A 70,975-nucleotide genomic window follows, 5' to 3' on the forward strand; every position below is an offset into this window, starting at 1 on the left:
CATTTACTTATCAAATACGGTACTTTACAGAACGCTGAAGTAAAAAGCAAATGAAATGTTTGTAAAAATGTAAAGTCCTAAATACTGTTATGTAAAGGCCCTCACCAACCCAACACACACACATACACACATACATACACATACACACTCTCCCTTTTCAAAACCTTAAGTTGTACAAAAACTGGATATTTATTTGGGAGGTACTTCCATTGAACTTCTATTGGAAGGAATTAACTCTACTAAGAATGGACAATGGCACTTTTAGGTCCGAGTCTGGCATAAGAAAAACATGAAAGATTAAAACATTAAATAGAGGGTGGGCGCCTGAGTGGCTCAGTCGTTAAGCGTCTGCCTTCCGCTCAGGTCATGATCCCAGGGTCCTGGGATCGAGCCCCGCATTGGGCTCCCTGCTCAGTGGGGAGCCTGCTTCTCCCTCTCCCACTCCCCCTGCTTGTGTTCCCTCTCTTGCTGTGTCTCTCTCTATCAAATAAATAAAATATTAAAAAAAAATTAACTAAATTGTCACAGTTTCCAGTCAAGATTTTAAAATCCTTGAAAAGTAAACTGGAAGGCAAATGCATTTTGACTAATAGGTGACTAAATCCATTGTCATAAAAGCTAAAGAGCAAACTAATTAGACTAATAGTTCTCAATTTTGGCTGCACTTTGAGAGCTTTAAAAACCTGGTGCTTTGGCCCCACACCTCAGAGATTCTGGTATGGGGTTTGACTTAAGCATCTACAGGTGATTCCAGTAGCAGCTAAGGGTAAGAACTGCTGGCATTAAGAATGCTAAACCTTGCGGCACCTGGGTGGCTCAGTTGGTTAAGCGTCTGACTCTTGATTTCTGCTCAGGTCATGATCTCTGGGTGGTGAGATCAAGCCCCGTGGTCCAGCCCCTGGCGAGCCCCGTCAAGCCCCACCTCAGGCTCTGGGGTCAGTGGGGAGTCTGCTCAAGATTCTCTCTCTCCTTCTGCCCCCCCCTTTCTAAAATAAATAAATCTTTAAAAAAAGAATGCTAAAGCTTGTGTTTAGTTCTAGAGATGAAAAACAAAACAAAAGCAAAAATTAATAATTTCTTTTATATTAGGTGATTTCTATATATGGGCAGGGAATTAAGTGAAATCTTAAATTCTCCTGCAGTAGAGTTATTTTTAATAATGATATTTCACAGTTTTTCCTGATGCTTAAAAATAATGCTTTTTTATTTTCTCAATTTTTTCTTGTGGGGATGAGGAAGGGAGATGTCATCCTTCTTCATGGATGGCCATAAAAGAAGCCTGTTCAGTTCATGAGAAGGCTCTATGTTTAAAAAAAAAGGGGGGGGCGCCTGGGTGGCTCAGATGGTTAAGCGTCTGCCTTCGGCTCAGGTCATGATCTCAGGGTCCTGGGATTGAGTCCCGCATCGGGCTCCCTGCTCCTTGGGAGCCTCCTTCTCCCTCTGCCTCTCTCTCTCTCTGTCTCTCATGAATAAATAAATAAAATCTTTAAAAAATAAATAAAATAAATAAAAGGAAGAAGGAAGGAAAGAAAAGGAGGGAAAGAAAAAGAAAAGAAGGAAGAGAGAAAGAAAAAACATGCTAAGGAAACAAACACCACTGTTAAAATAAGGAATAAAGGTGGGATTATTACTTTGTAAGGGCTTGGATCACAATTGGTTTTTTTGTTGTTGTTTGTTTTTTGTTTTAAAGATTTTATTTATTTATTTGACAGAGAGAGACACAGCGAGAGAGGGAACACAAGCAGGGGGAGTGGGAGAGGGAGAAGCAGGCTTCCCGCCGAGCAGGGAGCCCGATATGGGATTCGATCCCAGGATCTTGGGACTATGGCCTGAGCCAAAGGCAGACGCTTAACAACTGAGCCACCCAGGTGCCCCGGATCACAATTGTTAATAGGATAAATATTCATTCTTCACATAATAGACTACACCTTGCTTTAGGTATTCAGAACTCAAACTCTATCTTGTTGCTCCACTGACCCCTAGAGCAATGTTTCTCAAACGGCTGTTGTCCACCTGATGTTGTCCTTCTCTGCATTGTCAAAGATAGTTCACCACAATACTCACTGGGTCAGTGCTGGGGAGGTGGGGAAGGAAACATGGAGGGCTACCTGTTCATTTAAGGGTTTGTCCTGGAAGTTGTACATCTCCCTTCCATTCACATTCCATGAGCCAGAACTTGGTAACATGACCATACCCGAAAGAGGCTAGATGTAGTTGATGTTCATCCTGGAAAATACCTGCCCAGTTAAAATTCGGGAATTCTCTTACCAAATAAGTGAAGTGTGGCTGTTGGAGTCAGCTGGCAGTCGCTGCCACAGAGGAAAAACAATACTTATGTGTTGGCTATGACGATTTTAAGGTGCATACGACACATCGAAATGGAGCTCTTGAGTAGGTAGTTGGATAGAGACATACAGACCTAAGTAAGGTTCCATCATGAAGAGAGAGAAAAATTAAAAGCCAACAGAATACAGATAATATTTGCATAATCTTTGGGACTGGATAAAGTTACTTAAAGAGACAGTAAGGCACAGAAAAGAAGAAATCCCAGGGCTGGGACTCAGGGTACTGCAATATTTAGAGCTCTGGTTTAGAGGAACCAACACACTGAGAAGGAGCATCCAGTGAAAGAAAACCATGTCTGATAAGTCAAATCATGGGGACAGAGAATTGAACATTTTAGCAGAAAGGATTCACTGGTGAACTTGATAAAAGATGTTTTGGTGGAGTGATGGGGGTGAAAGCCCATCTGAAGTAGTTAAGGAAAGAACTGGGGGTACAGAGGGTGAGAAGTACAAGCAGTTCTTTGGAGGAGTTTTACAATGAATGGGGGCAGAGCTAGGGGCAATTACTTGAGTGGGTTTTGAGTCTGGGGTGAGAGGGAGATATTCTTACTGTTTTATTGAGATGGAAGAAAAGATTATCTACAGACTTGTTAAAAGATGCCCACAGAACCCCCTCTGCTTCCCCACAATGGTGTCACCTCTTTGTTGGCCTCAGCACCACTATCCTCATGTCTGAAAGGAAGACCCATTGAGATCTACATGTTTTTGCCAAGGCTCCCTCAACCCTGCCTTCCTATACTCTCCCTACACTCATGGCTTCACTATAATTGGCCTTAGAGATTATCATGATTAATCCAATCACATCCTATACCCCTGTTTGTATTGGTGTTCACTAGAAGTCCAAGACTCCCAGGTCATCACTCAGCCATCCCCCTTAACTGCTTCAATCTTATACCCTTCCTTATGCCTCAAACATCCTAAACTCAAAGGCCATCATCAGCAAAAGCCCCATACCTTCACCCTTTTTCTCTGAACATACCCTTCACCAAACTTGGCATCTCCTTATGCACACTGTCTCTCCCATTGCCCTCTCAAATGGGAGCTGTTGTCTTTTCCAGACCCTGTAACCAAAGAATGTTGAGGTAGAGTGAGCTTCTTCCCAGCTTCTCATTTTGGCTGCCAGGCTCTCCCTCTCTCCTTAAAACTTTCCAACTCTTTGAAAGCTCCTACTGGCAAAGCATTCCATCTTCCAAAGTCATAGACCCCTGGATCACTCCTCAGTTTAGCTCTGGACTTTCTGCCTGCCTTTTCAGCGCTTTTCCTGTTGTGACTCTTGGGGATATCAATATCCAAGTAGACAATTCAATACTCAGTCCCCTAACCGCTCCTCCAGCCATCTTATTTTCCACACAACTGCAGCCACCCACTCCCACTGGTATATTCTAGACCTGTAATTTCTAACTTTGCTGCTTGTATATTCCTAAAAGAATTGTGAAAAACTATGTATGGTCCTGCACATTTTTTCCTTTTAGATGTACGATTCCAAAAAAAAAAAAAAAAAGTGCAATGCAAAGCAATCTTGACACTCTCCCCTAATAAGAGTTCATATATATTCCTCCCACTTCAGTCACTTGCGCAGCTAACAATACCGTCGGTGTCATTTAATTCTTTTCACTCTATTTGGCCAAAATATACAAGGAGGCAGAAGGGGATCTAAGCCTTGATTTGTATCTTTTCACCTAAATTCACTTGGCCCCATCAGTGAGCACACCAAGTGGAATCTCTACTCCACATTCAAAATTACCTCCATTTGTTTTAATATAATTTTTGGGTAAAGACACCTAGTGACAGCAAGTGCACAATGCAGAAACTACAAGAGAATTTGCAAGACATTACACAACATTGGATAGCTCCAAAGCATTAAAACAATCACAACCCCAGCTGCTGTCCAGAGTGCCAGAATCCATGTGATTAAACAGCTTGGAAATGTTGGAGAGTGGCTCTGACTTCAGTCAATGCCTCACACATTTTAAGTTGACATTTAATATGGTCCTAGGTATAAGTGAGTTTAATTTTATTAATAAAAAGTATTAAACGGGCGCCTGGGTGATTCAGTCACTAGGCGTCTGCCTTCGGCTCAGGTCATGGTCCCGGGGTCCTGCTATCGAGTGCCACATCTGGTTCTCTGCTCAGCGGGAAGCCTGCTTCTCCCTCTCCCACTCCCCCCTGCTTGTGTTCCCTCTCTTGCTGTGTCTCTGTCAAATAAATAAACTCTTAAAAAAAAAAGTATTAAACATGTATAAAATGAGGACTACAGGGCGCCTGGGTGGCTCAGTCGTTAAGCGTCTGCCTTCGGCTCAGGTCATGATCCCAGGGTCCTGGGATCAAGTCCCACATCGGGCTCCCTCCTCGGGGGGAAGCCTGCTTCTCCCTCTCCCCCTCCCGCTGCTTGTGTTCCTGCTCTAGCTATCTCTGTCTCTGTCAAATAAATAAAATCTTAAAAAAAAAAAAAAACGAGGACTACAAGTGAAAAACATCTCTTAAGATTTGATATAACTAAGTTAAACTATTTTACTGAATAAACCTTTTAAATTTTCTCCATTTTATCCGATATCTTGAAATTTTATCCGATATCTTGAAAATTTTAGTAGAGTGCAATGTGAGGAGAACAATTCAGGTTCCGCAAAATACTCAGGTTGCTTTTTAACTTTTTAAATATTTTATTTATTTTTAAAGATTTTACTTATTTATTTGACAGCACAAACAGGGGGAGCGGCAGGCAGAGGGAGAGGGAGAAGCAGGCTCCCCGCTGAGCAGGGAGCCCGATGCAGGGCTCAATCCCAGGACCCTGGGATCATGACTTGAGCTGAAAGCAGATGCTTAACCAACTAGTTACTCAGGTGCCCTCAAGTTGCTTTTTAAAAGATTTTATTTATTTATTTGAGAGAGAGAGAGAGTGCACATGCTCAAGAGTGGGGCTGTTGGGGGGGGGGCGGTGGCGAGGAGCCGGGAGAGGAGCAAAGGGAGAGGGAAGAGAAAAGAATCTAAAGCAAACTCCATGCTGAGCACAATGCAAAGCTCTATCTCTCGACCCTGAGATCAAGACCTGAGCCAAAACCAAGAGTCGGACACTTAACTGACTGAGGCACCCAGGCGCCCCAATACTCAAGTTGCTTTTAAAAGAATCAAGGTCACTAATTCGTATGGCATCTTCTGTTTGGAATTCAGAATATCCCAACATAGGCCAACATGTGCTGTTTCTCTGGACTTCAGCCTTAGCAAAAATAAGTATAAAATGAAGAAAGATGGATTTGAGGTGTCTTTACTAACCACCATAGGGGACTTCCCCCAAACAATAATCCAATTTACTTCTTTGGTACTCAGGAGAAGTTTACCCCTGGGTAATGGATGGTAGTAAGGTTTTACTTGGGTGAAAGGTAAGCCTTTCTTTTATAAAATGGACTATTCTTAAGCATATCAATTTTGGGAAAGGGTACCTGTGGAAGTTGAGGAGCGGGAAATTGATTTCCTTAAATATATCTGTGCAAGGCAAAACTAAGATATATTGTCAGAAATCAGGATGGTGTCACCTTCGGTGTGTGTTGGGGGCGGGGGGGTGGAGGTGTTGGAGAACATTACCAAAGTCTTACTGCCTTTATTTCCTGATTATCTCTTGAATCCGTCCATTTCTCTGAATCTCCATGGCTACTACACTGGACATGCTATTTCTAATTCTTAATTACTGTAATTAGTTCTGAATTGTTCTCCTCACATTCACTCTTTTTATTCCTGTAACTACCCTCTTCATTTCCCCCAGTTAATTCCCATATTTCCTTTAGGAGTTCAATTATCACAACTTGAGGAAACATCCCTACCTACTATGTTAAATACTCCTATTGTATACTCTCATAAGACTATATATATCCCACCTTAATAAAGTTGTAATTTTACATTTATCTGTGTGATTGATGTTTCCCCATAGAATAAAATTTATAAAGGAAGGGAATGTATCATTCTTTACTCAGTTGTATTCCTAGTGACTAGCACGTAGGAACTACTTGGAGAGAAATACTTATTCAATGAATGAATCAATGTTTTTTAAGTTTGAAGAGGAACCCATGTATAAATTGAAATCGTACATGAAAAATTGATATATAAAGCAGATAAAAGTAGAACTGCTCTGATTTGGAGGAAAGGGGAGATAGATGTAGGAGGACCCAGAGCTCTGTTTTAACCTTCCACCCATCCACTCATTCTCTTTCCTCACAGAGTGACACACCACCAGAGAAACTTAGAGCTCCGTGAAACATAATTTGAAAATAATTCAAATCAAGCAGTTCTCAAGCTTTTTGTTCTCAGGACTCCTTAACACATTTAAAATTTGAAGGCCCAAAAAAGTTTTTTCATGTTGATTATAGCTATTGGTATTTACCTTATTAGAAATGAAAATTGACAAATTATGAAAAATACATAAATTCCTTAACACTGACAATAATAAATCCATGACATGAATAAGAATCACAGAAAAGTGGTTTTTATTATGAAGCTAACTGTAATAGGTAATTTAAATCTAAGTATATGCCAAGTTCAGAAAGATAACTATTATAGGACAGTGTTTGTCACATGTATTGCGATTACTTGTTCACTTCTCTCTCCTAATAGCCTGTGAGCTTTGGAAGAAGAACTTGGGCCTTAATCCGTTTTGCATCTTTGGTCTCTGGGATAAAGTCTAACACACAATAGGCACTAAATATTTGCTGGACAAATGAATTTACCTGCTTGGAATGTACAAACACTTACATATCATATCACACTTTCTACAATCTATAGCAAACTGTTGAATCAATATTCAACAGCTTTCTTAAAGTTGTCATGATCCTGTCAAGAAAACCATCATCTTGGGGCGCCTGCCTTCCGCTCGGGTTATGATCCCGGGGTCCTGGGATCAGCGGGCATAGGGCTCCCTACTCACCAGGAGTCTGCTTCTCCCACTCCTTCCCGCTCGTGCTCTGTCTCACCCTCTCTCTCAAATATTTAAAGAAAAAAAAAGAAAATCAACATCTCGGGGTGCCTGGTTGGCTCATTCGGAAGAGCATGGGACTCTTGATCTCCTGATGGTGAGTTGGAGCCCCATATTGAATGTAGAGATTAAATAAAACTTAAAAAAAAACCCATCATCTATGAGGCATTTTAATGTGTCTTTATAAACCCCTAATCACGTTCCTCATGACGTATTTAAAAATGGTCTTTGACTTCAAGTATAGATTATGTAACCTGATGTAATTCTTAATGAGGAACACAAAAAAAGTCATGACTGCTTTTCTCTTCTCAGATCTGAGACTTAAGATGACTTTGGAGAGAAGAAAGAGAACAGAACTGCCCTCCTCATTTAAAAAAACAAAAAAAAACCCAAACGGGCAGCGTCCATACATTGATGTTACTCTGCCGCATACACGGAACTTGTATGTTGCAAACTCTCAGCACTGACAACCCAGATCCCGAATTTGGCAGGAGTAGCCCTGGAAAATATGTCTGGAGGGCGTGTGTGTCATTTCTGCCCGGGATCAGGGCGGAGGCACTAACTGGTCCAGTCTCGACAAGACTCAGCATCCTACTGACGTGAGGCGCCTCCTTCCCAGAAGTGGCGAGGGAAGGATCTGACTAAACCTTGGGCCGCCGGCCCGCAGGACGTGGCGGGGGCTGGTGGTGGTAAGCCGCCGGGCGGTCTGACCCGCAGGGTCTAGGGGGCCGAAAGACGAGGTCGGCCGGAAAGGGGGCCGAGACCTTCCGGTCCCCTCGGGCCGCAGCCGGCCCAGTATCCCCGCAGGCCTAGATTATGGCCGACCTGGCGCGCCCGCGGTACCACCGCAGCGCTGACCGTCAGCGGGGGCCGGGACACAGGGAGGGAAGCGGGGCCAGACGACGAGACACCGGCTTCAGGCCGGGAAACTATTCCCGGCCTAGCGGCACCTGGAAACCCACCCCGGGGACCTCAGCCAACCTGCCGCGCACGCAGCCCCGCCCCGTGCCGCTCGCGGTAGGGGCGGGACCGCTGAGCTGGCTTGAGCGGATTCGCCCAGGGTCGGATAGGGGCGGGGCCTCCCCATCTAGCTACGATTAGCCCCGCCCCGACTCCCCGCCCTGGGGCCCGCAGGAAATAGGGGCGGGCCCGGGCCTACTGTGGCGGGAGGAGGAGCGGGGATGCGGCGGAGGGCAGAGTCCTGGAGGGCCTGGCTACGGGGGCATGAAGCCTCCGCCTTCTCGGGCAGAATCCTTTAAATACGGGCTCGGGCCCGGGACTCTGGGTGCTGTGCTTGGCAGCCTGAAGGAGGGGCGTGCGGTGAGGGGAGGTCAGGCGGAGCAGGACGAGAGCGCAGAAGCTGCTGCAGCGCGGCCCGTAGCGAGCTGTCCGAGCGGTCGGGATAGGAGCGGCCGCTGCGCTCGGTGCCTGGAAGTGGGTAAGCGCCTTCCTGGGGCTGGCCCTGCCGCCCCGTTGGGGAGGTCCCGGGTCCCGGTGGGATGTGCGGGGAGCGGGGCGGGGGAGTGCGCGCTGCTCCGGGTTGCGCCCTGCGCTCGGTCAGGGGCTCCCAGGCTCACGACCCTGGTCTCCTCCTTTGGACTCTGGGCGGGAATCGCCTTTGGGTCCGCTGCCCTGAGAATGGGATAGCGTGGGCTTTTTATTCTACCCTCGCGAGTCTTCCAGCCGCTTCTCTTTCTGCTTTTTCTCACTTTCTGACTTGAAACAAATGAGATTTTCCCAGGAAGCCGAACGTCCACCGAAGGGAGCGGTCCTCTGGTTAGGGACCCCATTTTGGTCTCAGAGTCCTGGTCTTTTGTTTGTGTTTAGTCTGCTCACCTGGGGAGCTGCTGCTTTCCTCCTGTCACTAGCCACCCTTCTTAAGAAACTAAAGAGAAAACGAAGCCAGAAAGCCCTTGAGGGCGAAATCCTGACATTCTATCGTGACATCTGTACGGGCTGTCCTGGAATCCATTGTTGACTGCCACACCATGTAATTGCTTTATTTCATGTCAGGGAAGGCCTTTCTTGGGTACTTCAGATCATGTTTGTGTGAGACCTTGAAAAATCATACTTCTTGGGACGCCTGGGTGGCTTAGTCGGTTAAGCGCCTGCCTTGGCTCAGGTCATGATCTCAGGGTCCTGGGATCGAGCCCCGCATGGGGCTCCCTGCTCAGCGGGGAATCTTTTTCTCCCTCTGCCTCTGCCCCTGCTTGTGCGCGCTCTCTCTCAAATGAATAAATAAATAATCTTTAAAAAAGAAAAGAAACAAGAAAAATCATACTTCTTATATATAGGAAGATAACTGAGTAGGCTTGAAAATTACGGTTTATTGAAAAGAAGGATTCACTGGTAGGGAGCTTTTCACAGATATACAGAGGAGTAGCTGTCCACTGACTGCCCTCAAAGACACAGTGAGTCTTTGAGTTTCTTCAAATCCCCTATGAAATGGAGAACAGTAGTCTGGTCTGTTTCTTCAGGGGGGTTCTGGAAATGAAAGAGCTTACTGTCTGCTCTGAGATGTGCTTGTTAGTACCGGACATCTAGTTAAGGTAAGTGATAGACAACCCTCATTGAAAGGATCTCATTTCTTCTCCCATTGCTGTACTCCTTTCTCAAACATTAAGTATGTAACTAATGAGCATACTTCATCTTCCCTCTTATTTACACAGCTTTATATGATGCCCTTTAGATATAACATTAACACTGCCTTTCTCACTGATAAAATATTTTTCCCCGGGTCAGGCATCTGTTAGTATTTAATTTTTGGAAATGACTGCGGTGATGTGTGAAGTTGATGTATCCAACTGCAACGTCCATTGCCTTAGCTACTGGGTAATTATGCCGAGTATACTGAAGAGGGGTGGGGATGGATGGATTATATTCAGCTTAGATTGTAATAGGACCTTCGATATTTGTTAGCCACATGTTCTAGGTTGAAATATTGATCTGAATTTATAAAATTTTAGATGAAGAGTAGTTTTGGAACAGTCTGGATTATTGAGATTTTCCCAAAATACAGAGGTAAAAACTCATTTCAAACTGACACACTCAGTAAGCAAACATTCCCATTTCCCTGACAGCACAACAGAAAATCAGAAGGTACATAAAAGTAGAAATGGAATATGGAATCAGAAGACATCTGTGTCAAAGTATATTACTAACACTAATGCTGTATCAAACTCCATAATAAAGATTGAAGATTTTATTGAAACTTGCAAGTGACAATTTATTGGGACTTGCACAGTACTTCAGTAATTTTCTCATTGTCATCTACAAGCCATGCTTCATGTGAAATAGCACCACAGGGACACCCCAAAACACATGTAAGTCTATAATATAGGTCCATCAATAGTTTACCTAGCTGCTGTATGTAAGGCAAGCTGAATACAGCCTGGCAATCAAGGTGGATAAGAAGTATTTCTGGAGGGGCGCCCGGGTGGCTCAGTCGGTTGACTGACTGCCTTCGGCTCAGGTCATGATCCTGGAGTCCCGGGATCGAGTCCCATACCCGGCTCCCCGCTCAGTGGGGAGTCTGCTTCTCCCTCTGACCCTACCCCCTCTCATGCTCTCTCTGTGTCTCATTCTTTCTCTCTCAAATAAATAAATAAAATCTTTGAAGAAAAAAAAAAAGAAGTATCTCTGGAAAGACATGCCAAAGTTCTACATAAAAAAGGGAGGCTGAAAGTATTCTGGACAGTTTCAGCAAAAATACAATGATCAGCCATCTGAGCTAAAGATATTCAAATAACAGTCTTCATCTCAAACAGGCCTTTATGGAGAGTTACTCATTCATTCAATTAGTATTTATTGAGAACCTACTATTCTAAGTGCTGAGGTAACAGCAACAGGTAAGAGCTGTTAGCCTGGGAGCACCTTATTAAATTATGAACTCCTTGAACCCAAGAGTTGTATTGCATAGACATTCAATCTATGTTTATATAAGAATGTTATAACTCTTGGCTCTGGGATTAAATGGTAACCCCAAAAGATCCTCTGGTCCAAAAATACTTTGAAATTTTACTTTTTAGGTATTCCAGATATACTGGTTGTAATTAGAGAGGTTGGCTAGCTGTTTAGTAAGGGTGTTACAGTGTGATAGTTCTTTAGGTTCATCACAGTTCAGACCTTCATCTTCAGCCTTGTGGATCTGGAAGGTAGATTTTTTTTTTCCCTTCATGGGCCCAGGGTTAATGAGACTTTAGATGTTAACTTAAAATGATTAAATTCGTAAGAGACTAATGGTTACACTCGAATGAAACTTTGATATTATAGTAGGGAAATTTTATTGCAGTACCTGGAATACTTATATCTCAAATTTGAGTCATCCCTTTCTATTATTATGATTCCTGGGAATCTGAATTCATAAGGGAGAGTGGAATCATCGCAAAGAATCTTCGGAGAACATGCCATCTGAGCACTGGGAAAGCCTATTCTTACCCCACCTCTCTGAAACCGAACACTTTTTTTTTTTTAAGATTTTATTTATTCATTTGAGATGGAGACAGAGAGAGCACAAGCAGGGGGAGAGGCAGAGGGAGAGGGAGAAGCAGGCTCCCTACTGAGCTGAGAGCTGGACGCAGGGCTCGATCCCAGGACCTGGAGATCATGAACTGAGCCGAAGGCAGACGCTTAACCATCTGAGCCACCCAGGTACCCCAACCAGAACACTTCTGACTTCCAGATTCTGTGTCACTCATCTCTAGACAGTGCTGAAATACATCATTTTTGTTCTTAACTCCCTCTTTCTGGGCTACAAGTTGATCCTCCCTTTTTTCTTCCCCTCCCTTTTAGCTAAACAAATGCTATTGATTGTTATGGTTACTTTCAATTATGTTACCTTTTTATTTTATTTTTTTTAAGATTTTATTTATTTTTGTGAGAGAGAGTGGGCGAGCGAGTACTAGCAGGGGGGAGGGGCAGGCAGAGGGAGAAGCAGACCCCCTACTGAGCACGGAGCCTGATGTGGGGATCGATCCCAGGACCCCAGGATCATGACCTGAGCAGAAGGCAGATACTTAACCTACTGAGCCACCCAGGAGCCCATGTTACCTTAAGTTATTAAATTATAGCCTCCTGAATAGTCATAGACATGCTTCCCTGAAAGGGGCATTTGAGACCCTTTAAATTCATTTCCACTCTACAAGACAGTTATTACCTCTTACCACTTCTTAATACCCATATCTTTATCCAAGTAGGCCAATCTCCTTACTTCTTTGGACTCATTTCTGAGTCCTTACTTATTCCTTTTTTTTCCCCCCATCTGGAATGCTCTCCCCCACCTACCTTTTCTTTCTGTATCCTACTTATTCTTTAGGCCAAGCTTAGATTCTGCATTTCCCTTGTTTTAGATACCTTCTTGTTTGTTTTCCCTCTAGACTTTCATACTCGTTTTGTCATTTGATTGATTATACTGCCTTATATGTTACTTGGGTGTGACTAACTCCTTTTCATCTTTTTTTAAGATTTTATTTATTTATTTATTTGAGAGAGGGAAAGAGAGAGAATCACAAGCAGTCTCTGCACTGAGTGAGCATGGAGCCTGACAAGGGGCTCCATCTCACAACCCTGAGATCATGAACTGAGCCAAAATCCAAAATCAAGTGTCAGACACTTGACCGACTGAGCCATCCAGGCACCCCTCCTTTTCATCTTTTAAGTCAGTCTACAAGTCACCTTCTCGGAGAGTCCTTCTTTAACTGTCCTGTCTACAGTAGTTCTTCCCCATAGACAGTCTCTCCCTCTCCACCTACGTGTTTATTTCCTTTATATGGAATGTATCACAGCTACCATTATTTTGTTTTGCGTTCTCCCACTAGAATATAACTATGTGAGAGTGGGAACTGTACCTGTCATGTTCACTATTGTATCCACAGTACCTAGAACATTAGTGGCTGTGACATAGTAGGGTGTTTAATAAATGTTTTTTAATTGAATTTTTCCCTAAGTAAATTGTTAAATTCTTGAGTGTCAGGGCCTATATCTATGGCCAGAATCTCTGCTGTGCCCACAGGTAGGATTGGGAATATTACTTTTTCATGAAAGAGAACAAGGGACTAGGCCTGAAGCAGTTGAAGCAATTTTTCGGAAACCTGATACCAAGCCCTTTCTACTGTAGAGGTGGGGCGAGCGGCAGCGAATGCTGGAGACACATCTATGGTAAGCTGCTCCAGGCTCAACTGTCCCCCAGGTGGGAGCTTTTCAGAACGTTCTCCTGAGCTTTAGTCGCTTGGCAATCCCAGTGCAGTCCTTTCCTCTAGCAGTGTCTCTTTCTCCTTGTGTATAGGGCACTTGAAGCCTGGCGAGTAGTAAGTCAGAACTGAAGTGTAGAAGAAGGGTGAAGAAATGGAAGATGAATGGTTGCCAAAATAAATTTTGTTAGGCTCAGTATTTTTGCTGCAGTGAATTTTGGAACCCTAAAAGTTTAATAGGAATATCATGTTTGTGTGGCGTCACAGGTGATATTAGGGAACTCTTAACCCATTTATTTAGATTATTAAAGAGAGATTCTACCCTGGGCACCTGGCTGGCTCAGCTGGCAGAGCATGCATCTCTTGGTCCCAGGGTCATGAGTTCAAGCCCCACGTTGGGCATGGGGCCTACTTAAAAAAATAAATAATTAAAGAGGATCTAACAGATTTAGCATGGTTTTAATATTTCCTGGTAAGTACATCCACACAATGGAATACAGTGTAACTGTTTCTAAAAGGGAGAGAGTTCTACCGGAAACAGAAAAAAATTAAAATAAAAAATAAAAAGAGCAAGAGAGAGGGGGGAAATAGACAGGTCTTAAGAATACATTAAGTGAAAAAAGCTGAGTGTTGATAATAAATTATAGTATTCTACCTATTGAATTTAGAAAGAATGGATTATTAAGATATATACATGTATTTACTTGTACTTTATAAGAAACACTGGAAGGATACACAAGTAATTAATAAAGGGTTGCTTGTGGAAGCAAGGTAGTGGGTAGCCAAGAGATAAGGATGGGGTAGACTTGAGGCTTCTTACTGTATACTTTGTTATACAGATTTAATTTTGAACCATATGAATTTATTACCTATTCAAAACAAAAACTAAATTTTATTTTATTTTATTATTGTTTTTAAAGATTTTATTTATTTATTGGACAGAGAGAGAGTGAGAGAGCACAAACAGGAGAAGGGGAAGCAGGCTCCCCGCTGAGCAGGGAGCCCAACACAGGGCTCGATCCCAGGACCCTGGGATCATGACCTGAGCCGAAGACAGATGCTTAACTGAGCCACCCAGAATCCCACAAAAACTAAATTTTAAAAATTTCTTTTTATGTATATCACTGAGAATATTGCTTTCTTTTGTAGAATCAATAGATTCCAAATTTTGCTCATATTTACTGTTTTACCAAATTTCTATTTTTTTATAAAGTTTTTGAAAGGTCATTAGAGATTAGACTTTGAATTGATATCTGCTAAACATGACCACTGAAGATTGATTTATAAGCTGACTTACTTGTTTCCTAACACAGACCAGGATACTTGTATGGGTTATTCAGCTTATTCTCTTCCAGTAGGGAAGTCTACCCAGAAAACCAGTGATTAGAACATTGATTAATACAGATTCAGACTTAAGGAAACTGGATCATCTTAATTATGTGGCTTGTGTATCTTTTTTCACAATAGGGTTGTACTTGCCAAGCATTATACCTTCTCTGACCCATGCAGGAGTATACTAACAAGTTCTTAAACTCTTTGATTACCATTTTTCTTCTCTTTGGAATCCATGAATGGGTTAGATTAGATGATGTTTGAGATCGGTCTTGGTAAGGACTAAAATTCTAAGAATCTGATCAGTTTGACAGTTCTAGTTCTCATTATAAAGAATAAACTTACATTCATATATATATATCAGTACCTTGTCGTTTGGATTAGTGTGAATCAGTTCACCTAAATGACTTTTGAAAACCCATCAAAATCTGTGTAACAGCTTTGCTAAATACAGAAATTACTTTCCTTTAGCCATCTCATAGTTTCCGATTAAAGTTGTAATAGTTTAAGATCACTGTCAAGTACCTAAAAATAAACTGCTGAAGCCAAATTGTATAGGGAATATAATCACAGAGGCCACTTCTGGACTTTCAAGCTATTCTTATTATCTGTCATGTTAGTCTAAACCTGCCATGAGGGGCGCCTGGGTGGCTCAGTCATTAAGCGTCTGCCTTCAGCTCAGGTCACGATCCCAGAGTCCTGGGATCGAGCCCCCCATCGGGCTCCCTGCTCAGTGGAAAGCCTGCTTCTCCCTCTCCCACTCTCGCTGTGTCTCTCTCTCTGTGTCAAATAAATACAATCTTTAAAAAATTAAAAAAAAAAATAAACCTGCCATGAGGCTGACCTTTGTACACCAGCATTTATTTAAGCAAGAATTGCACTCGTTGTTCACCCTTGAGTTTTTCCTCAGCAGTCAAAGTTATCCTAGTGGCCTGGGAGACCTAAGTAAGGTTTTATTTTGCTTCTTGAATTTTTGAATATTAGATCATTATAATCTTTGTGACACTTCTTCAGTAATATCAGTTACTTTTTTTTGTCCATGTTTTATGTTAGTGCAGCCGAGAACGGACATTTCAATTGGAATGTTATATATTATCACTCTTCTAATAATTTTTTTTTAAGATTTTATTTATTTATTTGACAGAGAGACACAGCCAGAGAGGGAACACAAGAAGGGGGAGTGGGAGAGGGAGAAGCAGGCTTCCTGCGGAGCAGGGAGCCCGATGCGTGGCTCGATCCCAGGACCCTGGGATCATGACCTGAGCTGAAGGCAGATGCATAAGGGCTAAGCCACCCAGGCGCCCCTCTTTTAATAATTCTTTTTTTTTTTTTTTTAAGATTCCATTCATTTATTTGAGAGAGAGAGAATGAAAGAGAGCACATGAGAGGGGGGAGGGTCAGAGGGAGAAGCAGACTCCCTGCCGAGCAGGGAGCCCGATGCGGGACCCGATCCAGGGACTCTGGGATCATGACCTGAGCCGAAGGCAGTCGCTTCATCAACTGAGCCACCCAGGCGCCCCATCTTTTAATAATTCTTAATGAGTATGAGTGCAGGCAATCTTTCCAGATTATCTGTCACCTTGACAGTTTTTATAAAGCATGATAAATATGCAATATGATTTCTTTAAATTTTCTGTTTTCAATGGTAGAACAGTCTTACTGCTTCCTTTCTAGTTTAATCATGTTTGAAATTAAGAAGATCTGTTGCATTGGTGCGGGCTATGTTGGAGGACCTACATGTAGTGTCATTGCTCATATGTGCCCTGAAATCAGGGTAACAGTTGTTGACGTCAATGAATCAAGAATCAATGCATGGAACTCTCCTACACTCCCTATTTATGAGGTAAACCATTTTAAACAACTCTTTGTTCTTACGTTCTTTGTTTTCTTACTGTTTTTGTTAAATAAATTGCTATTAATGTAAAAATCTATGACTGCAACTGAAAAGGAATTAAATGGGAAATCTAGATACACAATGTTGTGGACATTACATTTATAATTATGTCAAGTATGCCCAGGGAAAATGACTGGGAAGAAATGTATTAGAATATTAATGATGGTTGTATTAGTGCAGTGAGAATATGGGTAATTTTTTCTCTTCTCTGTTTTCTAGTTTTGTTAATATGGTTACCATATTGTAATAGTAAAATTTTAGAAAGGTATTCTGTACAAAGAAAATAATAAAACTGTGGATGTTTATAATACTAATCCATATAAGTCCATTATATTTGGGTGTAATTGTACTGTACTTATATCAGGTAAAACGTGAGTGGATAAATGATGTCTTTTATATCTAGTGCTTAGTATCACAAATTTGTTTAATTAGAATTTGAAAATTCCTGTGAATTTAGATAATATATAGTTAGGAAAATGTTCTTCCAACTATTTTATTAAGATATGTGGATCCCATTTTTAAAAATTCACTATAAAATGAGTTCATGATATTATGCTTTTGAAACCCAACAGAGAAGCCTTTGAAAATTTGATGGTGGCATTTTTTTTCCAATATTAATATATTCTTTTTTTTTTCCTTCAGGAAAGCTTTGTTATTTGTAAGACTGTTATCAACCATAGTCTCTCTCTCTCTTTCTTTCTTTCTTTCTAAGATTTATTTATTTATTTTAGAGAGAGAGTGTGAGCAAGGGGAGGGACAGAGGGAGAGGGAGAGAAACTCAAGCAGACTCCCCACTGAGCAGGGAGCCTGACTCAGGGCTCCATCTCACCACCCTGAGATCATGACCTGAGCCAAAATCAAGAGTTGGTTGCTTAATCATAGTCTTCAAATGTGTTAGTCCTTTGGAAGGGAAGTCTCAACCAGTTTTATAGGCATATGAAATATAGAAATCCATGAAAAAGCACCCACAGAGTCGTAGCTACCCAACATCATGGATACATTCCTATCTGAATCAGACTTTGCATAAAAAAAAAAAAATCTCTATGTGTGTGGTAGCTTCTGTTTGTGCTTTACCCTTTCTTTTTCTACCAGATGAGCCACCCATAATAGTTCTTTAAAGATATTTATTTATTTATTTATTTATTTATTTATTTATTTATTTGAGAGAGACAGAGCGGTGGGAGGGGCAGTGGGGTAGGGAGAGAGACAAGCAGATTCTGCACTGTGGAGTCCAACGCAGGCCCTATCCCATGACCCTGAGATCATGACCCAGCCAAAACCAGGAGTCTGTTGCTTCACTGACTGAGCCACCTGGGCGCCCCCCAACCCCATAATAGTTCTTTAAATTACTTTAGTGCTGTAGCATTTCTTTTCCTGTTATAACATTACTACTAGATTTGGTTTTGGAGAATTAAAAAAAATTTTTTTGGAAAGATAACTTAATAAAAGAGTTTTATAAAAGGGCTGCATGTCATCTGAAATCCTGTAAGCCATATTTATATCCAATCATTCAGTAACTAATTCTGCCAGCAGTGTACTCTAGTCTTCAGAAACAAAGGGCACTTATCAGAATGGCTAAAATTATTAATACTGACAATACTAAGTGTTGGCAAGGATTTAGAGCAATTGGAATTTTACACAGTGCTGCCAGAATGTAGTCTGGTATAGACACTTTCAAAAGTGCTCGGCAGTATTTACTGAAGCTGAAAATCTGTGTAGTCTGATCCAGCAATTCCACTTGTAGGTATATATCCAACAGAAAGGCATACCTAGGTGCACCAAAAGACAGGTATTAACAGTACTATTCATTGTAGACTTAAATAGGAAACAACCTAAATGTTAATCGGCTTTGGAATGGATACATAAATTATAGCATAATCCTGCAATGAAATTCTATACTGCATTGAAAATCAACGAAACTACTCCTACATGCAAGAATATGGTTAAATTCTCCCCAAAATAATGTGCTGTCAGACATAAAGTAGTCCATGTTGTATAATTCTACTTGTATAAAGTTCAAATATAAGCAAATTGATCTCTGATGATAGAATTCAGCATGGTGTTAATTTGAGCCATGGTGGTGACTCGGAGAGGGCAAACTGCAGTTTCTGATTTACAGTTAATGTTCTAATTCTTATTACAGATAGTGGTTACACAAGCGTGTTCACTTTTGAAAATTGAGCTACACACTTTTCTATATTAATGTATATGCAATTTTATGTATTTTTGTTTTATTTCAATAAAAATTAGCTTACAAACCAAAAACAAAGGTATCCTGAATTGGAAAAAATGCAAACTAAGGGCACCTGAATGGCTCAGTGGGTTGAGTGTCTGACTCTTGGTTTTGGCTCAGGTCGTGAGCCTGAGCTCAGTGGTGAGACTGAGCCCAGAGTGGGGGAGTCTGCTTGAAGATTCTCTCCCTTTGCCCCTCCCCCCACTCACATATGCGCTCACGCTCGTGTGCTCTCTCTCTCTCTCTCTCTCCCTAAAATAAATAAATAAATCTTAAAAAATACAAACTATAATGTATTGGAATTAGACATTTTTCTTGGAGAAAACAAAAAAATCAGTTGGCCAGGCATGTTCCCTGGCCAGATTCTTATTGTTGGTATTACTATTTACATTGATTGACATCTGAAACTCTTGCTAAGACTTCAGTGCTTTATTTTATTTATTTATTTATTTATTTATTTATTTATTTATTTATTTAAAGATTTTGTTTATTTGACAGAGAGAGACACAGCGAGAGAGGGAACACAAGCAGGGGGAGTGGGAGAGGGAGAAGCAGGCTTCCCGCGGAGCAGGGAGCCCGACGCGGGGCTCGATCCCAGGATCCTGGGATCATGACCTGAGCCGAAGGCAGACGCTTAACGACTGAGCCACCCAGGCGCCACCTAAGACTTCAGTGCTTTAAATTTAAGATCGTATGTTCTACATTGACATTGAATCCAGCTGGGATATATAGTTAGATTGAGAGAGTTAAGATCTAAAATAATTTCTTTTCCATATCATACTTGTTTTTTCTCAATAACCTATCTTTTATAAACAAAGACACAGAAGTATTATATTTCATACTTTTATTTCATAAGTAAATTTTTTCTTCTTTAAATCTCTTTATAAAGAATATAAAAGATTTGAAAGTCTAGCTGGCACTGTCCTCACTAGAGTCAATGTCTGAGTTTTCAAAACCCTGAAATCTCATAATTGTGTTGGTTTTATTTAATGGTTATAACTTATTTTTATCTCTCTCTCTCGCTGTCTTTTTTTTTTTTAGTAAGTAATCTCTACACTCCATGTGGGGCTTGAACTCACAACCCCCAAATTAAGAGTGGCATGCTCTTCCAACCGAGCCAGCCAGATGCCCCTATCTCATTTTTAATATGTTAATTCCAGGAAATTAGACCATTAGCAGCTATTTTAGTTTTGCACTATTTAGTGTAGCGTACAAAAGAAATGAAATCTTTTTCCAAAACCCACTGGCTTTGGAGGTTAAAAACATGGCACTGATACTTTAAAATTCTAGAAGGAATCATCTTAGTAAGTAGAATGATTTTCCTCTTAGCAAGTAAATGACTTTAGGCTCTAATTTTCCTGTGTCTTTCTTAGACATCAGTTAAGAGATGCCTGCTTAAGGAATTTATAAATCAGAAAATAAAGATGATTTCTGTGTTGTGTTTATTTTTTTTTTAAAGATTTTATTTATTTTTTAGAGAGTGAGTGAGAGAGAAACAGCATGAGAGGGGAGAGGGTCAGAGGGAGAAGCAGGCTCCCCGCCGAGCGGAGAGCCCAATGTGGGACTCGATCCCAGGACCCTGGGATCATGACCCGAGCCAAAGGCAGATGCTCAACCATCTGAGCCACCCAGGCGCCCGTGTTTATTTTATTTTTAAGAAGATTTTGTTTATTTATTTGACAGAAAGAGCAAGCAAGAGAGCACAAGCAGGAGGAGTGGCAGGCAGAGGGAGAGGGAGAAGCAGGCTCCCCACTGAGCAAGGAGCCTGATGTGGGGCTTGATCCCAGGACCCTGGGATCATGACCTGAGCTAAAGGCAAACGCTTAACCAACTAAGCCGCCCAGGCGCCCCTGGAAAAATATTTAGAAGGAAAAATGATAGGACTTGATTGTTGATGATATAAGAAGGATGAAGGAGAGGAAGGAATCTAGAATGATATCCAGGTTTCCAGTTTGGGTGATGGGTGCATGATTGTGCCATTAATTGAGATCAAGAATGCAAGATGTTGTGGAGAGTAGTGGGAGATCAAATTTCAAATTCTATTTGGTCCTATTTAGTCATAAAGGCTTTGGGACATCCAAATAGAGATGTTTAGGAGACAGTTGGATATATATCAAAAGTGTAAGCAAATGATTCAGGGCTGGAGACTTAAAGTTAGGATTATGCAGGTAGTAGTTGAAATCAGAGTAATTGAGCTCTCCCAAAAAGAGTCTGCAGAGAGAACAGAGCATGAGTCAAGGACAGAACCCAGAAAATCTGTAATGTTTGATGATAGGTGGAGGAGGAAATGCCATCAAGAAGCAATGGAGAGTAATTCATTGAAGGGTTAAAGGCAGTGATTTTATATATTTATATTTTTTTTCTGTGGTTGATAAAGGATCAAGCATGTTCAAAACTAAAGTCACCAATTACATAGAGAAGGAAAGGTCAAAATGTAAGAAGGGGCTAATTGATGGAATAAAGTCCAGAAAGAGAGCAAAAGGATGGAATCAAAAGCACAAGGATTGGCCTTGAAAGCCTCTTCCTTGGAGACTGGAGGAAAGTAAACAAGAGTGGATAAAGATATGGACAGTTTTGTCAGTGGGGACATGAAAGAAAGGTGACTGACATATTGGCAATTTCAATTGTCTGATAGTAAGAGGTAAGATATTTTGAAGAAGATAGAAGGGGTAATGTTGGGTCAAGGACTTGCAAATAGTGGAGATTCAGAGCAATAATCTCAGAATAGAGAGGACAAAGTAAAAGATTATCAGGTCACATTGAAAACACAGCTAGGAGTCCCTGGGTAGCTCAGTCAGTTAAGCATCTGACTTCAGCTCAGGTCGCGATCCCAGGGTTCTGGGATCGAGCCCCACATCGGACTCCTTGCTCAGCAGAGAGTCTGCTTCTCCCTCTGCCTCTGCACCTCCTCACTGCTTGTGATTTCTCTCTCAAATAAATAAATAAGTAAAATCTTTAAAAAAAGAAGAAAGAAAACCCAGCTAAATATACTTAGGGTCCATGAGCTTGTTTATTGTGGTTCTTTCTAATTCAATATGTTTATATTTTATGGGCCAAAACTATATGAATAAAAAAACAGTCGTTTTTACTTCCGGAAAAGGAAATAGTAATGATCATCAGATAAAATATGGTGACAAGATACTTAAGTGTTTACTCAGAAAATAGTATAGTAGAAAGTGTTAATATTTAACAAAGTATTTTGTATTACCATATTTTTTGAATAGTCACTGCTTTTCTTGTTAACTTTGTAATAATTTAATAGCTACTTTTTAAAAAGTAAAATGGATAATTTGCTTTACTTTTTCTGAATAAAATGAATGATAATTTTACCCTGTGAAAGGATTGAGTTCTTCCATAAAAAGTACCCTATAAATTCTCAATACTAATTGTGATAATTACATAATGAATTTAATAAGAGGTAGAACCTATATTATTAACTACTTCTGCATCAGTTTTGGAGATCTACAAATATCCCATTGATTTTAACAGAATAATATAGTTGTTTGTTTTGAGGTGTTATTAAGGCTTAGTTAGTATAAATCCTGCATTGCTCTGATTTTAGGTTACTGTAATTTAAATATTAGGGGATTATATATAAGACTAAATTCAGTCTTCTCTGCAAAATCCCTACTCTATAATCTTTTACTCTCATTTTCTAGAACCAAGAAAATGGTTTCTATGACCCGTGGGCTCCCTCTCCCTCTGCCCCTCCCCAACATGTGCTCTCTCTCTCTCTACCTTATCTCTCTCTCTCTTTCAAATAAATAAATAAAATCTTGAAAAAAAAGATAATAGGGGTGCTTGGGTGGCTCAGTCATTAAGCCTCTGCCTTCAGCTCAGGTCATGATCCCAGGGTCCTGGGATCAAGACCCACTTTGGGCTCCCTGTTCGGCAGAGAACCTGCTTCTCCCTCTCTTGCTCCCCCTGCTTGTGTTCCCTCTCTCACTGTCTCTCTCTCTGTCAAATAAATAAAATAAAATCTTTTAAAAAAAGATAATAATTATTTAAAAAACATAAGCATGTCACCTGGGGCACCTGGGTAGCTCAGTTGGTTAAGCATCTAACTTTTGATTTCCGCTCAGGTCATGATCTCAGGTTTTTGAGATCAAGCCCTACTTCGGGCTCTGCACTCTGCATGGAGTCTGTTGGAGATTCTTTCTCTCCTTCTCCCTGTGCCCCTCCCCTTGCTTGCTTGCTCTCCTGTGTTCTTTCTCTCTAAATAATAAATAAAGTCTTAAAAAAAAAAAAAAGTAAGCATGTCACCATTGTTACTACTACAAATTTTAAGAATAGTTTCTTTATATCAAGAATTCTTATACGGGTCCTTCTTCCCGTAGTTTATTTGAATCAACATCCAAGTAAGATCCATAAACTGCAATAGATTTTTATCACTTGTGTCTTTTAAGACCATAGTATTTTAGGGTGCCTGGGTGGCTCAGTTGTTAAGCGTCTGCCTTCGGCTCCTGTTATGATCCTGGGGTCCTGGGATAGAGCCCCGCATTGGGCTCCCTGCTCGACGGGGAGCCTGCTTCTCCCTCTCCCACTCCCCCTGCTTGTGTTTCCTATCTCGCTGTGTCTCTCTCTGTCAGATAAATAAATGAAATCTTTAAAAAAAAAAAAGACCATAGTATTTTAATCTCTCTTTCTCTCTGTTTTTCTCTTCAGTTTATTTGTTGAAGAAACTAGATTGTTTATCCTATAGAAATTCTCAGTCTGGGTTTTGCTGATTGTACTGATCTAAGCAGATTTATTTTTTATTTATTTTTAAAAAAGATTTTAATTAATTTATTTATTTGAAAGAGAGAGCACAAGCAGGAGGGAGAGGGAGAAGCAGATTTCCTGCCGAGCAAGGAGTCCGATGTGGAACTCGATCCCAGGACCCTGGGATCATGACCTGAGCCAAAGGCAGATGCTTAACCGACTGAGCCACCCAGGCGCCCTGATCTAAGCAGATTTAGATCTGATTTTTTTTTTCTTGCCTTCCCTCCCTCCATCCCTCTCTCCCTCCCTTTCTTTCTTTCTTTGGCAAGGATACTTAGGTGGTTTTGTACAGCCCAATATTCTTAATATAACTATATTTCCTGTTAAACTGTATGGGGAAAGTAATAAAATTTTCAGTTAAAATGTTTCTTACATTAGGACTTAGAAAAAATATATATTTAGGTATGCATGAAGTAAATGTTGACTATTTGACAACCAGTTGTATGACTTGAATTCTTAGGGGTAAAAACCTGCATTCATGATGATGACGCAAAATCAAATGTTTGCCTGAAATCACGAAGACCTTGAATTTTCTGATAATTGAATTGATACTCAGTTAATTGTTAACTCTTATGAAACAAGCACATGGTAAACAATGAGACATTAAAACAAGCTGGTGCTTTTATTGTGGCAAAGTCAATTTTGCTCTATTTAGTATTGTTACATAATGTACACTTTTGGCCTTTGGTGTAGGATCTTAGATTTTTCTACAAAGGTGTTATTTGAGAGCAAGTCTAGACCTCTAAATTGTAATATAACTTTCTCTTTTAACAAAGGTAATTCTATGCTATTAGGTAATGTCATATGACTGGTAAACTGTATATACAACTCTTTTTTTTTTTTTTTTTTTTTTTCTGTTTAGCCAGGACTAAAAGAAGTAGTAGAATCCTGTCGAGGAAAAAATCTATTTTTTTCTACCAATATTGATGATGCCATTAAAGAAGCTGATCTTGTATTTATTTCTGTAAGTATTTTCTTTTGCTGTGTGAGTTTTAATGTGTTCTTTTCTATACAGAAGTTTCATTGTATTTGAATAGTAATCTGTTGGTATCAAGCCACATCTTCACTTACTATAGGGTTATCCAGTTGAATTTTGGTTGTTACTTTGTCTAACACTTCACCATACCCTGTAAATCACCTGGTCAAATATATCAGTGATCATTGATCAAATAAATTTGGAGGAAGTTCTAGTCTGGGATCTAGAATTATGAAGTACTGGTGTGAGTTCATGTGGTAATAGTATATGTATTTCATCATTTCTTGTTTCGACCACTGCAAAGCATGTGTGCAAATTTATGGGCATCTCCTATCTAGATGAATTATGTTCCAGAAGTCATTTTATTTCTTATTTCTTGAATTTTTAAAGAAGATTTCAGGGCTCCTGGGTGGCTCAGTCGTTAAGCGTCTGCCTTCGGCTCACATCATGATCCCAGGGTCCTGGGATCGAGCCCTGCATCGGGCTCCCTTCTCAACGGGAAGCCTGCTTCTCCCTCTCCCACGCCCCCTGCTTGTATTTCCTCTCTCGCTGTCTGTCTCTCTCTGTCAAATAATTAAATAAAATCTTTAAAACAAAACAAAACAAAAAATAAAAAAGATCTCATTTTTAAGTGATCTATACCCCTAATATGGGGCTCGAACTTGCAGCTCCGAGATCAGGAGTCTCATGCTCTACTGAGCCAGCCAGCTGTCCCAGCAGAAGTAATTTTAAATGAACTCTTTGCAATTTGGCTTGTGTTCGTTAGGTTACAAGCTAGTCCACAGGCACCTTTGGCTCATAATATGGCTAACCTGATGTACCTTTGTAATGAAAAAGTAGAACCAATACTTGGGAGTTAAACTCTGGTAATCTAATATTTGAACCAAGGTAACTTTTGCTGTCCTTGTAGCCATTTACTCAAATAGTCTATGTGTGATCAGTATAGTAATCATCAATTTGTGGCTGAGCTAGGGTGTTCTATGACTCAAGACCTTCAGGGCCTTAAAGAGTAAAGGGGAAGCCAGTGGCATGGGCTTTCACTGAGCCCCATGAACTTAAGGAGAGAAATATCATAGGGGCCCTAGAGGGTAGATGTTGTTGAATTGATTATGCGTGTTGTTAATGATTATAAGTTGTTGAATTAGGGGTTGCTTTCTGACTGATGAGACAAAAGCAGTACCATAAAGATAACTCCAGAAGAAAGTGGTAATGACGCCAGTGGTGAAACCATTATGAATTCATTCTCTCTTTTGGCATTCTTAATTACTTCAGAGAAATTCGTGCAGCTCCTGTGACTTGCCTGCCCATCGTCTACTTAAGCTTGGAGAAGGTTAAGAGACAAGGCATAGAAAATGAGAAAAGATTTTGGAGTAGCTAGGTACTTGGAGAAAATCAAGAAGTTATCTTAATCCAACTTTTGGATAACGAGAATCTGGAATGGGAGTAGTGGAATTTTCCATAAAAAAATATTTAAAAAGATCTATTCTCAGGCAGTAGAGTCCACCGTAGGGTGGTCTGGCCAGACAGCTAATTTTACACTTGCCTCTCTGCGGATCTAGCTTGAGCTGTGCTGAATCTTTCCAAGCTATTACTTTGCATACCTGTTATGGTAATTTATTACTGTATAACTCACATCTACTTCCCATTATTCTCTGGATCAGCTTTTTAAAATTTATTTGTTGTCTACTTTTCATTATGCAAAATATCAAATTCATACAAGAGATGAAGACAATAATATAATGAATCCTATTTACCCATTCTCCATTGTTAGCAGTTACCATGGCTGATCCTGTTTCATTTACTACTTCTCTCCCTCTCCTCCTACCCCAGGCTATTTTTAGGCATATTCCAGGTAGGAATAGTTTTATATAAATCAGTGTTCAATTGTCCTCTTCAGAGCATCTTTACTAGGGGAAGCTGTCTGCTCCTCTCTCATCTTTAGCATGTTCCACCTTATCCTATTAGTGGCTTGGCCCTTCTGTACTCCAGTGCACCCTGACTTCCATGTCTAAGGCTTTTCCTAAGTTGTTCCATGCAAATGAACAACTTTTGTTCTCCTGATTTTCATACCTCAACAGTGTTTGAGTTTTGATTTATTTTGGCTTCTTCCTTTATTTAGTCTCCCATTAGGTTATAAGCTTGTCAAGAGAAGAGAATTGATACCACTAATTACTGGCTCAAAAACTATTCCTGTATAGGGGCACCTGGCTGACTGAGTTGGCAGAGTTGACAAGACTCAATCTTAGGGTCCTGACTTCAAGCCCTACATTGGGTGTGGAGCCTGCTTAAACACACACACACACACACACACACACACTCTTCCTGTATAGAATTGTGGGCTTTCTGAAGTGCTTTGATTTTTACCAAAGCATTATAAAACCCAATGTATTAGATTTTAGAGCACATGCTATCCTCATTTTCCAATGAGGTAATTGAAGCAAAGGCAGCTACACTTCTCCAAGGTTACATGGTACGGCTAAGCCAAAAGTAAATGCCTGGACTCTGGACTCATGATTTCTTTTTCTTTCTATTTGATAATCGTCTACATAGTATTGTGAGTCCTAAAGATGCTAGATAATGTCTAGCTTTAATGATCTGAGAAAGCCATTTGTGAATGATATTGCAAATATTTTTGAAAAGCTATTGATATAGGTCTATTAAAAAGGAGGATAGAAAAGGTTTTAGAGGGATGCCTGGGTGGCTCAGTCGGTTAAGCGTCTGCCTTCGGCTCAGGTCATGATCCCAGGGTCCTGGGATCGAGTTCCACATTGGGCTCCCTGCTCTGTGGGGAGCCTGCTTCTCCCTCTGCCTCTGTCTTTTTCTCTGTCTCTAATGAATAAATAAATAAAATCTTTAAAAAAAAAAAAAAGAAAAGGTTTTAGAGACCAGGATAATATATTACATACAATAAAGAGAGGAAAGAAAACTTACATTTCATTTCAGACTTCGAACTCCTCGAGGACAGCAACAGTCTCATTCATCTTTGTATCTCCAGGGCTTAGCTTGCAACCTGCCTGCCCTAATATCTGTCACTATATAGTAGATTCTCAACAAAAATTTGTTGAATGAGTTCCCCAGATGCTTCAGGATGTTCTGTCTGATGATTATATTATTAAAATGTATCATTTCCATGAAACTAATAGAGGGTTAAATTAAAGCTAATGATGATAGTTAACTTCCCGCTTAACTAGTTAATTGATGGTTCAAGGTTCATGTTGAAATCGCTGAATCTCTCACAGATACTTCTTGTTCATAATCGCATATGCTCTCACCAGGTGAACACTCCAACAAAAACCTACGGAATGGGGAAAGGTCGCGCAGCAGACCTGAAGTATATCGAGGCTTGTGCCAGACGCATTGTGCAAAACTCACACGGGTACAAAATTGTGACTGAGAAAAGCACAGTTCCAGTGCGGGCAGCAGAAAGTATTCGTCGAATATTTGATGCAAACACAAAACCCAACTTGAATTTACAGGTATAAACAAAGGAAGCATTGGAACCTGATTTTTTTTTTTCTTGGAACCTGATTCTTAAATAAATATTGATGCCTTATAGTTGCCAACGGTTAATTCTAACTTTAAAACTTTGCTTTGCATTGGAATTCTAGGTGCTGTCCAACCCTGAGTTCTTGGCGGAAGGAACAGCCATCAAGGACCTAAGGAACCCGGACAGAGTACTGATTGGAGGGGATGAAACCCCAGAGGGCCAGAGAGCTGTGCAGGCACTGTGTGCTGTGTATGAGCACTGGGTTCCCAGAGAAAAGATCCTCACCACTAATACTTGGTCTTCAGAACTTTCCAAACTGGTTGGTACATAGCATTCGACTCTCCATTACATTTAAAGCTAAGGACTTATTTCTCTTAAGCCTGATAAGCCACACAGGTACTTTCTTAATATTAATATTTAGAACATAATATTCTTGTCCATTATGAAATAATTTTCACAAGGGAAATCAAATATCAGGGTATAAAATATTCTGGAAAATTCTCCATTTTTAATAAAATGTAACATAAAATGGAGGGTGCATTAAAATAGTAGTTTTTTTTTTTTTTTTTAAGATTTTGTTTATTTATTTGAGAGAGAGACAGAGACAGAGAGAACACAAGTGGGGAGGAGGAGAAGCAGGCTCCCTGCTGAGCAGTGAGGTCGATGCAGGACTTGACCCCAGGACCCTGGGATCATGACCTGAGCCGAAGGCAGACACTTAACGACTGAGCCTACCGTGCGTCCCAAAATAGTAGTTTTTAATGGGGCTCCTGGGTGGCTCAGTCGGTTGAGTGTCTGACTCTTGATTTCAGCTCAGGTCATGATCCCAGGGTCATGGGATCTAGCCCCAAGTCAGGCTTCGCATTCAGTGGAGAGTCTGCTTGAGATTCTCTCTCCTGCTCTGCCCCTTCCCCACCCCTGCACTTGCTTGCTCCCTTTCTCTCTCTCTCATATAAATAAATCTTTAAAAAAAAATAGTTTTTAAAATCACTCTATCTTTAATCCCATTCTTAATCATCTTTCTTCTCTACTTTAAAACATTTTCCTTGGGACGCTTGAGTGGTTCGGTAGGTTCTGTGTCTACCTTCGGTTTGGGTTGTGATCCCAGGTCCTGGGATAGAGTCCGTCATCAAGCTCCTTGCTCAGCAGGGAGCCTGCTTCTCCCTCTACCTGCTGCTCCCCCTGCTTATGCTCGCTCTCTCTCTTTCTGTCTCTCTGACAAATAAATAAATAAATAATTTTTTAAAAATACATTTTCCTTTACCACCACATCCATAGCCTCCTCAAATTGAGCCTGTCAGTAACTTTCATATCTCCCTCAGTAATTTGTATCAACTCAATGAAATATAATCCAGACATATAAAATTGCTATTTAACTCATCATAATTTTCCTTTTTTCCCCCTCCAAAGGCAGCAAATGCTTTTCTTGCCCAGAGGATCAGCAGCATTAACTCCATAAGTGCCCTCTGTGAAGCAACAGGGGCTGATGTAGAAGAAGTGGCAACAGCCATTGGAATGGACCAGAGAATTGGAAACAAGTTTCTGAAAGCCAGTGTTGGTAAACTGAATTTTTTCTGTACATAGAGGAGGTTCCTTTAGCTAGGTCTCTAACTTTAAGGAAGTCTTTGTATAACTTAATGCCCTTAGAGTAATGATTCCATGATACATGTAGCCTTCAACCTATCAAGAACTTGCCAAGTGAAGCAATAATTAAACTTCTATTGTTTTAATAATTACTGATTGATTAGTAAGATAAACACAGTTCACTGTTTTAGGAGGATTAATTAATATTTAAGTAGAACATTTAGGAAGAGTAAGTTTGGGAGACTACATAGGACATAACTCAATACCTCACTGAAGCAAATGGGAAGAACATCCCCTATCATTTGCTTTGCCTACTAATATATAGTTGTGGAAATGTGGTCTTGGTGAAATACAGTTGGTCCTCATTATTTGCCAGTTCTGTACGTATGAATTATCCTACTTGCCAAAATTTATTTGGAATCCCCAAATCAATGCTCATAGTGCTTTCATGGTCATCTGCAAACACACACACGGCGGCAAAAAATTTGAGTCATCCAACACAGACATTCCCAGCTGAATTTGCGACAGACAATGCTCTTGTTTTCTCGTTTCAGCTCCTGTTCTGTAAACAAGAGCTCTTTTTGTGGTCTATTTAGTGTCACATTTTTTACGTCTTTGTTGGTGATTTACCTTCTTTAAATAGCCCCCAGGTGTATTGTGTGTGAAGTGCTAGTGTTATCGAGGGTTCTGAAATGCCAGGAGGCTGTGATGTGTGCCCCTCAGACAAAATACACGTGGTTAGATAAGTTTTATTCAGGCACGAGTTATAGTGCTGTCGGCTGTGAGTTTAGTGTTAATGAATCAATAATATATATTAAATAAGGTGTCTTTAAACACACAAAAATAAAAACAGGGCCACCTGGCTGGCTCAATTGATAGAGCGTGCAACTCTTGATCTCGGGGTCATGAGTTTGAGCCTCACGTTGGGGGTACAGTTTACTTAAAAAAAAAAAAAGCAACACAAAACGATTATGTATCAACAAAACTAAAATACAACCTACGAATGGGAGAAGGTATTTGCAAATAACATATCCGATAAACAGTATCCAAAATATAAAAGAACTTATATAACAACACCCAAAAAACTAAATAATCCAATAAAAAATGGATACAGGGCACCTGCCTGGCTCAGTCTGTAGAGCTTGTGACTCTTGATCTCAGGATCATGAGTTCAAGCCCCATTCTGGGCATAGAGCTTTAAAAAAAGGGTGGGGGTAGAAGACATGAACAAACATTTCTTTAAAGAATACATACAGATGGCCAACAGACACATGAAAAGACTCAACATCACTAATCATCGGCGAAATACAAATCAAAACCATAATGAGATACCACACCTGTCAGAATGGCTAAAATCAAAAACACATGAAACAACAAGTGTTAGCGAGGATGTGGAGAAAAAGGAACCCTTGTGCATTGTTGGTGGGAATGTAAGATGGTGCAGCCACTGTGGAAAACAGTATAGAGGTTCCTCATAAATTAAAAATAGAATTACCATATGATCCAGTAATTCCACTACTGGGTAGTGGAATACACACACACACACACACACACACACGTGTGTGTGTGTGTGTGTATTAAAATATTACTCAGCCATAAAAAAAATGAAATGTTGCTATTTGCAACAACAGGAATAGATCTAGAGAGTATAATGCTAAGTGAAATAAGTCAGTCAGAAAAAGACAAATACCATATGATTTTACTCATATATGGAATTTAAGAAACAAAACAAAGGAGAAAAGAGACAAACCAAGAAACAGACTCAACTATAAAGAACATAGTTAGGAGGTGGGTGGGGGATGGGTGAAATAGGTAATGGGGATTAAAGAGACACTTAGCCATGGCTATTTTATTACATGTTGTCTGACTGCTTTTGAGCAAAGGCAGAGTTAATAGTTGTGCCAGAGACTGTGTGGCCCACGAAGGCTAAAATATTGACAATTTGTCCCATAAAAGTTTACCAGCCCTGTGCTAAAGTAAGAGATGTAGGGCAGTGATACTAGATGAATGAGAAATAAAATAGAAAATGTAGCCATAATAAAACATTAACGAGAAGATTATCTGGAAATTATTTATAGAGTTTATTAGTTGCTTAAAGATTTCACACAATCTATAAACCCACTAAATTTCCAACATCTGAATTTTAGTATTAAAAATCCTAGGGGCGCCTCTGTGACTCACTTGGTTAAATGTCTGACCCTTGATTTCCTCTCAGGTCGTGATCTCAGGGTTGTGAGATCTGCATTGGGCATGGAGCCTGCTTAAGATTCTCTCTCTCCCTCTCCTTCTAACCCTCCCACCCCTCCCTTCTCTCTTAAAAAAAAAAAAAATCCTAGCATAAGGCCATCTGGCTGGCACAGTCAGTGGAGCACGTGACTCTTGATCTCGGGGTTGTGAGTTCGAGCCCCACATGTGGTATGGAGTTTACTTAGAAAAAAATTCTAGCATAGGCCCTCAAATTTAGTATGACAGATTTGTCACATGATTCGGTCGTGGTTCTTAAATGAAAATATTGTCACTTTTTTCTTCAGGTTTTGGTGGAAGCTGCTTTCAGAAAGATGTTCTGAATTTGGTTTATCTCTGTGAGGCTCTGAATTTGCCTGAAGTAGCTCGTTATTGGCAGCAGGTATTAATCTTGATAGTCAACAACTTTTGATTAACTTCTAATTAAAACATGTGACCCTTTGTCTATAAAGTGCTTTTGATAGGATTTTTTTATTCCAGGAACTCAACTATCATTATATTCATTTATTTTATTTTTTAAAAGATTTTATTTATTTATATGATGGAGAGAGAGACAGCGAGAGAGGGAACACAAGCAGGGGGAGCAGGAGAGGGAGAAGCAGGCTCCCCACAGAGCAGGCTTCCCGATGTGGGGCTCGATCCCAGGACCCTGGGATCATGACCTGAGCCGAAGGCAGACGCTTAATGACTGAGCCACCCAGGCGCCCCTATATTCATTTATTTTAGTTTTATTTCTTAGGCTTCTCTGTTTTTAATTGTCTTTTTTGCGAATGAACTCTGATGGTAATTCTGGTAAACCATATTTCTTCTAGTTTTATAACAAGTTTGCTCCCAAAATAAAGCAAGAACTATTATTCTTTTTGTGGGGGAATGGGCAGAGGAGAGAAAATCTTAAGCAGGCTCCACACTCAGCCTGGAGCCCCACACAGGGCTTGGTCTCATGACTCTTGAGACTCTCAGATCATGACCTAAACCAAAATCAAGAGTCAGATGCGTGGGGCGCCTGGGTGGCTCAGTTGTTAAGCGTCTGCCTTCGGCTCAGGTCATGATCCCAGGGTCCTGGGATCGAGCCCCACATCGGGCTTCCTGCTCTGCGGGAAGCCTGCTTCTCCCTCTCCCATTCCCCCTGCTTGCGTTCCCTCTCTCACTGTGTCTCTCTCTGTCAAATAGATAGATAAAAAATCTTAAAAAAAAAAAAAAAAAAAAAGAATCAGATGCTTAACCGACTGTGCTACCCAGACATCCTAAGAACTATTATTCTTAATTATAACTCTTTTCGGGCACCTGGGCGGCGCAGTCAGTTAAAGATAGAACTCTTGGTTTGGGATCGAGCCCTACCTCAGGCTCCCCATTCATCGTGGAGTCTGCTTGAGATTCCCTCTCCCTCTCCCTCTGCCCCCTGCCCCACATTCTCCCTCACTCTCTTTCTAAAATAAATGAATAAATCTTTAAAAAAAATTATAACTCTTTTCTGGAGTGCCTGGGTGGCTCAGTCAGTTGGGCATCTGCCTTCCGCTCAGGTCATGGTCCCAGGGTCCTGGGACTGAGCGCCTGCATTGGGCTCCCTGCTCAGCAGGGGGAGTCTGCTTCTCCCTCTCCCTCTGCTGCTCGCCCTGCTCGTGCTCTCTCTCTCACTCATTCTTTCTCGCAAATAAATAAATAAAATCTTTAAAAATAAATAAATAAAAGAATATTTTTTTAAAAAAGAAAAAATTATAACTCTTTTCTATCTTGAAAGGCAGAATATAAAAATAAAGGAAGAACCTGTATTGTAATGCTTTCAGGTGGCTTGTGTGTGTTGATATCTGTTTTGTCCTTTTGAGATTCACAGAGCTAAACTTAGAGACCTTTCCCAAATTGAAAATAGAGTTAACATTAATTGAGTGCTTTCTCTGTGCCAGGCATTTTTTTAGATACTTTGCATGTAGTATTTCGTTTGGTCCTCATCACTAATATTATCCCCCATTTATAGGTGAGGAAACTGAGTCTTAGAGATGTTAAATAATTTGTCCAAGATACCAGCCAGCATATATATCTTCCCCCAAAATTTTTCTGCAAGTTTATAGTTTTATAGATTTCAGCAGTGGGTGAGAATATAGGAAAATGCACATTTTTAAGAAAAATGTACAATGTAAAAGTTTGTTTCACTCGATTCAGCAAGGTGACTTTATCTTCCTGTCCATCATGGCAGAAATGCAGATAAATGCTTGATTTTGTAACATTTTGGGCTCATTTCCCAAGCTTTCAAATTTTGTGACAGCCCCTAGAAATCAGAGCTGTAAAAAAAAAAAAAAAAGGTAAAAACCAGTCTCTTTCCTTATATTCATCTGGTCACCAATATGAAGATTGTTTATACCCTTAGGAGAGTAAAGGATTAGGTGATCAGAGACTTTTATAATATCAATTTAAAAACTTTGCCAAGGGAGAGGGGCACCTGGGTGGCTCAGTTGGTTAAACTTCCAACTCGATTTCGGCTCAGGCCATGAACTCAAGGTCGTGAGATCTCATTGAGCCTGCTTAAGATTCTCTCTCTCTCCCTCTCCTCCTCCCTGCACACACACACACTCTCTCTCTCAAAAAAACAAGTTTGCCAAGGGTTAGTGGTGTTATGGTTCATCCAGAGGGCAACTATAACTCTGCATTGTTCAACTGTTCTCTGTCCACTTTGTACTCGCTGGTGAGGGGTGAGGGGTAAGCATATGAGGGGATGCTTTGGGATTGTATTGCTTATAGCTTTGCTTCCACAGGGTTTGGAGAAGTTGGCTAAGGAAAGCACTTGTTTTCTATTTTAGGCTGTTCTTATAGCTAGATCTCTAATGGGGTTGAAACTTAACTGTACTCCCCATCTTTATATTCATTCCATCCCAGATTGATGCATGGAAAGTTAAGCCAAGTGAAAATGTTCATGATGGCTTTAAGTGGTAGGGTACTAATTCTTTTTTTTAAACCAGTAGATAGATACTAAAGAGGTTGGTTAATCTTTGCCTCCTGTTTTACTTTATGAGGCTGGTATTCATACAATAGTCCTGTAAAACTGTGAGCAGTGTATGGCAGAGGATGCACTTCTTTTAACTGCACTAACTGTACGCAACATTGCACAATTGTATGTGTAATTTCAGGTTATAGATATGAATGACTACCAGAGGAGGAGGTTTGCTTCCCGGATTATAGACAGTTTGTTTAATACGGTAACTGATAAGAAGATAGCTATTTTGGGATTTGCATTCAAAAAGGACACTGGTGATACAAGGTATCAGTTCTTTAAAATATTTCTACCCCTTTGAGAGTGCTGACTCTTCCTCTCATTTTGATTTTTAATGGTGGATGTGTGTATGTGAAATATATACATATATATATAGTATAAAGAGTAAAAATAAAGTGAGTATCTGTATCCTCACAAGAAATAGAGTCTTACCTCTATAAACTCCTAGATATTAGAATATATGCCATTTCAAAGCTTAGCAATACTGATTTTTTTTCCTTCAGAGAATCTTCTAGTATATATATCAGCAAATATTTGATGGATGAAGGTGCACATCTCCATATATATGATCCAAAAGTACCAAGGGAACAAATAGTTGTGGATCTTTCTCACCCAGGAGTTTCACAGGATGACCAAGGTAAGGCTTGAGTCTCATGAATCACTCTGAGTATGGGCCCTAAAACCTGTTTGTTCTCTAGAAACCTTTGGTTGTTCTGTCCTTGTGTGTGTGTGTTTTAATGAAATGCTGCGTTTTAAAAAAGTTTTAATTCCAGTATAGTTAACATATAGTATTATATTAGTTTCTGATTTATAATATGGTGATTGAACAATTATATACATTACTCAGTGCTCCTCATGATAAATGTGTTCTTTAATCCCCATCACCTATTTCACCCATCGCCCCACCCACCTCCCCTCTGGTAACCATTACTTGGTTTTCTATAGTTGAGAGTCTGTTTCTTGGTTTGTCTCTCTCTCTCTCTTTTCCTTTGTTTTTTTGTTGTTGTTGTTTCTTAAATTCCACATGAGTGAAATCATATGGTATTTATTTCTCTGACTTACCTCACTTAGCATCATACTCTCTAGCTCCATCCATGTCATTCCAAATGGCAAGATTTCATTCTTTTTTATGGCTGAATAGTATTCCTGTGTGTGTGTGTGTGTGTGTGTACACAATGGAATATATATTAATTTTATTTAGACATATATTAAAACATCTTGGGGCGCCTGGGTGGCTCAGTTGGTTAAGCGACTGCCTTCGGCTCAGGTCATGATCCTGGAGTCCCGGGATCAAGTCCTGCATCAGGCTCCCTGCTCGTCAGGGAGTCTGCTTTTCCCTCTGACCCTCCCCCCTCTCATGCTCTCTCTATCTCATTCTCTCTCTCAAATAAATAAATAAAATCTTAAAAAAAAAAAAACAAAACACCTTCGCCTGTATGGACATTTAAAAAAAAATAAAAATAAAAAAAAAATAAAACATCTTTACGCATTCATCTACTGATAGACATTTGTGTTGCTTCCATGGTCGTTCCATTTATATCATTGGTAGGCCCTCTTTTCAGCCTCATTTCTCTAAAATTAAACTCTTAGACATTGTTCCATCAACTTTGATTTGAAGTGATCGGCAGTGGGTCAGTCTAATGGTTTTTCCAACATATTCTAAAAAGCCTCAGAGGTTCCAAGGAGATGCTGCTAGGGCAAGGTGCAGGTGCTCCAGGCGTCCACCATTCCTCTCATTCTCATTTCAACCAGACCATTCCACTTCTGTCAGACCCTCAACTCTGCCTGCAATCCTAGTAGTAAAGTGCATAATTTCAGATAACTCCTTTCTCATTGCCAATATCTCGTGGCTGTTGTCGTTATAGTGTCCCGGCTCGTGACCATTTCCAAGGACCCATATGAAGCCTGTGATGGCGCCCATGCCGTGGTTATTTGCACAGAGTGGGACATGTTTAAGGTGAGGTGACAGAAGTCATATTAATGAAAATTTTAGAAGTATTCTGGTATCATTTGGGGTTGAGTGTGTGTTCATGTATATGTTCTGTTTTGTTTTTTTCGTTCTGTCTTTATAGGAACTGGATTATGAACGCATTCATAAAAAAATGCTGAAGCCAGCCTTTATCTTTGATGGGCGACGTGTCCTGGATGGGCTCCACAATGAACTACAAACCATTGGCTTCCAGGTAATTATGGTCCCAGACTGGTTTGGTTTTGTTTGTTTGGTCATTTGCTTTTTAGTGGGTTTGAGTTTTAGTATTTTAATATTCCCTTCTTTAGCAATAACATAAATTGGGGCAACGTGTTCTCTGGGAAATGTCTATGTGCTGTGTGTAATTACTTTATTCCCTCCTTAATTTGTGATCTAAAGATCATTCAGTAGTGGTCTTCCTTATGTAGTACCTAGGATTCAGCAGTTGCCTATTATATGGGGATAGACTGTATCTTGCCTTACCTCATCTAAAGATCAAGTAAGAAAATATACGAACTTAAAAGTAAATTTTTTTCAGGCGCCTGGGGTGGCTCAGTTGGTTGGGCGACTGCCTTTGGCTCAGGTCATGGTCCCAGGGTCCTGGGATCGAGTCCCACATCGGGCTCCCTGCTCAGCGGGGAGCCTGCTTCTCCCTCTGCCTGCCATTCCCCCGGCTTGTGCTCTCTCTCTCTCTCTGACAAATAAATAAATAAATAAAATCTTAAGACAAAACAAAACTGCAAAATGCAGTATAGTTGTCACATGTTGTATAGGATCCTATACCTTCTGAGTGCTCAGCACTGTCCTAGCACCTGAGAGTCTGAGTGAAAAGTATGGGAGCTTCCGTGGGACTGGCCCTTTTCAATTCCAAGTTTGTCAGTTAATTCTGGAATGTTCAGAGAGCTGACAGTCACCCGACCCGTCCATTTAATGTTGCATCTCTATCAGTTTCCCCCAGGAGTCCCATGAGTATTCATGAGAAGGAGGTACTTTCCATTTCCTCAGAGCAGTGTGGATGTGGGGGCGGGAGGCTTGAGGTGAGGTTGAGGAGGATAAAGAAATATGCCAGGAGATTGCAGTCAGCAGAGTCCTTGAGCAGAGCAGAGCGGGGCAGGGGTTAGAGCTGGCCATGTGCGTCTGCTCAGCACCAGCTGTCTTGGGGACATACTGATAGGGCCTCATCTACTGCTCAGAATATGTGATCTGGTTCCCGTAACCTGTCACTGAGTTGTTGAAGATCCTTCTTATTTAGAATTGGTGCTCATTTCTCATTCATGAAAGATTCACTTGCAACAAGAATCAGATGACATCCTTGTCTGTTAACACTCCATCAGGGACCTTGGGGATTCTTCTGTCCTGCCCCTCCTTAGTGAGTAATAGCATGACTACTCTTCCCAGTCATGACTTAAACTGAAGCAATGTTATTTTTTAAAGATGACTTCCAAGGCATAGACACATTTTCTCTTCTACTTGTATGACTCATCTAAGGGAGAAGAGTTGTAAAGATCGATAGATACATATACACATATATATATATATACTCTTTAATATATATATATTTAATGTGAGTTTGGGTTCTTATAAAAGTTAACTCTTTGTGGTAGGGATTCTAAAAAATAGGGAAAAAAGTAGGAATGGAATCCTATATAATAAAGGGCATTTATAAGTCACTGAGACAATTGATGAATACAAAGCAGAAGCCCTCTGAGTCAGAATTAAGTATTAATTTTTAACTCAAAAGACCTTTATGAAAATTGCATAGTATATTTTTGCTGTAGAGAGGAGCTCAATTTATGATCGTTGAAGAAACAGTGCCTTTAAAAATAAGATTAATGATTTTGGATATGTGAGGAAAAGTTTAAGTTGTAATATGCAAAATAAAAATTGACTACCATTTATTTATTGAAGGCTGACTGGTCTGCCAGGCGTAGTGCCGAGCACTTTATGTAATTTAATCCATACCACAACCTTTGGAAGTAAGTGGTAGTGACACCATTTACAAATGAGGAAGAAAGACCTAGAGAACTTAGGTGGACACAATTATCCGTCAGGAATGCAGCTGGGGCCTTTCAGACTCTGAAGCCTGAACTCCTGAAATCTACGCTATGACAGCTTATGCTAATTTTTTAGAATAAGGGAAGCAGACACGAGAAGAAAGTTTGAGAGAAACTGTGATTTCCCTGGAATCTGGTCTGAGTTGCTTCCATCCATGTGCTGAGACAATGGCGGCATGTGAGCCGGTCCTCTGTTTGAGGGGGTGCGGTGTTGGGAGTGGCAGGAGTAAGAGACTCTAGACGTGACTAGGAAGAGTGGAGTGCAGATTGACTCTAGAGACACAAAAAAGATGGAGGGAACCGAAGATCTTTCATAGCAACCCAGACCACTTGAGACCCTCTTTTGCTTTTAAAAGGAAAAAAATACTCTAGATTTTCTTTCTAAAATCTTTTTTTCCCCCCTCTAGATTGAAACAATTGGAAAAAAGGTGTCTTCAAAGAGAATTCCGTATGCTCCTTCTGGGGAAATTCCAAAGTTTAGTCTTCAGGATCCACCGAACAAGAAACCCAGAGTATAGACATTGCCATTTTTTTGGTAATTTTTTTGGTACTTTAGGATAGCAGATATCTATCTGATATTAAATGGTAAATGAACCAAGTGTTTTTAAGGAAACAAAGCTATTTTTTTAATAATCAAATTTATCCTAGCTGTATGGGAATTAGCATATCTGGTATTAGGAATCTAGTATATTTTTTACGTATTTTTATAATGTTATTACCTCAGTGAGTGGATGAGTGGTAAATAATCATGTTGGTTTTAATGGTGTCAATTTTTGTAAAATAAAAATTAAACCTGAAACACTTTTTACTTTACAAAATGTCCATAGGCAGCACTTTAATATCACGTTGTAAAGGAAAAGGCACTCCTTGGTTTTTCTGATCATTGGTTTATTTACTTGTCATTAAATATGTATTTTAAACCATGAGATTGCTGTCCTAAATACTGGGCTAAACCTGCTAACCTTTCAAAAGTGTCCTGGAGACTTGGAGGTTTCTGGCTTAATCGGGTAAGGTGTTTGCCAAGCCACTTCTTGTCTCTTTGAACCTGGAAGGAAGATGCAGTGGACAGAATGGGGCCTTGTGTGCTTTTCTTTTTCTTTTTCTTTTTGGATGTGCTTAAAACATTTTCCCTATGCTTCCATGTTACTAGTGACCCTATAAGTTTGGTTTTGCTCCTTTTGTTTTAAGGAGCTCTGTTGTTTTTTTTAGCCCAAGAAGATCATCACTGCTCATTTCCAATCAATCCAAATAAGACTAAAAGGCAGTTTTATTTTTAACATGAATAGAATATCAGTATTGGTCTAGTTTATTCTTCACATCTCATTTTTTTCTCACTGATCATTATTTTTTTAGTTCAAGAGCCAAAAATATTTGTTACCTTTATGTTACATTTTTATTTCTGTAACTCATTGAAGTTTCCCCTTTTTCTTTAAATAAGAAAACCAATATAATCTCATGTATGAACTTAAAGAAGTAGATTTTACAAAGTACGTATAGCATAATTCTAAAATAAGAATTTTTGTATGTTTCCATGTGCTTTTTTCTTATGGCTTTTATTGACTTATATTTGATTTTCTTTTGTACTTTTTCATTATTGAAATATGTCAGATGTCCATTTGATGCTTGTGCTCTGCTGAGAATGTACAAATCAAGTAAAACAGATACAAGTCTCATTCTTTAGGAATTTTGTGGCTCAGTGAGAGTGCAGAGACAAATATAAAGATGAGGACAGACATCTGTACAGATATCAAATACATAAATAAAATATTCTGTATCAACAATTGCATGGGTGTATTTTTTGTCATAGTGCAAGTAACAAATGAGTCATGACAGTCTGACATTAGATAGAAAAATATTACTCCTCACTTTTTTGGGAAAAGAGTATTACATCATTCTTTCAAATGATGTAAGAAAGGGTGGGAATTTAGCAAATAGATCAGATATTGGCAAACCAAAGCTCATGGACCAAATCCGGCCAGCCACCTGGAAGCTAAGAATGGTTTTTACATTTTTACATGATTACATTTTAAATGGTTATGTAAGTCCCCAGTTTTGCCCCTTGTCCTGAAAAGCCTAAAATATTTGCTATCTGGCTCTTTAAGAAAACGTTTGCAGATCAGGGTGAAAAAAGCAAAATATCAGAAAAACACCAGAGTGACTCAACATAAAATAATTCTTTACTCATAAGACCCTGAGGTGAGAATGAGCTTATTAATTAGAATTTGCTTTACATTCCTGCTTGAAAATATTCTCGTATTCTGCACAATAATCTTATATTCTGTTAAGGGGATTATAACCCAAAGATTTTCTGCGAAAGCAGATAGAATCAGGCACTGATTTTAAGTTGCAGGATGTTTCGATGCCTAGGATTGATAAGTAAATAATTATGTGTAAAGTATAGTTATTGACTAAAAAGAAGGAAAAAAGGGCAAGAGATAACTCATAGAACCATGTATATTTGCCGTTTGTAATGGGGAGAAAAAAAAACCAGTAACTGGGCAAGTAACCTAACACAGCAATTTGAGTCCTTTGTGTGAAAAGTTACAAGAAGGTGATTAGCCTTTTTCTCCCTACTAAGAAAATTAAAGACTGTGTGTGTGTGTGTGTGTGTTTTAAATGACATAAGATTTCTATTTTTATTAGCTGGTATGTTTTTGATTGGGGCAATGAATACTGGTGAGATTATTAACTAGGATTTACAATTGAAACTAATACAGGGACAGCACCTGGGTGGCTCAGTTAGTTAAGCGTTGGACTCTTGGCTTTGGCTCATTTCATGATCTTGGGGTCGTGAGACAGAGCCCTTTGTTGGGCTCCATGCTGGGCGTGGAGACTGCTTGGGATTCCCTCTGCCCCTCTCCTCTTCCCTTCCTATAAAAAGGAAGGAAGGAAAAAATAAAAAATTTTTTAAAAAAGGAAGGGAGGAAGGGAAGGAGGGGGAAAGGAAAGGGGGAAGGAAGAAAGAAAACAATACAGGGACATGGTACAAAACAAAACAAAACATTCAAATAGAGACAAAAGTATATATAGAAAAGTGAAATCTCTCTCACAATTCTCATTCTCCAGAATGTGTCATTCTACTTAAGCTTTAAATCCTAACTGCACTACCTATTAGCATGTGATATCTTGGCTAAGTTACCTGAAAGCCTTATTTTTCCTCTAACCTTATTTAACCTCTAACACCAAGAGTTGTTACAAAGATTAGGTGAGATCAGTGTTCATGCAAAGATCTTACTGCACAGAGGCTGGCGGGATGGACATTGCCATTAGACACCCTAACAAGCTGGTCCCACTGAACCAGAACCACGTGTAGGCTCTGGAATCACTAAGAGTCTAATAATTAACACAGCTTACAAAGGCAGGCTCTATGCCAAGCCCTTTAGGTGCATCTTCTCATCTATTCTTCACATAAGTCCTTTGAGATAAGTCCTATCCCCATTTTCAGATGAAGGCGGGAGGCTAGAGAGATTAAGTAATTTGCTCAAGGTCACAACAGTTTGAATAGGAACTTTTTTTAAAAAAAAATCTTTTTTTAAAAATTTTTAATTTATTTATTTGAGAGAGAGAAACAGCATGAGAGGGGATAGGGTCAGAGGGAGAAGCAAGCTCCCCTCTGAGCCGGGAGCCCGATGCGGGACTCGATCCCAGGACTCCGGGATCATGACCTGAGCTGAAGGCAGTCGCTTAACCAACTGAGCCACCCAGGCGCCCAGGAACTTTTCTTGACATTGAAAACATCCTAATTTTAGAGGTATTATGAAAAGAGTGAGCACCTGTGGCCTTAGGCATCCCAAGGAGAGAATCAGAAGGTAGAGAGGGCAAAAGAGCCTGAGCAGCAGCTGAGAAGGATGTGGTCCCTGCCCTTTATCCTCTCGGAGACTCCCAACTACCAGAAAGGGGTCTGAGATTCGACTGGAGGCTGAGGACAGAAAGGGGAGATGATTAGGACAACGAAATTAAGGGCTAGCTCTCCGTAGATCCATTGTATTCACATTCAGGTAGCAATATTCAAACTATTTCAAATTAAGTGTCTGTACCCCCTATAAAGCAGATGCCGTGAGGTGCTAAAAAATGGAGGGCATAGGTGAATGAGAGCAGTCTTGTAGAGAAGCTAAGACACATATAGAAATAATTGATTAAATATGAGAATTGCCATAAATGATAAAAACAAAATGCTATGTGGGCACAAAGGTAACGTTCACTCCAGCTGAGGAAAACAGGAAGGTTTCCTGGAGGCAGGATGGCATGTGAGGTAGGTCTTAATAGACATGATTTGGAAGGAAAGGGTGGGTAGGATGAGCACATCAGTGGCAGAAGCAATGGAAGCAAAAAGATGGACTCAGGAAAATTCAGACTGGTTTTAGGGAAAGCAAGTTGCCTTTTCTCTGGAGAGAAATGAAGAGGAGAATGAAGAGGAAGAGCTGATCTGGAAGCTTACACTAAGAACAGAGTGTAGGAACCCTTGAACGCCAAGCTGAGTGTGGGCTTCATTTTGTTGTCAAAATGGAGACATCAGTAGATACACAACACTGTGAATGTGCCTAATACCACTGACTTGTACACTTTAGAATATGGTTCAAATGATAAAATGGAAACACTGAAGGTTTTCTTTTTAAAATGTAGTCACTTTCTTAAAAACAAACAAATAGAAATTAGAGCGTGCAGCCCCAAACCAGATGTTACCATCTAATTTAATCATATTCTGGCACTGAATTCAAATTTTAGACCAAAACACAAGAAGAAATACATTAGCGCCAGCCTTGTAAAATAATATTTATAAATGACCTTGGGGTGCCTGGGTGGCTCAGCCATTAAATGTCTGCCTTCGGCTCAGGTCATGATCCCAGGGTCCTGGGATTGAGCCCCGCATTGGGCTCCCTGCTCTGCGGGGAGTCTGCTTCTCCCTCTCCCGCTCCCCCTGCTTGTGTTCCCTCTCTCGCTGTGTCTCTCTCTGTCAAATAAATAAATATTAAAAAAAAAATAAATGACCTTTATTTTTCTTAAAAGATTTATTTATTTTAGAGATTGAGAGAGAGAGAGAGCACAAGCAAACCAGGGGAGGGGCAGAGGGAGAGAAGCAGACTCCCTGCTGAGTGGGAGCCTGCCACGGGGCTCGATCGCACGACCCTGAGATCAGAACCTGAGCTGAAATCAAGGGTCAGATGCTCAATGGACTGGGAGGCACCCAAGCACCCCTATAAGTAACCTTTAAACTTCAGAGGATAAATTGGATACAGTGACCTCTTGCTTCCTTCTTCCATTCCTTTTTTCTAAATGCAGACAGATAAAAGAGAGTACTCATTGTAGGTCTGCATTTTACAATATACCACTACTACCATGGGAGATTAATTTTAGGTGAATATACATTTTTTCTTAATTTTAATAGGAATTTATTTTGAAGGTGTTAGAATAAACATCATTTACAAATTGTATTAGTTAGTACATATACTTGGCTACTCTAACAGAGACCAAAAAGTACAGTGTCTTAAACAGAGCAGAAATACATTTCTCTCTCATACAGAAGTCTGGGTAGGTGGTCCAGGGCTGGTGGAGCACGTTCATAGTCAGAGGTCTCAGCGTATTCACCTGGTTGCCCTGCCATCCTTGACACAAGTCTATCTCAGGGTCCAAGATGGCTGTACCAGCTCCAGAGTCATGTTCTCATTCCAGCCAGCAGAGAGGAGGAGAAAGAAGGGAAAGGTATGGCCCACCCTTTAAGAACAAATTTAGAAGTAGCACAGATCATTTCTGTTCACCTACTGTTGGTCAAAACTTAGCCACATATTCACAACCAGATACAATGGAGTCTGGGAAATATGATTTTTAGCAGGACTACCAACCATGTGCCAGCTAAAAATTCTATAATCATAGGAGGCTGATAAAAATTGGGAATAATTAGCAGACTCTTACACATAAAATCAACATTTTCTTTGCTATTGCTGACTTTCCATTATGGTAGGGGGATATAAAATTTCACTTTAAAGGGATTTAAGTTTAGAAATTCAGTCAGTTGTAAAAAAAAAAAAATTAATACTGTAGCTCCCATTGAGATAGGGCAAAAATTGTAGAGGTTGTATATGAATGAGTAGAGTTTAGGAAATACCCTGGTCGTTTTAATTGGTCACACTAAACTTAGGAAGCTACCAGGGATGATAGTTTTTCTTAACACTTAAAGACCATGCCTATGTAATGGCAAACATACAGATGTAAAGTGAAAATTAGGTGTTAATAGTTCTCTAGCAATGATTTGCAAACTGTGACCCAAGCATCTCTACAGAGGTGTTTCAGGGAGCCGGCAGATGACTGATTTAAATATAAATACATATATACACACATAGATAATTACAGTATAAATGTAAAACTACCTACCAAGCTATTATTAAAAAGACAGCAAGCAGAGCTCTCTGTCAGCCTGGTATACTGAGCACACACATATCCTCTCCCTTCTTAGAACCCCATGAAAATTATAGCAAGAGAGGGAAAAGGCATAATCCAATAAAACAAAGAGAATAGGAAGGGGCCATCCGTGGTCAAGAGATTTAAAGAAATTTCTGGAAAGCATTGAGCAGATGGATGTATATTGACTAAGAAGAGCTCCTTCCTGGATTACTGGCAGAGGAGGAGGCCCTGCCCCGCGGAACAGCAGACCCTCTACCCAAAAGGATGTGGGAGAGAGAGAGAGGGACACACAGGGTGTGCTTAACTGAGGGTCTTTAACTTCAGCAGCCAACCTTCTCACCCAGTCCTCCTCTACAAGCAGAATGGCAGGCAGCCTGGTGCATTTACCCCTATGTGACTACATCTCTCAGCCCCTGGGATCCAACCAAAACCAAAAGGTTTTGGGACAGGGCTCTTCTCTAAAGAAATTGATTAAACTGTTTGGGGAGCACTAGAGCGATGAGAATTGTCCTGCACGAGAACTAAGCCTTCTTTCTGCTTTCTGAGTCCAACACCACTTCGCCCTAAAGCAAAGCCCCTAGTCAAAAGGCTGTCTGGACTTCCAGTTACATGTGTTGAATTAAACACATGCACTATTTTCATTCTCTCCTGAATGAGAGAATGAGCCCTCACTCGAGCTAACTTACCAACATGACAGTAAAGGAAAAATAAGATAAAATGGCAGGAAAGGAATGAGAAAGCTAGAAACAGACAAAGAGAGTGAGAAAGGAGGCATGCATGGATGAGAGATGTCAACAAAGTCTTAGGTGGAAAGCAATGGGAACCTGAGTAACTTAGGAAGAGTGAGCAGAAACATCAATGCCCATGTAAGGGACTGTTTCTTGGTGTAGGTAAATGGCTCCTTAGAAGATCTCAAGGAGGGGCGCCTGGGTGGTTCGGTCAGTTAAGCGTCTGCCTTGGGCTGGGGTCATGATCCCGGGGTCCTGGGGTGGGGCTCCTGCTCAGCGGGGAGCCTGCTTTTCCTTCTCCTCCCTGCCCATGCTCTCTTCTCACACTCTGTCTCTCTCTCTCAAATAAATAAATAAAATCTTAAAAAAAAAAAAAAAAGATCTCAAAGACTGGAAGCACCAGGTATCACAGAGGATGGAGCCTAAGTGTGGGGCGGAAAACAGCGGACTTCTGTGGAAGACCGTACATGTAAGGAAGTTCGTTGCACCCGATCTCTTTCCTACAAAAAGAAACTACCATTCCCACCCCTCACTCTCATAGGCTATTAGAGGTTTATTTTCAGGAAGACTAGAGTCAGAAAGTTTCAGACATAGGGAGGGTGTTAGTGAGATGCCAGCCTGGAAATAAGTGAACTAATTAAAAGCCTGCATGCTGAACAGAGACCCACATCCCCCCCCCATCATCCTCCTTGCTGTTCTTCACCCAGTTCTGAGAAAGTCAGCAGCTAAGTTGGTAACCCTCAAAGCTATTTAAAAAAATATTATCTTTTTAAACTTGAATGGCTTTGGAGAAATAATCCAAACATTTGGGAGTCCCTCACTGAGGAATCTAGCTCTCCCCTCAAACACTACAGGGGGGCTCCCCCCACCCCAGCATTCTGGCAGCTTGAGGGCGGCTCATCACTCAGTGGGCATGTGCCGCCAAGGATCACAAGACAGTTGAGGAGACCCTTCAACCCGAAGGGCAGAGATAAAACAAAGGAAACGGAGACAGTACTCGATGTGGAGAAACACAACTTCAAAAGACTAGTTATCCTCAGAGAGAAAAATAGAAGAACTTGCAGCTAGGAAACAAGAACAGGATGCTACTTAAAAAAAAAAAGAAGAAAAAAAAGGAATCATCAGAGAACTCTTGAAAGTGAAAATGCGGTGGCCAAAATTTTAGCAAGGGAATCATTGTCAGAGGAAATTTTCATGGAAGCCCAACTTAAAATAGATTGAAATGGTATTTTATTAGTACAAATGTACGTGAAAGCGTGTGTGGCTAGATCCTCAGGGGGATGAAGGGCATGTTCTCACACTGCTCTCACGGCTGGTCCTGTTACCTTGCTCTGCTTTACATTCTGAATCCTTCTTTGGGATGTTTTTCCCATTTTTCTGCAAAGCCACTGGTGCTCATGTTTGTTAATGTCATACCTCTGATACTGATAATATCTCTGAAGTTACATGCTTTCAGCTTCAAGTAAGAGAAACTCCTATTCAAACTGGTTTTCATTTTTTTTTTTTTTAAAGATTTTATTTGTCAGAGAGAGAGAGAGAGAAAACAAGCGGGGGGGGGGGGGGGGGGGCAGAGGGAGAAGCAGCCTTCCCGCTGAGCAAGGAGCCCGATGTGGTGCTCGATCCCAGGACCCGGGGATCATGACCTGAGCCGAAGGCAGACACTTAACCGACGGAGCCACCCAGGCGTCCCAAACTGGGTTTCATTTTTTTAAAAAGATTTTATTTACTAGAGAGAGAGAAAGTGAGCGCGTGAGAAAGCACAAGCATGGGGAGGGGCAGAGGGAGAGGGAGAAGCAGACTCCCCGCTGAGCAGGAGCTCCATGCAGGGCTGGAGCTGGATGAGGGGCTCAACGCAGGACTGATCCCAGGACCCTGGGATCATGACCTGAGCAGAAGGCAGAGGCTCAACCGACTGAGCCACCCAGGCGCCCCAAAACTGGTTTCATTAATGAAGATACTTATTATCTCACCAAACAGGAAGTGGTTTTCAGTGTTGGCAGATTCAGTGGTTGGAAAAGGGGCTGGGACTCTTGTATTACTTGGTATCTTAAAAACCATGTGCATTTATCACTTCCATTTTCTTTTTTTAAAATTTATTTTTTTTTTTAAGATTTTATTTATTTATTTGACAGAGAGAGAGATAGCGAGAGAGGGAACACAAACAGGGGGAGTGGGAGAGGGAGAAGCAGGCTTCCTGCTGAGCAGGGAGCCCGATGCGGGGCTCGATCCCAAGACTCTGGGATCATGACCTGAGCCAAAGGCAGACGCTTAACGACTGAGCCACCCAGGCGCCCCTGGATCAAGAATTTTTATATAGACCTCCTGTCATGTCTGTGCATTTAAATGTGCTTATTAATGCATCATTGTTTAGGAAGGTCAAAGCTCTGCCCTGGCTTTTTAAGATTCAGGCCTGTCCATTCTTGTACAGTTGTGCAAAGGAGTATATCTCTACACATGTTAACTCAAATGTCCAGCAAGACCCAGGTATTTGAATCTTTTTTTTTTTTTTAAAGATTTTATTTATTTATTCATGAGAGACAGAGAGAGAGAGAGAGGCAGAGGGAGAAGCAGGCTCCCAAGGAGCAGGGAGCCTGATGCGGGACTCGATCCCAGGACCCTGAGATCATGACCCGAACCGAAGGCAGACACTTAACCATCTGAGCCACCCAGGCACCCAAGACCCAGGTATTTGGTCACATGGTCTAGTCATGGCATAATGGCCAGTTATGTAATAAGGAGTGAAGAAATAACAAATTCAGAAGATACGATTTGTGATTCCACTTTTTTTGTTGTTGTTGCTGTTTTGTTTTTCAAGATTTTATTTATTTGAGAGAGAGCATGAGAGAGAAAGCTCACAAGCAGGGGAGGGGGTAGAGAGCCCACTTTGGGACTTGATCCCAAGACCCCAGGATCATGACCTGAGCCGAATGCAGACAGCCTACTGAGCCACCCAGGCATCTTGTGATTCCACTTTGAAACAAACATTTCCTGCTACTCTTCTTTCAAGTTTTGGGATTAAGTTTAACTGGAGAGTATCCTGAGATTGCAACAGTAGGTGTTTTAAAATTTTGTCTAATTCACTATTATTTCACCCTATCAGTCAGAAGTTTTCTTGATACTTTGCTGCGGCTGACCAAAAACTGCAAAAGTCATCCATGACTCCCAATGCCGCATTTGTAACAAAATAGCTTCATGTTATCATTTGCATTTTTAGATATAGTTCCAAATATGTCTGTAACTGTATGAAGCTGTAACATGTATTTGCACAAATAAAATGCTGTTTTAATTATTTTACATTGAATTCTATAAAAATTTCATTCGACAAAATTCTTCTGCTGCTAAAATGTTTCATTACCATTCACCTACATTGTGCAAAATTAGGAAATATCCAGATTATGTCATAGAATCAGAATCTGAAAAGTAATCCATTTTTCCTGTGAAAAAACAGATTTTTGAAAGCTTTATTTTATTCATTTAAGGATTTTATTTTTAAGCAGTCTCTACAACCAGTATGGGGCTCAAACCCACAACCCTGAGATCAAGAGTCATACGCTCCACTGACTGAGCAGCCAGGCGCCCCTGAAATAACAGATTTTAAGGAGGGTGGTTGCCTGAGATGTTTAAAGTTGGGGTAATTTTACAAAACAAAATTTATTAGGATCTATAAAGAAAGTAAGCCGAAGTATATACGGCTCCTTCGAGTTAAATTAAAATGTAACTCATGTTCAAAGTTATGCATTACTTTTATAAAAAAAAAAATTAGTTCGCCTATTTGAAAAATCAAAATCAAACTGGCCTTCTACATTACATATTTTATAATTTTAGCCATCTAAAAACTTCCTTTGCAAGAACGTAGTAGAAAAACAGGATTTAGAGTCAAAAGATGAAGTTGAATTCTAGTACCTGGGAAAGAAAATCCTCCCTCAGGTCATTACCATCGCATACAACCCCCTCAGTGGAGTGGTGTGAAAAATAGAAGGAATCAGTGGGATAGTACACGTGGATGTGGCAAACTACTGTAAAATGAGGGTTAACACCCTTTTTCTTAGGTTCTATTTCCCTGTCTTCCGATACCATCGTGATCTTGGTTTCCCCGAGGTCCTAACCAAGTAACTATTGTGAAACTATTTTGCAGGTCTAAGCAGTCATCCCAATGTAAAGAATCAACATGCAAACTCTTAAGCCTTTCTAAATTATTCCAGCGATGCTGCAGTATTCTGTAAAGGCCATATGCCGACTGTAAGAAAGCAGATCACCCTCGAGCTGTGCTGTTTCATCACGATATGTCATTTTTCACAAGTGCCATGTGACGATGACGTACAGGTAATAGGCTTGGAAGCTTTTCTAGAAGTTTTTCATGTATTTTTAATTATACTGTTAACAGTAAAACTCTTAAAAGACATTTTATGATTATATCACAGCAAGCAATTGTTTAATAGAACAAAGAAGATACGCTAAAAGGCAAGTGAATTATTTAATTAAATATGCACAGCTCTCGACGTGTTTCTTAAAACAAGGAGACTGAGGTATGTCCACTGAAGTCAGGCATTCTGGTACCACTTCTTTTTTTTTTTTTTTTTTAAGATTTTATTTATTTATTTGACAGAGAGAGACACAGCGAGAGAGGGAACACAAGCAGGGGGAGAGGGAGAAGCAGGCTTCCCGCGGAGCAGGGAGCCCGATGCGGGGCTCGATCCCAGGACCCCGGGATCATGACCTGAGCCGAAGGCAGCGGCTTAACCGACTGAGCCACCCAGGCGCCCTCTGGTACCACTTCTATTACCAGTTGGAATCAGATATTCACAATTCATGTGATCTTGAAGGTCTTGTTATATTTGAGAGGACTTTTTTCTTTTAGCCACTAGATTTTTCAGGAAAAATTCACCTATTTAGGAAAAATGAAAACACGTTACTACCAATTTAACATAAATTTCAGAATTACACGTGTTTCCTTTCTATTTTTTAATTAATTTATTTTTTTAATGTTAAGGTCTACACCCAATGTGGAGCTTGAACTCGTGACCCGGAAATCAAAGAGTTGCATGCTCTACCGACTGAGCCAGCCAGGCGCCCCATTAGCTTTATCTTTTTTTTTAAGTAAACTCTACCCCCAATGGTTACAAAAAATTTTTTATCACTATAGTCTCTGTTATTCTTTCTAGTAATTCAACATTTTAAAAGGGTGACCCTATTGTATCTACATTTTGTTTCTATTGTATTGTACACTTTTGAACATTTATTCCACTTTATGTGCACTATCTATTCCTCGCCACTGACAAAGTATTGCCGTTGGCACAATTCATTTCAGAGAGCAATTCTGCTCCATTATTAGCCTGGATCTCATGTTTATAAAACAGACCTCATTGCAGTTGAGCAGACTCATCTGATGGAATCCCTTCAGCTTATTCCCCTCTAGGGAAGCAAGAGCTCTTCATTTATAATGGGCTTTCTCCCCACCCCCTCAGTTGTGCCTGAGCATTAAGAGAGCTGCTTAGAGGGGGCACATTTCCCTTTTCAGGTCATTAGGGTTCCATTTTGTCTCTCACTGTTACAGCATGGCTCAGTGCTTACTGGCAGAGCCCAGCACCGCGGGCCTGGTTTTATGAGTCTGATGAACTTTGCTTTGTCATCTTAATATACACGTATAACTGCAACGACCATATGTGTACACAATCACCAAGAATCCCAAGGTTCACAACCCAGCCACATAATGGAGAGTTATCCATGCTCCTCTAGACCTTATCTAAATCTGGCAGGAGCAGAACCAACATTACCAGGCCCTAGCCCATCATCTGAGTCTAATGCGCTACATAGTAGATCTTTTACTGGTAACTTTAAAAGCACTAAAAAGTTCATAATTTACTTTCTTATAAATGTTAAAAATTTTCCTTAAAAAACAAAATAAAAACTCCTTGCAAATGATTTTACTTTACTCTAACCACTCTGGAAGCTGATGTTAGTTCTATTCTTTACAGAGTTTTTCAGCTTGCCAGCAGAATTCTTCTTGCTTGAAGAATCACTTTATTGGCTTCCAAAGTCCCCACATCCTGTGAGTCAGTGTTGAATCAACGTCTTGGGTTTTATAAGGAGGATAAGCTGTTGTTAGTTCATTGAAATGCCCTGAATTTCTTTATAGGAACACACTGAACATCACTAATACATGAACATTAGCTTTTACCAATAGAATGCATGCCTAATTTAAATATATCCATGATTTAAACCCTATAACACAATCATCTAAAAGATCATTTACAGTAATCATGTAGTTTAGATTGATCCAAAAAATAACTGCTTATTCTTCAAGAAATTACAATTGTTATGTCCAACTGATAGGGAAAACATTATAAACATTTTTTGGATTAAATTCAGGCTTCAGATATGTTCTCATAGACTTTTTGATGGCCATTATCACATGACTTTTTATCACTTGGAAAAGGCTTTTCTTTTCATTAAGTCAGCTCAAGCTATTGACCAAAATAAGAGCTGAAATTACAAAGGTGAAGAACTGCAGTGTAGCTAGTAAAAACAGTAACAATTTCTATAAGGAAAATAACCTTACACATTTTTTTCCTGTTGCCTCTGGGAGGAAAACCACAGAGATATTAAGAGAAACAGCAATGTAGTCAAACAGCTACTTCTCAGGATTTAAACTGATCTGAAATTAGGAGTTTAGAGATGCAGCAGGCATGACGGCGAATGAATATACATTTTTCAGAAAACCACGTTATATACTTAACTGGTATTTGTCATTTCTGAATAACCTACTATTGAAATCCACACAAAGAATAAGCTGATTCCTCCTGCTTTCGTCACAGTAGCTGAGCTAGAAAGGGGGAGCAAGTTCTTTATTTAAAGGAAAAAACAGGCTTAAGAGAAATTTTTCCTTAACATGTCCTCTATGGAGCAAAGTTCCTAAGGAAGTTCCAGAAAAAAACGCATTTTTTCCTATAAAAGGCAACCACAGCTATTATAAATTTAACATGGAAAGTTATAGTCTAAATAAAACCATGCCCTGCGGTCTAACTTACCTGCTTTATATGAAGAACGCACCAGCGGGCCACTAGCAGTGTAATGAAATCCAAGTTCATTTCCTACTTTTTCCCAGTGTTTGAACTTTTCAGGAGTAATGTATTCATCAACCTACATTTAAAGAATTCATTCAGATAGATTTTAGAATTTCCCTAAATCATTGTGATTCTGTAGAAAATCTATGCTCATGCATTCAGGATGGTTTTCACTTCATAATTTACCCAGTTGCCCAGGGGCTTTTCTCCTCTCCTTCCTCACAGACGACCTGTCTACTGGTTACTGGGCCCCTCTATCAGTACTCGATCACGGGGAATTAGAGAGGAGGGAAAACATCAATTTTGTAGTACATTAACTATTCTAAAAGATGAGATTATCTGTAGAGATTACATATCTGTATTACTCCTTCACTGACTAACAGGTATAATCAAGAATTAATCACGTCTACAAGGTTCGTGAGGACCAGACTTCCATGTCTTGTCTCGTCTTTTGTGCTCAGCCCTGAGTCTGGCACATAGTCACTACTCGACAAACGTTTCTTGAACGAACGAATGTCCAATACAGAAATAAGAAGACTGACTTTTCTTTTTTACTTCACCTCTGGCTCTCATGTCACTCTAAAACAAATCACAAGATGACCAAGTGTGAATGAATGCCATTTCCCAACTATTTAATTCTTTTTCTGTACATTCACTGAAGTCGTATAATTTTCAGGCCAGTATATCTGTTGGCTTTATGCAGATAATAAAAAGGAAACTGGGGCTTGGAAATATACAGGGAACATTACACTAGAAAGTCAGCAGCTTCTTAATTGTACCTACAGATGACAAAGATCTAATTCAAATTACCAGTGAACGTTCGGTAATTCAAGATAGCAATACCTTAAGGTGGCGCTTTGTTGGTTGCATATACTGTCCTAAAGTCAAACAGTCTACATCGGCTTCACGAAGTGCTGTAGAAAAAAGGCACACATTACATTAACAGATTTTTTAAAAAGATTTTTTAACTTAAAAAAAAAAATTTATTTTGAAGTAATCGCTACACCCAAAACGGGGCACGAACTTACGATCCTGAAATCAAGAGTTGCATGCTCTATAGACTGGGCCAGCCAGGTGCCCCAAGATTTTTTTATTTTTAAGTAATCTCTACACCCAAGGTGGGACTCAGACTCAGAACCCTGAGATCAAGAGTCATATGCTCCACAGACTGAAGAAGCCAGGCGCTCCATTGGCAGATGTTTTTATGATGCTGAAATTGTAGATTTAAGCATAATTTCCCTGAGCATCATTTTACTTCAGAACAGTGTGAATTTTACGCTGTCCCAAAACCCTGATGTTGGGGAGTAAGACTATATCTATCCATTTAAAAGTGCCAGGGAATATGAAAAGGATTGGAAACATAGGAATGAGTAAGACAGTCATGAGCGGCTGACAAAAAGAAGGACAAATAACTCTAATACTATGGAATAAATTCTAACATAAGGGTTAAGGGTATTTCAAGCAGAAGTCTGTTGGGCAGAAAAGAGGAAGGGAATGGTATACAAAAGGCCTGAAATCACTCCTACTATAGACCAGACATGCTGTACTCAGTTTTACTAACTGTGCAAGATATGCTTGGAGGATGTGATTTGACCTCTCATGTATCAGAATTTTTCTAGTACAACTGTAATTTTACTCTAGTAAAGAGAAGCTTTTAATTACTATTTGCACTTGTTACTCTTAGAACCAATAAATAACTGCAAGTAGGCAAAGGATCCTCATGTAAATAACAGGTTTGTTTTTTTTACAATTTATAAAGCCCAAGAATCATAAAGCAGATGGGCTTATGAGACTAAGATTCAGCAAAGTCCAAAGCACATCATATTATGTGACAATGTTACCAGTAAGCTCTTCCTCAAAGGCCTGGCTTCATCTTATTCATCTTGTCACTGCCTGTCAGAGCTCCTGGTAACCTGGCTGGCTCTTAAAACTATGCAATGATTAAATAAGAAACGTGGATAAAATCTTATTTTCACTTGATTAAAGGGTACGGAATAAAATGGGATACAAATTTCATATCCTTTCTGCATATCATTCCATAGTGTTCTAAGAAAACATACTTTTGGGCGCCTGGGTGGCTCAGTCAGTTAAGTGTCTGTCTTCAGCTCAGGTCATGATCCCAGGGTCCTGGGATTGAGCCCCATGTTGGGCTCCCTGCGCAGCGGGGAGTCTGCTTCTCCCTTTCCCCACTCTCCCTCTGTGCTTTCCCTCTCTCTGACAAATAAATAAATAAAATCTTAAAAAAAAGAAAAGAAAACTACTTCCTTTCCTTTTTATGCTGCTGTTATAATCATATTCTGTACTTTGTTCTTACTGGCACTTTCGCTGAGACTATGGAGGAAGCATAACACGGCCTTCAAAATGGAGTTCCTGCTATTACTCAAATTAAATGAAAAAGAGTTTTCATTTTCCAATTTCTTTACCTTTCATTGTTGCATATACTTGCTCATCATTTTCGCCTAAACCCAACATTATAGATGTTTTAGAAATCACATCAGGCCGAACCTCCTTGGCGTGTTTCAGTACGCGCAGAGACTGGTTGAAATTGGCCCGGGGATCACGAACTTTCCTTGAAAACAGCAGGGCTGTTGTCAGCAAGAATAACCACAAGCTCAACTGAGTACATAGTTATGCAAGCAAGTTAAAAGACTGGGAAAGGACATTCTGGACATTATATTACATCATGTGGTTCAATATTAGCATTTGTGCACAAATATCTAGCTGTTGCTTTTGTGAAGAAAATCAGGCTTCACTGGGCCCCGTAGTTCTGTCTACTTTTAAGGCCTTTCAAGCCTGGGGCAGAGAAAACTAGAATGGAAATAATTCGGTTTATGAATTACTCATTGAGAAACCAAAATTCGAAGCTGAGAAGGAGTGATTGTAAGGGATAGTCAAGAGAGAAGAGAAAAAGAGTGGAAGAAAATCTCAACACCGAACAAAGGAAAAACTGTTTAACATGTACCCACATTTCAGAGGTCTGAAACTTTTATGTTCAGTTCTTTTCTAAAGACCAAGCTGCCCTCTGCTGGTGAGTATACGACACTGACATCTCTTCGGTAAAAACGCATGATTCTGGAATTTTCACTGGAAAGGATAATGTTTCTTAAGTGAAACCAGGGAAATTGGCACCCACTGGTGGCAGTTTCATGAGAAATGACAGCACTGGAATACGCTGTGTGTCAGACTTCAACAGCAGCCAAACCACCACGTTTTAAATGGCGAGAAGGCCAAAAGGAAGGAGTTGCTGATCAGTTGACGTTAATCCTGTATACGTTTGAATCCTAATGCATCTTTATTTTGTGTAACTTACTTGCTGTTATTTTTAATCAGAGACCAGTTCACAGGAAGAAAGGAAACCAATTTGCGAGTTTAAAAATAACCACAAAACCCGACAATACCGAACTAACTACTCTAGAAAGTATTTCTCCATTGGCTTTGTTATGCTCCCTAATGTTTATGATTTAGTGGAAAGGCTGGTTATTGTTTACCATACTTTTTTCAAGTCCTATAATACAGATAATGTGCAGCAGCTATTAAGATCACTGCCAAATATACTTTACTAAAATTAAATAAACATATTAATCTTGCCTGAAGGTTAAATTTTCATCTTTCTGAAATATGAATATGATCATTAATGTGGTGTAACAATCTGTAAATTTTCCTAACTATTAACATTATTAGAAAGAACAGTACCTACTTTTTAAGAGATTGAAGATACATCTGAAAGATAACAGTGTTCCTTTTGTATCACTTATTGCATATTTTAGTGCCAAATGTATTTTTTTTTTTAAGATTTTATTTATTTGACAGAGACAGACACAGTGAGAGAGGAAACCCAAGTGGGGGGAGTGGGAGAGAGAGAAGCAGGCTTCCCGCTGAGCAGGGAGCCCGATGCGGGGCTTGATCCCAGGACCCTGGGATCATGACCTGAGCTGAAGGCAGACGCTTAACGACTGAGCCACCCAGGCGTCCCCAGTGCCAAATGTATTTTTAAAAGTCTTTTCTTGGGGTGCCTGGGTGGCTCAGTTGGTTAAGCGACTGCCTTCGGCTCAGGTCATGATCCTTGGAGTCCTGGGATCGAGTCCCGCATCGGGCTCCCTGCTCAGCGGGGAGGTCTGCTTCTCCCTCTGACCTTCCCGCATCTTGTGCTCTCTCTCACTCTCTCTCTCTCAAATAAATAAATTAATTAATTAAATTAAATATTCTAAAAGTCTTTTCTTTTTAGAATTACAATCAGAGTTGTTGCTCTTGTATAATTTTTTCTTTTATTTTTGAAAACCGTTCTTTGAAAAAATTACTCATCGGCACTTGCAGTATGATACTATTTTAAAGAAAAAGATGCTCATAATGTATATGTGCACCAAAACGTTCACACATGCATATAAATACATACACTTAGGTTATGGTAATTGATATTACTGGGTGGAAATATTACGGGTGATGCTTATGCTCTTTTTGTTGGCTTTATTTTCTGATTTTTCTATAATACGTATATGTTGCTTTTGTTAAGAAAAGAAAGAGAGCTCATTTTGTAAAAGTCAAATAGAAAGTTCTCCCCTGCAAAACGTGAGAAAAGATAGCAGATTCTGGCCCTCCAAACTTGCCAATGTGACTCTGTACATGAAATCACCTCTGTAATTCTGGAACTGTTTCTACATTATGTGCATACACATCCAATCCTGACAGAGCAACTTTTTCTATTGCTTTTAGATCTCCTCGGAAATCAGGGGTGAGACATTCCACAAGAATTTTTGGATTCCTATGAGGGGAAAAAAATAAGTATCAAACTGAGGCAAAGAATTCACGTAACTATTGCTCAAAACAGAAATTACCAGTACTCATTCGGTATCAGTTTCAACACAGTTATCTTTAGAATCTTGCCAATCTGGGAATCATGCTTTAGAAAGCATGAACATACAAATGTTCATATATAAACTGTTATATGGGAAAAAAAAAAAAACCCTGAACATCAAATATTATGTATATAACGGTTACAACAGATCTGCTTGCAAATAATGATCAGAATAAATTCTGAGATTAATAGACTTATACTTTATTGAGCAGTATTAAGAAAATAAAGTTGCTCGGGCGCCTGGGTGGCTCAGCTGGTTAAGTGACTGCCTTCAGCTCAGGTCATGAACCTGGAGTCCCGGGATTGAGCCCCGCATCAGACTCCCTGCTCAGCAGGGAGTTTGCTTCTCCCTCTGACCCTCCCCCTCTCATTCTCTCTCTCTCTCACATAAATAAATAAAATCTTAAAAAAAAAAAAAAAAAGAGCGCGCTTGGGTGGCTCAGTTGGTTAAGCGACTGCCTTTGGCTTAGGTCATGATCCCAGGGTCCTGGGATCGAGTCCCATGTCGGGCTCCCTGCTCAGCGGGGAGCCTGCTTCTCCCTCTCCCTCTGCCTGCCACTCCCCCTGCTTGTGCTCTCTATCTCTCTGACAAATAAATAAAATCTTTAAAAAAAAAAAGTTGCTTAAAAGAATTCAAATATAAACATTAAAACATGAAATATATCTTTTTATTCTTTGGAAAGTAAATTGGGACAATTCTTATGTGAATGCAAATAGTATTTGACTGCCTTAATTCTGATTTCTTTAAAAATTCATCAAATAGTGTCATCCTCCTTCCCTCAGGCAAATATTTCACAAGTGCTGTGGGTTTTAAAAACTGTTTTCTGAGTTGCTGAGTCATGAGCTTTGCTTAAATGAAATACAAGTTAAACATTAATCTTATTTATATTCTGGCTATATCTATGCATTCAAGCATTAAAATGTGAACTAGGTCATAGTGCTGTTCCCTCTGACAGCAGTAGAAATGACTAGGACAGCTGATAAATTTTTTCACAAACCCAATGGCAAAGTTTCTGGAGCTGTTTCCTGAGAGAACAGATGTAAAAAGGACCACATATATACCCTCTCATAAGATAAAAGAAATGTTGAAAGAACATAGCTTATAACTCACTGTTTTTTCAATTGTAAAGTTGAGACTCATCAGTAGTTTGTGAAATCAATTTAGTGGGTTGCAAACAGAACTTTTTAAAGTAAACTATTAAAAAATTTAGAAAACACTAGGGGAATCATTAAAAAAACATCTACTAAGTGCTAGGTGCTCAACTAGCACTAAGCTGTAGGAAGCAAGCATAACTCCTTTTTTAATACTTTTTAAATAGATGGGATTAAATATTAATAAAATGTGGATCATGGGTAAATTTCCCAGGGCATATGAATATGGATAAAATCTATATCAAGCATTGCATACTTTAACAATGTGAGAACTTATCTCATTCTATATACTTCTAGATGATGATTTACTCAAAATTAGTGCCGGGAAGACTGCAGTGTTATACACCTTTTTAAAAATTACTCCAAGTTTAAACTGACACTCAAATATGAAGGACAAGTTCTATGGCCTAAAGGTCTGTAAGTCTGTGCTGCTGAATCCCTAAAATTTTATGCAAATATGTATCTGTATGTTTGAATATACTTTTTCTGGAGAAAAGACCACATAATTTCCAGGAGGTTATCAGAAGGGTTTATAATCCCCTAAAAGGTTAATAACCTCTGCTTTTTTTTTTTTTTTTAAAGATTTTATTTATTTATTTGACAGAGAGAGACACAGCGAGAGAGGGAACACAAGCAGGGGGAGTGGGAGAGGGAGAAGCAGGCTTCCCGCCGAGCAGGGAGCCCAATGTGGGACTCGATCCCAGGACCCTGGGATCATGACCTGAGCTGAAGGCAGACGCTTAACGACTGAGCCACCCAGGCGCCCCAATAACCTCTGCTTTAAGGTAAATACCTTAAAGAAACTGAATTTATATGGGCTAAAAAAAGTCCTCAAATTACACAAGCAAATGCAAAAACAAGTACCTTTCCTTTAAGTATGATACAGTCTTTGCAAAATGCTCAGCTCCTCCGTCAGGCAAATCTAGAAACAAAAGAGTCCACTGCTCAAGATGATGTCACAACTTATTAAGGACCAATTTCTGGAAGAGGCAATGATGACGCACTAACCATCTCGATCCACAGACGTCAACACAACATAATCCAGACCCCACTCTGCAATTGCCTTTGCAGTATTGTAGGGCTCACTGGCATCCAGTGGAGGCGGATTTCTTGCCGTTTTAACAGAACAAAATCTGCAACCTCTTGTACATGTGTCACCCATCAACTAGAACAGAGATGTTATAATTTAAATCACATAGATGGATGACCCGAAAGAACATATGCTGAGAGTTATAAAGCAAGTTACAAAAAATGAATATAGTTTGATTTTGCTTATAGGAAATTTGAAACATTCAAAGGTAAATAAAATACAGTTAAGAAATACAAATATATGTAATAAAACTGGAAAGAAAAGGAAATGGATGGGGTGCCTGGGTGGCTCAGTTGTTAAGCGTCTGCCTTCAGCTCAGGTCATGATCTCAGGGTCCTGGGATCAAGCCCCGTCATCGGGCTCCCTGCTTGGCAGGAAGCCTGCTTCTCCCTCTCCCACTCCCCCTGCTTGTGTTCCCTCTCTCGCTGACTCTCTCTCTGTCAAAAAATAAATAAAATCGTAAAAAAAAAAAAAAAAAAAAGAAAAGGAAATGGTAAGCTCAGGATTAAAAATGGTTTTAAAGGAGGGGCGCCTGGGTGGCTCAGTCGGTTCAGCTCAGGTATTGATGTCAGGGTCAAGAGTTCAAGCCCCATGCTGGGTTCCATGCTGGGTGTGAAGCCTGCTAAAAAAAAATGTCAAAGGAAAAAAAAGGTGATGGGATCAGGAAAGGATGTACAGGGGGGTTCAAAGATAATAATAATGTTCTACTCTCAAACCGGAGGTATCAGGCTGTCTACTATACTGTTACTCTTTAAAACCTACAGGGGGGTGGGGTGGGAGGGATGGGGTGACTGGGTGATAGACACTGGGGAGGGTATGTGCTCTGGTAAGCGCTGTGAACTGTGCAAGACTGTTGAATCTCAGATCTGTACCTCTGAAACAAATAATGCAATATATGTTAAGAAAAAAAAAAAGAAGAAGGTATCTTAATGTAGCACATGATTAACTGTCACATACATGGAAAAATCAATAATAGTTTTATTCAGGGAAGGATGAGAGTGTATCAGCCTAGACTATTTTGTCAGGTTTTTTTCCCCTCATATTTCTCATAATTTCATATGTAACAAAAAATCTGGCCAGAGATTCAGAGTGCACATTTTTAGGAGAAAGACATAAAATATCCCTTTCAGTTTCTAGACTAAAACTTCACAGGCTGAGGTTGTTCTTACCATGATTGTGGCTGTGGCAGTCGCGTACTCCCCACCTCCCCAACATTCTCCAATGTTGGGGCATCGAGCTTCCTCACACACCTGTGAGTAAGAAGGAATGGAATACAATCAAGCTGAAAATATTAACCAGCTGAGCAAAGTAGTCATCAGGCATCTTAAACTGTCCATTCTTTACAATGTATTTATGAAGAAAGTCACTATTCAAAATGCTGTTAAACTGTCAAACTGTATATATATCAGGATCCCATTTTTAAATTAAAAACAATAGGAATGGATATATTTTATACATGCAAAGAAGGCCTGGATGGAAATATGCTAAAAAATAAAAGTGGTGTAGTTAACGTTTGCGATTGCATATATGATGTTTCACATTTAACATTATATTCTTTCCAATAAGCATGTATTTAATTTGTAATACAAAACATAGAAAAAACCTCTCATCTCCTAAGTTGCAGGGGAAAAAATCTTTTTTTGTACTATTCAGTGTGAAATTAAGAAATATAATTACCTTTTGTTTCTTTTGCAAGGAAAATGATTAAAAAAAATTTTTTTTAAGATTTTACTTATTTATTTGTCAGAGAGAGAGAGGGGAGAGCAAGCACACGCACAAGCAGGGGGAGCGGCAGGCAGAGGGAGAAGCAGGCTCCCTGCTGAGCAAGCAGCCCGATGCCAGATTCAATCCCAGGACCCTGGAATCATGACCTGAGCTGAAGGCAGACACTCAACCAACTGAGTGACCCAGTCGTCCCTAAAAAAAAATTTTTTTTTTAATTTAAATTTTAATTTTAACTAATCTCTACACTCAACATCGGGTTTGAATTCACAATCTCAAGATCAAGAGTTGCATGCTCTACTGACCAAGCCAGCCAGATGCCCCGGGAAAATGATTTTTAAATGTATTTCCAGGGGCACCTGGGTGGCTCAGATGGTTAAGCATCCGCCTTTGGCTCAGGTCATGATCCCAAGGTCCTGAGATCGAGTCCCACATCGGGCTCCTGGCTCAGCGGGGAGCCTGCTTCTCCCTCTGCGTCTCCCCATGCTCATGCTCTCTCTCTGTATCTGTGTCTCAGATGAAGAAACAAAATCTCTTAAAAAAATGTATTTCCATTACTGATAATAATGCATCTCTAAACATCTTTATTTGCTTTCCTTGCTGTTTTTGATATGTGTTTTATTAAATTTTAAGTTACACATATGCAGAAACACTATGACTTTTAATTAAGAGGGACATTTAACACTTTGAAACTTACTGTATGGAGATTCAAATTCCGCAATGTATTTTTCAGTTTATTGTAATTTTTCCCCATGGGAATCTCTGTCTTTAGCCAAGGAGGTAGTCTTAACCTGAGGAAAGTCAAACATAACTATCCATTAACAAATATGTTCCCAAATAATCACACAGCTTTGAAGTTACTTTGCTCTGTAACAATTCTTAGTGCAGAGGTTTTTTTTCCATAATCCTGGGTTAACTCTTACAATTTCTCTTATAAGAGTAAGAACAGAGACTCAAATTTAGGCTTGTTCAAACCACTTCAGAAAACCCTCATAATTGTGTCTAACAGAGCACTATGCTCATGTCTACCTTTTGCAAAGTCAGAAAGTAATGCCATCTTCATGAAAGAATGAGGAAGTTTCTGAACATCTCATTCCCCAGTGAATAATATTGACAAAAGTTCTCTATTTGTTCAGAGAAAGGAGAGATCCCACAAGTGTTCCAGTGTTCTGCTCTACATTCCAGATTTGTGATGGTTATTAAATGGAAAAAAATCTAAAATTTGGAGTGAAGATTATGTATCCTCGGGTTCCCCTTGACTTACATCCACTTGTGATCTAGAAGTTGTTGGGTAGGGTATCTCCCAAAACAATTTGTCCTCTCTGCAAAATTCCCTCACCATTCTTTTGAATTAAGGCAAGGTATCCATAAGTCATATGTACATTGAATAGGAGAAGCATACCAATACCCAGTAACAATGAAAAATTTATCAAGATCAAATCGGCTAGTAGCAAGGTGATAATGTTTGCTCTATGAAGAAATTTTATGTTGAATGCACAAAGGGAGATGGTAGTATAGGATGGCTAAGTCCTAGGAAGACTGAAGAAAAACTGTCAAAGAGCACAGAGAAGAGGATTCCAACAATTTCAGCTATTTACCTATTCTGTGTCTGTTACCTCTCTTTCTTTCTCTTTTTTATTAACATATAATGCATTATTTGTTTCAGGGGTACAGTCTTGTGATTCATCAGTCTTACACAATTCACAGCACTCACCATAGCACATACCCTCCCCAATGTCCATCACCCAACCACCCCATCCCTCCCACCCCCTCCCCTCCAGCAACCCTCAGTTTGTTTCCTAAGATTTGAGTCTCTTATGGTTTGTCTCCCTCTCTGGTTTCACCTTGTTTCATTTTTTCCTCTCTTCCCCTATGATCCTCTGCCTTGTTTCTCAAATTCCATGTATCAGTGAGATCATATACTAATTCTCTCTCTGATTGACTTATTTTGCTAGCATAATACCCTCTAGTTCCATCCACGTTGTTGTAAATGGCTGTTATCACTTCTAATGATTTTTAGCTAAATATACCAAGTCTGATTAAAATTATAATCTAGGGCTTGGTTATACCTGAAAATAAAGCACAATGAAGGAATTTATCTCAAAATTTCAATTACCTTTCTCCTTTCTGGCGTTTTAAGTTTCCTTTATATTCATCCCACTTGCTCTTGTCTGCAAGATCACCAGATACAAAATCTTGAAGGTCTGGTCCATTTTGTAAGAATTCTTTTCTTTTATCTGGCAAGGAACTTACTGCTCTGACTGGACTGCATAAATATCTTCCAAATACCTAAAGACAGAGTTCGTTAAGACATGTATTTAGTGGGGTTTGAAATAACTTAGTTTTAACCTATTTAGATACCTAAAAAGAGAGGGTAAAACCAGAGAACTGATAGAGAAATTATATTGAACAATTTTCAAGCTCTGTCTAGGAGCTCAGAATCTAGGATTAAAGTCTCTTTTAAGAACAAACGAAACCTAAAAGAGAATGGGAGCTAAATGTTCACTGCTAGAGGTACAATAGATTTGGAAACCTTTGGACCTGGCTCACATATGTCACACTTTCATGTAACCCACTTAACTACTAAAAGTCTGTCTTTCATAAAGTTTAAACTGCAATAATAACTGGAGATGCCACAGCTTTCAATTTTCCACTCCTGAGTCGAGTCAAGGACGTTTAAAAGGAAATTTGCAGTAAGTCTCTCTTATTTGGGCTTTGGATAGACATAGGTGTTAAAATGTAGAGGTAATGCTCAGTTGGTTTCAGAGAACTGAAAGGGGGGAAACCAAACCTAATGTTTTAATTTTCTAGATTACATTCTATGTTTGAACACGGTAGTCACTCAATATACATTTGTTGGCCGTAAGAAACCACTGGCTTCTAGATCTGAACACAAACGTGTACGAGATAGCCAAAACACTAAAATTCAGGATTCAGTACATGCAACGCAAGAGAACCTTCAACAATTAACAAAGAGTGCCTGCTGGGGTGCTGCGGGATTGCTACTGCATTTGATCACTCTGCCGCTAAAAGCAGAACACAGGTTTTTGTTCTCATAGCCCAGACTGGTGTCTAGTACAAAGTAAGAGCCCATCACAGGTAGGAATTTGGCGTGCTCAACGCAGTGCTCCTATAATGCTCCAATTAATACAGGGTTCAGATCACTCTGACAGCAGAAAAAAAAAAAAAAAGCCCTCATCGCCTGCCAGAGAGACCTACAAACCAATACCAGAGACTCTACACGATCGTGTGTCGGGAGAATTAAATGAGATACTACATGAAAAATTTTAGATCAGCGCCTAGCTAAAAGTCAACGCTCAGTAAGTGCTGGCCTTGTTATTGGGCGCTCTGAAGAGATGGGAGCCCCTCCACCCCGGCCCGCACCCTGCTCGCCCCGCCGCTCACCCGGGGCCCCACGGCGCAGGCGGCGCCCCCGCAGCGCAGAGACATCCCTCTCTTTTTTTTCTAGCAGGGTCGAGGGATCGCTAATTCTCGGGAAAGACAGATCAACAAACCGTCGCTCGGCTTATGACAAGCAACCTGAGCCACCACTGACCCGGTGGGACTTGAGCTGCTCCGCGATTGGCTGCTTTCGCCTGGTAGCGTCGCGCGCTCGTGACGTCACACGCAGGGGCCTTACGGGCTACAAGAACGTGATGACGAAAGACGTTCTCTCTTTGCCGCGTCTCCTGCGAGGTGAGGTTGTTTCTGAACTTTGTGGGTTTTGGGAATCTGAAGCCATCGGCGCGGGGAAGGTCACGGGCGCGAGTCTGGCGCTCGGAGCGTCTATGTTGGTTGTTCCCCAGCGTGGCGAGCGCCATATGGATCTGGTGGCCCTGGGATTCGAGCGCCGTGTTGGACTTGTTGGCCTACCCCCGCCCCTCAGCCTTGCCGGGCTGGCGCCGCCGTAATAGGGCTGCTAGGGTTGCGCCGGGCGGGAGTTCGCCCGCTGTGCTCGTAGTACCTGCTTAGGAGCTGCTCCTCCCAGGCCGGGACTCAGCGGGGGCTGTGCTCCCGTGGGTGCTCTGTGTCCGGCCGCGGGTTTCTGCTTGCCAGGCTCCGGGACGAGTGGAGCTCCGCGCTGGGTAGTGCGGCCGCAAACGGGCCCCGCGCCGGCCTCGTAACCCCAGGTGTTTGTGTTTCAGAATGAAGACCATTCTCAGCAATCAGACTGTCGACATTCCAGAAAATGGTATGAGACCTGACGTTTGTGTTCTTGTCGCGTCTTTACTGCCTGCTCTGTACCTTGTTCCGAGGCCTCACAAATACGTTCTCTCGTAGTCGACATCTCTCTGAAGGGACGCACAGTTATTGTGAAGGGACCCAGAGGAACCCTGCGAAGGGACTTCAATCACATCAACGTAGAACTCAGTCTCCTGGGAAAGAAGAAGAAGAGGGTGAGATACGGGGTTTTTTGACGCGTTCACGGTTTCTTTGGAAGGTGGTGATTTCATAGCCCCGAATTTGGTTGCTGTAGGAATTACAGAATTGACGGTCAGTGTTTCAGCTTAAAATTGTGTGTCCAGAAGTGGAGCTAGTTTTGGTGGTGCTGCTTTAGTGAAGTTGGGAAAACGAATTCTGACGGGATTATAAAGCTCAATATTAATATTAGTACCATAGTCGTCATTAGCGTCAGGGTTGTATGCTGTTCATACTGTATTTAGACAAGGGAAGTTTGATGCAATTTGAAAAATGAGTATTTCTGGGTTGACATTCCCTTGTGAAATGGGTCCTGTGATGTGTAGTAGTAAAAAGTAATAATTGAGGGCTTTATATGTGGTTGCTTTAATTAGGGCTAATAGTTGAATCTAGAGTAATTCCATGAATAAGCGAATTTTTCTTTCAAGCCTAGTTATTACTGGAAAGAATCATACAAAGTTTTTGTTCCGTCACAGCTCCGAGTTGACAAATGGTGGGGAAATAGAAAAGAGCTGGCTACTGTCCGCACTATCTGTAGTCACGTACAGAACATGATCAAGGGCGTTACGCTGGTAAGCAGATTGATCGGGCTGCCTCGGTTTGGAAGGGGAAGTTTTTCAGCTGTAATGTATGTATGCAACATAAATGTCTACTGCAGAACATAGACCATGCCTGTAATTCATCGAGGTGGTTGGAAAGGTGATCTTGGCAGTTTATAATAGGCATCCATGGGTCTTTAAGATTAAGTGATAAATGTGAGTAAAGACCATGCAGTCTTAATACTAGACTGATGGTGTTTTGTTCTGTTTTGTTTTTCCCCCACAAAATTCACAGCTTCAGGATGTGTGGTGTTGGGGGGTTTTGTTGGTTTTTTAATAGAAAATGTAGCACATAAGATAGGCTTTGATTTCTTGTTGGCATGCCGCTCCTTGAAGGGATAGAAAAAGCTGGATCTCCTTTCTGTGTTCCCTGTCTACTTCCCTAAAAGCATATTTGATGTCACTATTCTCTTTATACTTCCTTCCCCCCCGCCCCCTGCTTTAAGATAAAGTTCATGTTGCTGTCTTCACTGAAATGCTTTTCTTTGCATTAAAAGTCAGTCCTTTCAGAGTGCACCTCATAATGGCACCTTTCAACTCCATTATAAGCCTATTGGATCATGTTTCCCCTATTTACCCTTACTACCAGGCTAAGTTCCTTGAGGCAGAGGGCCTGTCTGAATTCTTGTCATCTGGTATACCTTAGTAACTCAGTAAATGTTAGTCTAGTGTTCAAGATGAAGGGCTTTGGGGTTCTCATTTTTAAAAGCTGGCATTGTTTACAGTGGTCATAGGAAATAGTAAAATAAATGCTTCCTTTAACAGTCTGAAAAGAATCAAACATTTTTATGTATACAATTTGGAAGGTTTGGTGCAGGTGACCGTTGTTAACCAAATCTTGACAATGAGTGCTATGTGAGGATTGTTTCATTTTTAAATTATAAGTAATGTAAGCATCCTACAAAATTTGAAAACTGGATTTGTCTCAAATTGCTCAGGTCTGCTAATAGTTTGTTTACTTAAACAGGGCTTCCGTTACAAGATGAGGTCTGTGTATGCTCACTTCCCCATCAACGTTGTTATTCAGGAGAATGGTTCTCTTGTTGAAATCCGAAATTTCTTGGGTGAGAAATACATCCGCAGGGTTCGGATGAGGCCAGGTATGTGCGTACCTTTTAGATACGGTTTAGAAATGTTTACTTGTGAAGATGTGTTTTGGGTTGGCTATAAATCCATATTTATTTCAGAATTGTCCATTTTGATTATGCTTATAATAACTCTTGGTGTTAAGGTTTTATATTGTATTCGTACTGATTGTGATTCTTAAAGGTTTATGCATTGGAGTAGTTTCAGGGGGTGTTAGCTGTGTTTAATTCTCTTTGCAAACTGAGATCCTAAAAAAAAAAAATGCGAATAGTGGTTAATAACATAGACTGCCTAGGGGCGCCTGGGTGGCTTAGTCGCTGCCTTAGGCTCAGATCGTTATCTCAGGGTCCTGGGATTGAGCCCTGCGTAGGGCTCCCTGATCAGCAGGAAGCCTGCTTCTCCCTCTCCCACTCCCCCTGCTTGTGTTCCCTCTCTGTTAAATAAATAAATCTTTAAAAAACAAAACAAGGGGCGCCTGGGTGGCTCAGTTGGTTAAGCGACTGCCTTCGGCTCAGGTCATGATCCTGGAGTCCCGGGATCGAGTCCCGCATCGGGCTCCCTGCTCAGCGGGGAGTCTGCTTCTCCCTCTGATCCTCCCCCTCTCATGCTCTCTGTCTCTCACTCTCTCTCTCTCAAATAAATGAATAAAATCTAAAATAAAAAAAAATAAAAAAACAAAAACATACATTGTCTAGGTTCAAATCTCAGTTCTCCTATCATCCTTGGGCAAATCATCTACCTCTCTAGCTCATTTTACTCATCTAAAATTGGGAACATCTCATGGTTAAATGAGTTAAAACTTGTAACAGTTCTTGGTAACATAGTAAACATTAAGCACATTTTGTTTTTAATTTTTTTTAGACATTAGAAAATTATATTTATTTAAAAAAATTTTAAGTAATCTCTACACAACCCCGAGATCAAGAGTCAACATGCTCTACTGACTAAGCCAGCCAGGTGCCCCAACATTAGAAAATTTTAAAGCTTAGTGTTCTCTTGATGCTTGATTCCACTGGGGTGGGAAGAAAGAATTCTTAGTACCATTTAATGAGTTTACAGAAATACTGTGTGGTATTAGCTATGGTTAACAGCATTTAATGGGAACCCTTATATAAAAAAGAAACTTGAGAGGTACCAAATCTGTAGAGTCCTAGGAATAAGACTTGATAACAAAGCTGTGAACGGCTAAATTGCATTAGCTGAATACTGTCTTTACTCCTTGCCTGAATCACTGAAAGTCTTAACTACTCTGGAACAGATTCATTCAAGCAGGAACACAAACAAGATTTTGCCCAGATTAAGTCAGATCCTGTAAAATCAGAATCTCAAGAAGTTTCATTTGTTCTGTGGAATTGTAAATAGAATAAGGTGTTACTTTAATTTAAATGTTTTTAAATTATTTTGTACAGATTTGATTTTATTTTTACACTATGTGAATGCCTTCTCCCTTTTTTAGGTGTTGCTTGTTCTGTATCTCAAGCCCAAAAAGATGAGTTAATTCTTGAAGGAAATGACATTGAACTTGTATCAAACTCAGGTTTGTATGTTTACTATGCCTAATTATGCCTATAGAATTTTGTTTAAATCTTGTAGTTGAATACATGGTATTCTGTTCATTTGGTGAGCATTTTCATTTGTGGAATTAAGTAAAAAACTACCCCAAAAATAATAGGCTTTAAGTATGGCATATAATAAAATCCTTTTATTTTAAGATGAGTTTGGCTGGTAATGTAATTTCCTTATCTTTTTTACTGTTAATAGCTGCTTTGATTCAGCAAGCCACAACTGTTAAAAACAAGGATATCAGAAAATTTTTGGATGGTATCTATGTTTCTGAAAAAGGAACAGTTCAGCAGGCTGATGAATAAGATCTGAGGTAGGTTCTTGCAGTGTCTGTAAGTTTCCTTACTGCTTTAGTTTTAGAGGTCTTAATTTACTAAGTCTGAAACTGGAGTTTTAATGGCAGAAAATGAGTTACATTCTGGAACACAATAAATGGCAGAATAAGAAAAGTGACATGCAGGGCACCTGGGTGGCTCAGTTGGCTAAGCGACTGCCTTCGGCTCAGGTCATGATCCTGGAGTCCTGGGATCGAGTCCCATGTCGGGCTCCCTGCTCAGCAGGGAGTCTGCCTCTCTCTCTGACCCTCCCCCCTCTCATGCTCTCTATCTCATTCTCTCTCTCAAATAAATAAATAAAATCTTTAAAAAAAAAAAAAAGAAAAGTGACATGCATTTTTACTATGAACTAGTAAGTTAGAATCTTAAACTTGTTTTGGATTATTTAGAGTAGAACTTGTTTTGGAGGGTATTGATGGGAATTGACAGATCTTTTTATTTCTTTTTACAGTTGTCCATCTACAGAAACAGCAAGATGCCGGATGATTTTTCATACTTATTTGTGATATTTTAAAGACGCAATAAAAGCTATACTGGTTTGGGCCTTTTTCTTTTAGATTTTATTTGAGGGAGACAGTGAGAGAGTGCGTGAGCACGAGTGGGCATGGGAAGGGGCAAAAGGACAGGGAGAAGTAGACCCCATTGAGCAAGGGAGCCCAGTGCAGGGCACCATCCCAGGACCCTGGGATCGTGACCTGAGCCAAAGGCAGAAGCTTAACCAACTGAGCCACCTAGGCGCCCCTGGGGCTTTTTCTTAAACCAATAATCCTTTCCAACTATTGGGCAGTTAAACCATTCAGAAGCAAATTGTAGTGTGCTAAGAAACAGTAACAAGGAATAAAACAGGAGTTTTTTCTAGTAAAACTTAATGGGAGAATTGGCTTGAATTTGGTTTTTTGAAGGAATATCAAGGGCATTTCAGGCAAGAGGAATACAGTACCAGTGACCGGCAACAC

At 40.2% G+C, this 70,975-nt stretch overlaps 3 protein-coding genes across 6 annotated transcripts; 2 read left to right on the forward strand and 1 right to left on the reverse strand.

Moving 5' to 3' along the window:
* Nucleotides 1-8,462: 8,462 nt before the first annotated feature.
* UGDH (UDP-glucose 6-dehydrogenase) lies at nt 8,463-40,791 on the forward strand. 3 transcript variants are annotated; one of them, XM_035005112.1, is made up of 12 exons: nt 8,463-8,743; nt 16,500-16,668; nt 24,576-24,677; nt 27,965-28,165; nt 28,298-28,495; nt 29,587-29,734; nt 32,292-32,386; nt 35,124-35,254; nt 35,491-35,624; nt 36,853-36,944; nt 37,060-37,170; nt 39,418-40,791. In XM_035005112.1, exons 2-12 carry the CDS (start codon nt 16,507-16,509, stop codon nt 39,526-39,528), a joined length of 1,485 nt encoding a protein of 494 aa, XP_034861003.1. In that variant the 5' UTR covers nt 8,463-8,743; nt 16,500-16,506; the 3' UTR covers nt 39,529-40,791. The 3 variants fall into 3 exon arrangements, with proteins under 3 accessions (XP_034861003.1, XP_034861005.1, XP_034861004.1); XM_035005113.1 differs by lacking the exon at nt 8,463-8,743 and adding an exon at nt 9,158-9,295; XM_035005114.1 differs by lacking the exon at nt 16,500-16,668 and having other exon boundaries at nt 8,478-8,743.
* A 10,039-nt stretch (nt 40,792-50,830) lies between these two features.
* Nucleotides 50,831-65,563, reverse strand: LIAS (lipoic acid synthetase). Of its 2 annotated transcripts, XM_035005116.1 has the most exons (11): nt 65,423-65,562; nt 64,134-64,306; nt 62,715-62,808; nt 61,465-61,545; nt 60,214-60,370; nt 60,070-60,127; nt 57,832-57,960; nt 55,625-55,770; nt 54,045-54,115; nt 53,166-53,277; nt 50,831-51,022 (listed from the first exon to the last, which is right to left on the reverse strand). In XM_035005116.1, the coding sequence occupies exons 1-11, from the start codon at nt 65,465-65,467 to the stop codon at nt 50,967-50,969; spliced, it is 1,122 nt and encodes a 373-aa protein (XP_034861007.1). In that variant the 5' UTR covers nt 65,468-65,562; the 3' UTR covers nt 50,831-50,966. The 2 variants fall into 2 exon arrangements, with proteins under 2 accessions (XP_034861007.1, XP_034861008.1); XM_035005117.1 differs by lacking the exons at nt 60,070-60,127; nt 60,214-60,370; nt 62,715-62,808 and having other exon boundaries at nt 65,423-65,563.
* Nucleotides 65,564-65,656: 93 nt separating this feature from the next.
* RPL9 (ribosomal protein L9) lies at nt 65,657-70,566 on the forward strand. Its single transcript, XM_035005118.1, has 8 exons — nt 65,657-65,713; nt 66,163-66,209; nt 66,299-66,414; nt 66,913-67,008; nt 68,003-68,135; nt 69,578-69,658; nt 69,883-69,997; nt 70,471-70,566. Exons 2-7 carry the CDS (start codon nt 66,164-66,166, stop codon nt 69,987-69,989), a joined length of 579 nt encoding a protein of 192 aa, XP_034861009.1. The 5' UTR covers nt 65,657-65,713; nt 66,163; the 3' UTR covers nt 69,990-69,997; nt 70,471-70,566.
* The last annotated feature ends 409 nt before the right edge of the window (nt 70,567-70,975 follow it).

The sequence above is a fragment of the Mirounga leonina genome, unplaced genomic scaffold (genome assembly GCF_011800145.1).
Source record: "Mirounga leonina isolate KUSES-001 unplaced genomic scaffold, KU_Mleo_1.0 Mir_129, whole genome shotgun sequence".
Taxonomy (NCBI): Eukaryota; Metazoa; Chordata; class Mammalia; order Carnivora; family Phocidae; genus Mirounga; species Mirounga leonina.

Bases quoted from the DNA above. Each gene is read 5' to 3' on its own strand.
- LIAS (XM_035005116.1), bottom strand. From the start codon at position 65,467: ATGTCTCTGCGCTGCGGGGGCGCCGCCTGCGCCGTGGGGCCCCGG. The intron at 60,371-61,464 runs GTAAGAACAACC...TCTCTGTTCTAG, and splicing joins CTGCCACAGCCACAATCATG to TTGATGGGTGACACATGTAC. The intron at 51,023-53,165 runs GTAAGTTAGACC...TTTCCTAAATAG, and splicing joins GCGTTCTTCATATAAAGCAG to GTGAATTTTTCCTGAAAAAT.
- UGDH (XM_035005112.1), top strand. From the start codon at position 16,507: ATGTTTGAAATTAAGAAGATCTGTTGCATTGGTGCGGGCTATGTTGGA. The intron at 16,669-24,575 runs GTAAACCATTTT...TTTTCTGTTTAG, and splicing joins CTACACTCCCTATTTATGAG to CCAGGACTAAAAGAAGTAGT. The intron at 32,387-35,123 runs GTATTAATCTTG...GTGTAATTTCAG, and splicing joins TAGCTCGTTATTGGCAGCAG to GTTATAGATATGAATGACTA.
- RPL9 (XM_035005118.1), top strand. From the start codon at position 66,164: ATGAAGACCATTCTCAGCAATCAGACTGTCGACATTCCAGAAAATG. The intron at 67,009-68,002 runs GTAAGCAGATTG...TTACTTAAACAG, and splicing joins TGATCAAGGGCGTTACGCTG to GGCTTCCGTTACAAGATGAG. The intron at 68,136-69,577 runs GTATGTGCGTAC...TCCCTTTTTTAG, and splicing joins CAGGGTTCGGATGAGGCCAG to GTGTTGCTTGTTCTGTATCT.